The sequence below is a fragment of the Uranotaenia lowii genome, chromosome 3, assembly GCF_029784155.1.
Source record: "Uranotaenia lowii strain MFRU-FL chromosome 3, ASM2978415v1, whole genome shotgun sequence".
Classification (NCBI taxonomy): Eukaryota; Metazoa; Arthropoda; class Insecta; order Diptera; family Culicidae; genus Uranotaenia; species Uranotaenia lowii.
In genome coordinates this window covers 70,783,264-70,855,352 of record NC_073693.1, presented here as the reverse complement: position 1 = coordinate 70,855,352, position 72,089 = coordinate 70,783,264, and the positions used below count along the sequence as shown (strand labels likewise).

General features: G+C 36.9%; 3 protein-coding genes across 11 annotated transcripts in view; 1 reads left to right on the top strand and 2 right to left on the bottom strand.

The window, feature by feature from the left end:
• LOC129750613 (protein boule) overlaps positions 1-1,764 on the top strand; it is a 228,862-nt gene extending 227,098 nt beyond the window's left edge. For all 9 annotated transcript variants that reach the window (XM_055745584.1, XM_055745580.1, XM_055745579.1 and 6 more), the window contains 2 exons: positions 850-883; positions 1,625-1,764. In XM_055745584.1, coding sequence (XP_055601559.1) covers positions 850-883; positions 1,625-1,641 — 51 coding nt within the window. In that variant the 3' untranslated portion in view covers positions 1,642-1,764. The remainder of the gene's footprint in view (positions 1-849; positions 884-1,624) is intronic.
• A 31,061-nt stretch (positions 1,765-32,825) lies between these two features.
• On the bottom strand, positions 32,826-57,020 carry LOC129754890 (proton-coupled folate transporter-like). Its single transcript, XM_055751148.1, has 4 exons — positions 56,259-57,020; positions 34,055-34,312; positions 32,987-33,986; positions 32,826-32,913 (listed from the first exon to the last, which is right to left on the bottom strand). Exons 1-4 carry the CDS (start codon positions 56,416-56,418, stop codon positions 32,832-32,834), a joined length of 1,500 nt encoding a protein of 499 aa, XP_055607123.1. The 5' UTR covers positions 56,419-57,020; the 3' UTR covers positions 32,826-32,831.
• A 5,800-nt stretch (positions 57,021-62,820) lies between these two features.
• Positions 62,821-70,962, bottom strand: LOC129756497 (proton-coupled folate transporter-like). The gene is made up of 5 exons (XM_055753398.1): positions 70,718-70,962; positions 70,356-70,613; positions 69,647-70,290; positions 69,239-69,585; positions 62,821-62,936 (listed from the first exon to the last, which is right to left on the bottom strand). The coding sequence occupies exons 1-5, from the start codon at positions 70,956-70,958 to the stop codon at positions 62,885-62,887; spliced, it is 1,542 nt and encodes a 513-aa protein (XP_055609373.1). The 5' UTR covers positions 70,959-70,962; the 3' UTR covers positions 62,821-62,884.
• Between the last annotated feature and the right edge of the window lie 1,127 nt (positions 70,963-72,089).

Genomic DNA, 72,089 nt, shown 5'->3' with positions numbered 1-72,089 from the left:
TTTTGCATCCCTGCGATTCATGTTTGTCGGAACTCAACTCAAGGGAAAGAGTCCAACTGTTGCAGATGCGATTGCCTCAGCTATCTCTTACGAATGCCTTGTAGGCATATGTTTTAGCAGACCAGTGCACGTTAGCAAATGCATTCGAGGTCTCGTTGATCCTATATATATAGCTACCAAGTTGACAAACCTTGAGCTGAGCTGTTCCTCGGCTTCTAGGCCCGCAAACCTGCATGGAAAATAATAAAAAGGTAAAATTTACCGATATATTTAAAAAGGTAAAATCCTAAAAGGTAACTTTTACCTTGTTGAAGTGAAACTCTCCTCACAACGAGGTAAAGTTGACCTGAAACGAGCTGACAAACAAGGTAGAACTCACTTAAAAAAAAGGTAAACCCAAAAAAGGTAAAGTTTACCACGAAGCAAGGCCAAGTTTACCTGCATTGAGCAAAATGAAAAGGTACAATTCGCCGAGGAAAAAGGTAAATCCAAAAAACTAGAAAAAATGTAACCATTTTCTGAAACCGTTTATTGTGGTTGAGCTCAGGTCAGTGAATCATAAAAAGGTAAAATTTACCTTTTCGCTTGGTGAATGAAAAAAAGATAAAATTCAGCTTTTTGTTAGGTGAATAAAAAATATAATACCTCTGCTTCTCGGTGAATTTTACCTTCCTACATTCGGAGCTTTTGGAGCTTCAACTAAAATATGAAAATCCACATCTCTGAAACGACGATTACCTGAAATAAAATGAAATAATTTTGTAATAACAAAATCAAAGCCTTGCTGATCCAGGAACAAAAATTAACCTATACTTCTTTTTTTCTTCCTCAAATTTTCTCCCCTTGCAGAATGTTCCGACTATTTGGCCTCAGAACTATCAAGGTATGTAAAGTGTGTAGTAGTTTGCCGAGCAGCGCAGAGGGAGAGGTACCGATTAGCAAGTTAAACAATGGATTTCCATTTTACCGCTCTCGAATCTACACTAGGTCCGTAGGAAGAGATAAGCAAGAGACAGGGAAGCAAGCAAGACAGAACACAGAAGAAAAAGGAAGGACTCTATATGAACTACCTAACTCTAGTACTAACTAACTACCTACCCGTAGCTGATTATTGCTGTATAATCCTCCGACACACGAAAGAAGAAATGTACCCCGTTGAGTTATCGATTTTAATTATTTTTTCTAGTGATTATTTAAATCAGTAGTTTGTATTCCCATTGAAGGGGAGGATTTTGTGGCAGGGTCTTCTTTTTTTTCTCGCAAATTGTACTTAGCTAGGCACAAGAGAGCAGTTTCAATCGTTTGAGTTTGCAGAGGAATGTGCGAAAACACCTGTATCTGTACCATTATTATGAAAATCGTTTTATTTTTGTATAATATTTTTCGCTGACTTATTTTCTCCTAGTCAATTATTGGGTTGCAGAAAATCATTAGGAAACTGGACGAATGTGCTTTTTCTTAGACACGAATAAGCCAAATGTGAAGCTTTTTTTATGATGGAAAAAAGCTGTATGTTAGAGAATTATTGCTTTGCAAAACAAATTACCACACTCGTGTTGTTGATTATGAATTTAAAATTATTTTTCTCTCTTTTCTCTTGTCTCGTTATTATTCTCGATTGCAGGAATCTATCCTTGTTAAGTGAACATGAGATCAAACTAGACAAACAGAATCTTATTTATTATCATGAGTAATATTTATACAAGAACAAAAAAAAAACACACACATCTATATATAACTTAACTAGCAAAAAAAGAAAACAAATCCATTAGCATAAATGATATTAACCTAATAAGAAAACAAAGAACAAAAATGCAATAAGTAGTAAAAATGGAGGATGAAAGGAAGGAAAACCGCAGCAGCAACAGCAGTAGCGAAAGAGGCAGCGGTAGCATCGGTGATAGGACGGAGGAACAAGAGAAGGAAAAAGTATAATTAGCGAATCGGAGCGCCCGCATTTTTTATCATTGGCCCATTCGCATCTGGCTATGCGAATGCAACCACTACCATTTGCTACATATATAAAGAGAGAGATAGAGGTACATTCATCTGAATCATCCCAGCGGGCCATCACCGTCAGCGTGTCCTGTGTCCGAGATGATGCAGGCCGGCGGAAGTTGAAGGAAACGATAAAGACGATGAACGAGGACTAGTGGTAACGAGCGCTCTTGTTCCTGTGTAGTAGAGCTACAGAAAATCCATTTAGAGAATGAGCCAAGAGTGGCACAAGCAACTATCGTTAGTGGCCGCTCGCCGCCTGAGGCTATCATCGAATAATTTATATGATTTCGAAATTCATATATACAACCATAGGGCGCGGAAATTGTAGAAACACAGCTGGTGCGGCCAGAAAGAAAGTATAATCAGAATCATAATCAACGTAAGACAAACAGCATCAGCAGAAAAAAAAATCGAGCAGCCGTAAACTAAAGTGCACCCATTATCACCAACCACCAACCAACCCTACCCGTAGCAAATCTTCCTCCGCGCGAAATCCACGATGGATGTGTGTAGAATCTTTAATATGAAAGAGGGGGCGGCACACAAGAATCATTCGAACGAGCGTCCGCGCCTGGTCATCGCTGAATAATGGACATCCCCTCTCTGTTAGTCCCGTACCGGTTTCTAGGAATGGAAAGACAAAGTTTTTGATTAGTAGTTTTGCTTCTATCGAGCCCAAGCTCCACCCGGATTGAATGTAGGTCCCCAGGCACAACGGGAAAAGGGGAATCATTTGGTCACAATTCTCCCCCAGAAGGACTCGATTTGATTCGATTGTACCCGATCGACCTACATCGTTCAAAAGCAGCATCACCAGCTAAGAATAGTTTATGGCGCAGCAAAGATCCAAAACGCCCGGATGCAGGCAAATCCGGTCCAGTTTCCCCTTGACCATCATTTCATTCGATGGAGAATTTCAGCAATTATGGTGCGGCGCGACGTCCTTGTTGTTTATTTTTATAAGGTTTGTGAGAGATTGTCCCTGGGACGTATTGAAATCGAAGAAAAAACTAGAGCCAAAAGACAGAAACTTCCGCTAGAATATTAGTAGGAGTATTAGCAGCCGAGTGCGGTTTTTAGAAATGAGAAACGCTGGATTAGCCGATTCAAAAGTGCGTTATTGTGTGACGACAGATCTGTTATTGAACAACCTGTAAGTAAAGATGTTATCGTTTGAAACTGAGAAACATAAAACACTGATGATGATACATAACATGTAGAGCATATAGTGCCACGAGATAGCAGACGAAATATGATATTCGTCACTTTTTAACTACTCAATGAGAACCGAAATAGATTAATTAACAACATACAAATTAAATAAAACGCAGAGCGACACAACCAGTAAATGTGAGTGAGAACACTTTTCTTTCGTTGTGATATTCAAAATCAACAAAAAAAAGGGTGCAAATCATGATTGTTGCGGGAATTTAAGAAAAAGAGCAAAAGAGCAACCAGACGCTGAAAAGAAACAGCTGGTTTAAAAACGTTGTGCAATTGTTAACATTAAAACTAAAAAAAAATCTTTTTTTTGGCTTATTTTCAATTGGGCTTATTTTCTAATCAGATTTTCCAGCAGTGTAAAATTCAGAAACCGAGCTCCGAGCTGAGAATCAAAATTCAATACTCAAGCTAACCCAAGAGATTCTTTCGATGTTCAACATCTTATAGGGAAACAATTTGTTCCAGGAAGGTCAAAATTCTCTCTGGAATGACTTGGCCAATTGATTTTTTTTTTCCTGACGATTGAATGTGACCATACTCGACTTGTATCGAACCGTCTTGAAACGATCGAAACCGTATGGTCCACATGATTAACAGTCGAACAATTAAAGTAGGTACGATACGTTTCCGGGGTACACATTCTTCCACCGGAAGCGGAAAGCGGAAAAACACTTTGTCATGGAATTAGGAACAGTGTGAACCTCATCTGGTGTAAACTAGTATGATCTGGCATCACATTTCCTACCACCGATGGGGCTCAGCAAATTGGATATTTGGTGCGGTGTAAATTTCTCGGCACAGATGCCTCCAGTTCTCACGAATCATCATTTTTCTTCAAATCGTCCCCCGGTCCTAGAAAAAGGCCTATCCACCAGTCAGCCTACCTTCAGGATTTTGCTCGCATTTTCCTCCTACAGAACAACGACGAAGCAGAAAAAATAGGTAGGATGCCGCCTGCCGCTTGTGGCCGGTTTCATTATGATTGATTGCCGAGCATGGCCCCCAAAGTACCCAAACGGCGCAGTGTGGGTTCCGAAAGGAAGCAAAACCTAGAAATAGAACATACACAAAGAAGATGGTTCGTTGTTCTGAGGAAAATTTAGCAGAAAAAATACCGACTCACAACAACGGCAAAACCCTATTTACACAGTTTGTAATTTTTCAAATCCTCCCAAAAGGTACAACCGGTTCATTCCAAAGTCTAAAATCACCCACACAGTTTCACGAAAAGAAGGGGAGCAAGAGGTTAGTTACCCTTGACATGGATTCCACTCCTTAAAACTTTTTCGACAAATTTAAAACTCCACCATGGAATGGGAATAGATAGACATGTGTGTGTAAGTGTGGGTGAGCTCCGGAAAATGTTTCGGGAAAGCACAAGATCAACAAAACGATCAAACTTTGGAACCGGTTTTTCAGTTTTCAATTTTGCTATTTTTGTCATTCATTCTACGTTGGCGAATTGCATCAGGAAAATGCGAAACGCTCAAATCAAAACAGGTTGATATAAAAATGCTTGAAAATTAAACTGCCGTTCAACTCTTGCTAACGGATGGAATGGAAAATTTTGGAATTCAACCTATGAAATTAATTTAAATAATGGAGACTTTTTCTGACAAAATACCGGTTATGGTTGAGAAACTCGTTAAAATTAGTATCTTTTTTAATTAAGAATATATTTTGGAAAGAATCGGCCCGAAGTCGTGTAAAATATTTAAACGATTTTGTTCCACAACTTTTCTGCCGCTATTCGCAAGATTGTCCCATATGCATTTTCGTCATTTTTCAGTTTATCTCAAAAATCGTTCAAATACAGTTAGTTCTTCAATTTAGACTAAAAACTTTCATAACTTTGTTCTCAACATAAATGAAAAAAATACCAAGTCATGTCTGTCCCATATGAAATATACCCGCAAAGCTGTCCCATATGTCTGTTTATACAGAATGCTTCAAAATTGCTCCTCTAATTTACGTTAATTTTACAAATATTCATACAATGTGTGCGACAAAATAAGCATTCATTGAAATTGCGAAAGTTAGACTAGATTAAACAGTACAGTAAAGATAAAATAACAATTTCCATAATTTTTACAAGCTAAGGTTAGCCTAATGGGTAAATTCCATCAAATTGTTTTTTTTTTTAAATTTCGCATGAAGCTTATTGAATTGTTTTTTGTAAAACATGGAAAATAGTCAGCTACAAAGTCATATTTTTTAGGTTTTTGTCATGCTGTTACTTGCTGCTTGGACTTTCATAAAATCTATGAACAAAAATACGCGTACTTGGTAGCACACGATTAAGTCATATTGAATTGATTTTTCTCATCAAATATTTGCAGCCAATATACTTTGCTGTTTCTGATTCAGCATTAATTTAATTTAAAGGTATTTATAGTCTTTCTAAAAAGATAATCGACCGAAAAACTTTCCTAAATATGATGGTACAGGTTGTTTTATTCATGGAACGTTGTTATTCATTTTATTTTAGACCCACTCAATTCTTACGATAAACATTGTTTATCTTTGTCTATCTAAACATGTCATAAACATAATTTCAAACTTATTTTTATCAGTAAACAACCAGTAAAGTGAATAATACAGCGCAGATAGAGAAAATCAAATGATCAACTGACAAAAGATAAGCCAAATATGGGACAGCTTTTCGGGTATATTTAATCCGCATGCGAAATATACTCGCAAGGCTGTCCCATCATTATTTGCTCCTCCGCATCAACAACTTCCAAATCAAAAACACTTTGGACGAAATTCTACAACAATTATCTTAATATCTGTGAAGAAAGAAGTAGGAAAGGTAAAGTTTCAACCGAGAAATCCACGAAAGTTTCTAAAAATCTTTAAAGCCGTTTTTCTCGGTTCTTTGTTTTTGCATATGAGACAGACTTGCCGGCAGCGGCAGTTTTTGAACGATGAAAAATCATTTCAAGCAGTTCGAGTAGTTGAATATTTCAAACCAAAAGAGCCGAACGTTTCTCAAATCGGAAAAATTGTACAAAATCAATTAATTTTTCGTTTGATAATTTCTGATCTTACCAATTTCGTAGAAAAAAAGTTCAACAGTTCTTTTTAACGGATTTCTTAAATCAAACAAAACGATTAAATTTTAAATTTGCCACATTGCCATTGTCCGATTTTCATGCGATCCTCGAAAGAAAAAGTGCGAAACGGACGCTTTCGTACCACAGTTTTTTGAATAGCGATTAGCTATTTCAAGCGGTTCAAGCATTTCAACATGCCAAAACAAACGATCTGATTTCGATCTGAAGTCGAAGGCAGTTGAGAAGACTGTTTCTCAAATCGAAGAAACATTACAAAATCGATTCATTTATCGTTCGTTCATTACGGTTCTTATAGGTTGTGTACCGAATCATTGCACAGGTGATACAGCTTTTTGAACAAAGATGAGTTCTTTCATGCAGTTCAGATTCCAAATCGAACCGCTTCTGAACTGGTTCCCAGATCGGAAAAACTGTACGAAATTGGTTCGATTTCTGTTGGATCATCGGATCGATATCCCTGGAATCATATACGAAATCTTACTGATTTTGTACCGATGCAATGCTCTGATGACGAAAATTTTTGATCGATGATTAGTTATTTCGAGCAGTTTAAGATTCCAAAACATGCGAGAACCAGAACGCCTTTTCGAACGGTTTTTGAATTTATTCCCAGATAGGAGAAATCGTTCGAAATCGATCCGATTTCGATCATGGGAAGGATCTTTCGGTTTCCGTAACAATTTCTATTCGGAAACAGTAGGTGTTTGGCTTACGGTCCTTTCTTCGTAACGAAGCTGCCATCTTGGTCTTTTGATAAGTTATTTCAAGCGGTTCGAGCAGTTTAAAATGCCAAAAAAATCGAAACCAAACGCATTTCTGTCATATTCAAACCGATTGAGACCGATTATTTTTTTGTTTTTTTTTTTTTCAACACAATAAACAATCATCCAAATGATAGAAAAATGCTTTCCGTCGAGCAGTTTTGCTGTTTTTTGTTTTGTTTTCAAGCACTCGTGAAGTGGAAAATTCCTATAGGAAGTTTGGTCCGCTCGTTGCCTGAATTGACCGTTTTACCACGAATTTCTACTGTTATTTTCCAACTGGGATAAAACTTCTCCGACATGTTCGTATCTCGAGTAAAATGGGTGAAATTGGATATGAAAACGAACCTGTATCAAATCCTGTAGGTACTGACTGACGTCTCACATAACTCTTAGATGAAACCCGTATCGGAAAATCGGACCAAAATCGGTCGGAATTTGGTCCGATCCATCGTGAATCGGTTAGAAAACAGACCAGAAATCCAACCGAATTCGAACCAATTCAGTGCCCTAGTGACATACCTTTCCTGACAACGTTAAATTTTTGCGAGTGAGCTGTCAAACAAACTATTCGTTTTCTGATCAAATTCGGACAGTTTTCCGACTAAAATCGGACCAAAAACGGTTTGGATCCGAACGCTCTGCACTGTTGTTTTTCTGCGCTATTGTATGTATTTTCATTGGAGTTTCCGGGAATTATATTTGTTTAGAAATAAGTTTAGTGAATTTAATTCTTTTATTGATTCTTTTTGATAAATTTATCGACAAAAATGAGGTTTTTTCGACCAATTCAGTTGATGCAGGCGGTTCTGAACTTTCCGGAACTTCTCTTGTGTGGCATTTTATCACCGATCATGTACCGGATGTTGTGAAGGTATTTGATGCGATTTTGGCACTCACTTGAATGTCAATAATAAATTATTAGTAACTTTGAGTCGAAAATATATCTTCAAATTTACTAGTAGAGTTTCAATCTGAAGGCCCAAGCTTCGTCCTCTTTCGGATTTCGGTTCACAAATGACAGCACATTATGAAAACCAGATTGCTGTATTGAAAATCGAAACTAATCGTTTTGTTTCAAGTGGTTTTAGCTCGGCCCAGAAAAACTGACCGAAATGCAACCAAAACCGAACCGATTCGAACTGATAGAATTCGATTTCTGTCATTAAAAACTGTTCGAAAGCAGCGGGGAAATGGTCCGGAAAATCGAACAAAAAGTCGAACAAATATCGGACGGTTTCCAACTGACAAGATTTCTTTTGATAGTAATCCGTTCGTTTGTGAGACTCGCCCCTATCCGGGAAATTCTGGTCGATTTTTGGCTTAACTGCCGTCTACCGTCAACGTTGTCGAATAACACCCTGTAGGAAAATGATCCTACTTTCGTCCGTTTCCGGTCAAAAATCAAGTTTAAATCGAGTAAAAAGAAATTCCCAGTCGGAAAATTGATTCGAATTCTGAACTCAATCTTGCCGAAAATGCACGGTTTAACCGATGGGTCACAATTATATTGCAAGCTCGATTTCTGAAACAACTGGAAAACTGCTGGAATATCGCATAATATTTTCGATTGATTTATCTGAAATGATTTCGATGTATTTAGTAAACAAATAAAACTGATAATTTTTTGCCTGTTTTTTGTTTTTTTTTTTAAACAAACACTCCATAAATAATGAAAAAAAGCGGAAATAAATAGCTCTAGATAGTGAGTACAGTAGCAGCGTGCGTAGAGAAACACGTTCTAGTTTGAGGAAAAGTTGTTATTCTCGGTTCAAGCTTTTTTCGATGTTGCGCCGCTACCCCCATTTTTGCGGCCTGAACCCAACATGTGATATGTGGATGATTCGAGGCGGTCACCAAGTTTAGACTTGGAAAGTGATTTTTCTTGTGATTTCTGGCTCGATAGTGAACGAAGAGTTGAAGGCGGGGAATGTTATGTTAAGGGGTAGTAGACTTTTTTTTTGTTTTTTTCTTAAGAAAGTAGTTGCATCAGATATACTAGACTCAGCCGTGACTTTAGGAAACGGCGGTTGAAGACGCAGAAAAAATACAACAAAATATGCTTGTCATGAAAAGTTCCTTTAATTTGCCATTAACAGGTTTTTGTTTTCGTTACTCGTGCTTACCGGAAGGCTTTTTCTGTTTGTTTTTCTAACTAAGTTCTGTTATTTAATCGTAAAAAACGCGACTGATCTTGTGCAGTTGACAGCAGCAGCAGCAGCTTACAGGTAGTTTAACACTTAAAACATGTTACTATCCTATGTTGGCCAAAAAACCATCACTGTTGAATAGTAGTAATTGTTATGACAGGCCTAAAAAAACTAACGAAATAATATCACAAAAAGTTTTTATTTGCCTGATTATTTTTTTAAATTTTAGTTTCAATTTGTTTTTATGCTAATTTTCAAAGCTCTAAAGCGACTCAGATATCATTGGGTTTGAAGCAAACAGCTAAAAAGCACACTAAAGATAAATAAAAATGCTACTTAACATTTATCAAATCCACAAAAACGGTTGCTCAATAAATTCTTCCCTCATTGATTCCATATGGCCGATATCAGAAGCAAAAGTTGATTTAAGATCCAATCTAGATGATTGTTCCAATATTGAAATTAAGAAATAAAACAAGCAAGGGCAAGTTGAAAATTGTGTGTAGATATAAACGGAAATCTAACTTGCACCTACACTAGTGAAGAAAGTAATTTTAGGCGTAAGTATCAAGTGAAATCGTGCAAGGATTACGACCCAACACAAACAATAACCTATGTAACATATTACAACTAGCGATTACGAAAAAAAAATGCATACCCTCTGATATGACTAAAAGAAGAAGAAAAATATCGTAAGTACTCATTTCAACAAATGAACAAAGAAAAACAAAAATACTAATAAAGGTAAAAAGGTCGTGCAAAACGACGACTCACTACTGGAAAACAATTGTCATCGTAAATGTAATCGAACATGAGTGAAATATCACGTCAAATAAGAGTAGAACAAAGCATGAGAAAAAAAACACATTCATATACTCAGAACAGACATAGAAGCAAAACAAAAAAAAATATTCAAGAACAACAGCAGCAAACAGCACCTTACAACAAATATGAAAACAATAGTGGACTAACTTACTCCCGGCTGCACCCGAACAGCGCAAAACAGTGTAGACTAAACGAAACGAAACGAAAAAAAAACGCAAAACCAACACATGAACACGCACTTGAGAAGAACTTTAAGCGGAAGCGAATATAATTGCCAACAGTTATGGAAAAACCGAAGGTTTCAGAACATTCAAAACAAAAAAAAATATTAAAACAAGCGACAAAGCCGATCGTGCAAAAGGTGATACAGCACAGCGTTAGAAACAAAAACAAACAAACAAACAAACAACCAGTTGCAAGAAATGACTCACAACGTAAACAAAGATAAAAAAAATTCGAGATGTTTTGATATGAATTTATTGTTATTGTTATCGATACAAGATTATCGTCGTCGTCGTCGTGATCGTCGCTCCTAGAAAGAGAAACATTGCAAAGCGACGCGTGTTAGTAAATGGCGAGCGCACACACCACTTGCACCTACACATACACAAACAAACTTATGACACCCGCAGACATCCATGCTTAAATTGTGTGTACTAGCTTCAATCAGTTGCTAAACGAACTAAAGTTCATTATTTTTAAGTTCATTATTATCATCTTGATTCGAGCACTTTGACTCGACCCTATTTTATACGATTCGAGCGGTTTGGTATGTCGACCTATGGTCTAGATCGATTTCAAGTAGTCGACGAAAGTGAAAATCAAACCGTCTGATCTGTTTTTTTTTTTATTTTTGTTGTTGTTTATTTGAAAAAAAAATCGCGATTTTTGCGATTTTTTCCCGTTGAAAAATATAACAATTATGATTTTGTGGTGATCACTTTGATTCGAGCAGTTTGGCCCGATTAAATTTAAAACATTCGAACAGCTAGGCATGTCGACTTTAAATGTTCGGTTAATTTCTAGCAGTCGAACAAAGTCTTTCGAATCGAAAAGCTCTGTTTTTGCTCTTTGTATCAACATTTTTTGTTCTTTTTTTTTTGTTTTGTTAAGTTGTATTTTTTACAGTTTTTTTTTTCATAAATGATTTTTTGCGACTTTTGGCAAGTCTTACCATTTTTAAGTTCATTATTTATCATCATTTTGACTCGACTTTATTTTAAACGATTCGAGCTGTTTGGTATGTCGAATTTATGAACTAGATCAATTTCAAATAGTCGACGAAAGTGGCAATCGAATCGACACTTTCTGTTTTTTTATCATTGTTATTTCGACTTCTTTTTCTACTGTCTTTTTTTTTCAAGTAAGATTTTTTACGACTTTTTTCAAGTTTTACCATTTTTAAGTTCATTTTCATCATTCTGATTCGAGCACTTAGAGTCGAAACTGTTTTAAACGATTCGAGCAGTTTGTTTTGTCGAATTTATGGACTACATCGATTTCAAGTAGTCGACGAAAGTGAAAATCAAACCGACTTTATCTGTTCTTTTTTTTTGTTGTTGTTAAAAAATATGTTAAAAATTTTTGGGTTTTTTCCGGATAAAAAATATAACAATTATGATTTTGTCGTGATCACTTTGATTCGAGCAGTTTTGGCCCGTCCCAATTTAAAACATTCGAACAGTTCCCCATGTCGACTTTTCCTGTTAGGTTTTTAGCAGTCGAACAAAATGTCTTTCGAATCGACGAGCTCTTTCTTCCTCTTTATTATTGGCGATGTACGACTCAAACTAAAGCCAATTTGATTTGGTTTTTCGAGTTTTTTTCACTGAAATTCTTACGATTTCAATTTTCTTGTGATCATTATGACTTGATCAGTTTGACACAACCTATTCAAGCATTCGAACGAATTTGTTTTGTCGAATTCTTTAACTAGATCGATTTTTAGCAGTCAAAGATAAAAATTTTTTCAAGATTGTTTTGTTTTTTTTTTAATCCAAAAATGTTACGATTTAAAAATTCGTTGTATTTCGTTCTGATTACTGTAGTTTGACTTGAACGAATTTTTGAGAATTTGAGCATTTCAGTTGTCGACTTTTTGCGCTATGACGGTTTCGAGCATTTTGACAAAGTGACACTCGAATCGACATTCTCTTTTATTTTATTTTTGTTAGGGATGTTTTTTACTTTTAATTTGTGCAGTTTTTATTTCTATTTATCTACACAATTTTTTTACTCGATTTTTAGTACTCGCTAGTTCTTCAACTCAAAATTCACTTGCTGAACGAAGTGTGGATAGTGTGTTAGAAAATTTTGATTTAAATTACGAAAAATGTTAGCGAAACACGCAAACCAGAAGGATTGAAAAAACATCTCTAATATTTTAACACAGAAAAACAGACAACTTATCCAAAAATCGGGTATGGAAATCAATGCACGAACAAAAATAAACAGAACAAACAAATAAAAACCTACAGAACTAGAGATTCCATAATAAACAATATTTGTTATCAGACTGGAGGATTCGGGCAGGGGGTAAAGTTTTCGAGTGAGAAAAGTGCAAACGGGGAAAAACGAGAACGGATGTCTAGAGCTACTGCTGTTTTCTCCTGATTTTAAAGAAAGAAGTCTAACATTTCAACCAAAACCTATCACGACGCTGTCAAATTTTAAATTATGAAATAGTGAGCAAAATTTGCTCTGCTGTTGAAACTTGTTGACTAGAACAGTGCCGATACAAACATTCAAACTACAACACATAAATAACAAACCGCTACTCTTGAATCAAATGTGAATGGAAACTGTGCGATTGATCTACTATCGGGAGAATACGAAAAGAAAACAATACACTGAAAAAATTCTCACATGAAGAAACGCAAAACATTAGTCATGTAAAATAGAACTTGAAAGGATCGCTTGCGGAATATACTCAGAAGAGATGTGAGAGCAACATTCAAACATTGACACGTACTCTCTCCCTAACTCACTCACTTACAAACACTGGAAATCACTGAAGAGAGAGAAAGAGAGAAGGCGGAACGAGGAGAAGGAAAACATTAAAATTAGCAAACAAGCAACTCTTTTTAGCGTATAAAAATCTTTAGTCAGACAATTTGTGAGGACTACGGGCGAGTGCAGAAGGCGATAGGGAGCGGTTATTTGGGATAGCTGGAACACTCTTTTAACGATATTTATATTATTAACTATTAATAATAATTATTATTGAAAATAATTGAAAGAAATATATGAAGAAAAAAAAACCTAGCGGTAATAAATAAGAAATATTATCTCTATTGAGATACAAACATATGTATTTAACAAAAAGGAGTAAAAACACAAAAATCGCAAGCAAACAAGCAAGCAAAAGCAAGTTGTAGAAAAAAACTCAAAAGTTAAGAAAAGTAAACGAAAAACGAGAATGTAAAATTTATTTATATATAACAATTAAGCAATATGAAAGTATATATATAAAAAATGATAACGGTAAGCTAAAACAAAAGCTGAATGGAGGAGGAGAAAAAATCCAATAACATAATATCTATATGATCATTATATATACACTATACAAGACACACCTATTGACATTTATCCCATTGATTAGGACAAACAACTGTAGATTACCATACCCTAGAGAAAATCGAACGGCAAACGCAAAAAGAAAAAACTAAACCTAGAACGAAATAAGTCCGGTGCATAAACATGACACATGATATTAGAACTAGCAAAGGAAGGAAGTCATTAAAAGATTTGGAAACCCGAGAACTTTTCCGTTTGTAAACGAAGAGTAATGAAATTTTTACACCGCGTGCGTGTAGCATACATTAGGTTGATGTGTCGACCGACTACAAACCTTCCTTTGGCATACATCATCGTCGTAAACATTAACAGCCGAATGAGAGCAGCTTTCTCCTCGAATAAACTAAAAGTGGAGGTTAGGAAGAGTGTTGATTATAAATTTATGCAAATAGTTAAAACACAAACGGTGAGACGATGAAAAAAAAAATATATATATACATACACATTGTCACATGTAGCAAACACAAAACTCGGTAGAGATAAGTAATAAAACAAAAATAAATAAGAATATTATTATGATAAGATCTACTAAAGAAAAAAAAAAGACGGTGATATTTTTAGAACATATAAAACAGAACAACTAAGGAGATTTTACATTTACATTACTATGAAGCAGAAACGACGACGATGATGACGAGGAAAAAATGCCGAAAGAGAGAGGATACGTTTGATTTATATATTTCACGAAAGTCATTATTATATCGCTGAGATCATCGCTAAGGAGGCAGACCAGGAGGAAAAACGAAAACGTGCCGCGTGTCAAATGATTTGAAAACTAAAACCAAAAGTGAACCGGAGATTCAAGCTTTTGAAGCTACAAAAGCTGGTACCGTTTTGTTGTTAAATTTTGAACCCCTTTTCCAGTCGGACTTTGTCAACCTCGAGAAGTTGGTCATTGCGTAATCCAATAACCGAAAACTAGTCGGCAACTTTCAAAATTTTCTCGGAACAGTAAACGCATTTCGCAAGCTATTAAAACATCACATGTCTTCCAAAGAATTTTTCGAAAATTTAGGTTATCGTTTTGGTTAACAAATGTTGGTAGGAATAGAATGGTTTTTGTTGGTTGTTGATTTTTTTCCAAAGCATTGGTTGAATTTTTATTTTTCAATTGTTTACGGCCTTTGAAAAAGGTTGGATATTGTTTCGAGAAAATTTTGAAAACTGATTAGTTGTGATATCGGACAGAACTGTTAGCAAAACACTCACATTTATAGGATTGAAAAGGGAAAATTTTGGACCTAGGCAGGTCGGCAGGCCTTGGTAAGGTCGGCAGGCCTTGGTAAGGTCGGCAGGCCTTGGTAAGGTCGGCAGGCCTTGGTAAGGTCGGCAGGCCTTGGTAAGGTCGGCAGGCCTTGGTAAGGTCGGCAGGCCTTGGTAAGGTCGGCAGGCCTTGGTAAGGTCGGCAGGCCTTGGTAAGGTCGGCAGGCCTTGGTAAGGTCGGCAGGCCTTGGTAAGGTCGGCAGGCCTTGGTAAGGTCGGCAGGCCTTGGTAAGGTCGGCAGGCCTTGGTAAGGTCGGCAGGCCTTGGTAAGGTCGGCAGGCCTTGGTAAGGTCGGCAGGCCTTGGTAAGGTCGGCAGGCCTTGGTAAGGTCGGCAGGCCTTGGTAAGGTCGGCAGGCCTTGGTAAGGTCGGCAGGCCTTGGTAAGGTCGGCAGGCCTTGGTAAGGTCGGCAGGCCTTGGTAAGGTCGGCAGGCCTTGGTAAGGTCGGCAGGCCTTGGTAAGGTCGGCAGGCCTTGGTAAGGTCGGCAGGCCTTGGTAAGGTCGGCAGGCCTTGGTAAGGTCGGCAGGCCTTGGTAAGGTCGGCAGGCCTTGGTAAGGTCGGCAGGCCTTGGTAAGGTCGGCAGGCCTTGGTAAGGTCGGCAGGCCTTGGTAAGGTCGGCAGGCCTTGGTAAGGTCGGCAGGCCTTGGTAAGGTCGGCAGGCCTTGGTAAGGTCGGCAGGCCTTGGTAAGGTCGGCAGGCCTTGGTAAGGTCGGCAGGCCTTGGTAAGGTCGGCAGGCCTTGGTAAGGTCGGCAGGCCTTGGTAAGGTCGGCAGGCCTTGGTAAGGTCGGCAGGCCTTGGTAAGGTCGGCAGGCCTTGGTAAGGTCGGCAGGCCTTGGTAAGGTCGGCAGGCCTTGGTAAGGTCGGCAGGCCTTGGTAAGGTCGGCAGGCCTTGGTAAGGTCGGCAGGCCTTGGTAAGGTCGGCAGGCCTTGGTAAGGTCGGCAGGCCTTGGTAAGGTCGGCAGGCCTTGGTAAGGTCGGCAGGCCTTGGTAAGGTCGGCAGGCCTTGGTAAGGTCGGCAGGCCTTGGTAAGGTCGGCAGGCCTTGGTAAGGTCGGCAGGCCTTGGTAAGGTCGGCAGGCCTTGGTAAGGTCGGCAGGCCTTGGTAAGGTCGGCAGGCCTTGGTAAGGTCGGCAGGCCTTGGTAAGGTCGGCAGGCCTTGGTAAGGTCGGCAGGCCTTGGTAAGGTCGGCAGGCCTTGGTAAGGTCGGCAGGCCTTGGTAAGGTCGGCAGGCCTTGGTAAGGTCGGCAGGCCTTGGTAAGGTCGGCAGGCCTTGGTAAGGTCGGCAGGCCTTGGTAAGGTCGGCAGGCCTTGGTAAGGTCGGCAGGCCTTGGTAAGGTCGGCAGGCCTTGGTAAGGTCGGCAGGCCTTGGTAAGGTCGGCAGGCCTTGGTAAGGTCGGCAGGCCTTGGTAAGGTCGGCAGGCCTTGGTAAGGTCGGCAGGCCTTGGTAAGGTCGGCAGGCCTTGGTAAGGTCGGCAGGCCTTGGTAAGGTCGGCAGGCCTTGGTAAGGTCGGCAGGCCTTGGTAAGGTCGGCAGGCCTTGGTAAGGTCGGCAGGCCTTGGTAAGGTCGGCAGGCCTTGGTAAGGTCGACGGAATTTGATATGATGGTCGGTGGAATTTGATATGATTATCGCAATCGAACAAACCTCTCGATGGTTGACGAATTCCGAAACTTAATTTTTGACATACGCCTCCAAAACAGCTTTCGATCATCTTCAATCATCACCCTGATGCTTTTCCTAAAAACTTTAATACTAAAAAGAAACCACCCGCTAACCCAGGACAGTTCCTTAACGAAAGTAATGCCGAAAAGAAATTTCCAATACTAAAATTTTCTCTTAAACTTTTTTAGAGATGTGAAAAACTCTCAAAATCATACTTATATTGCGGACAATAATCGACTTAAAACAAAAATCGAACCTTAGCTGGAGAAAAACTTAAGAAAATCAGAAATGGTTAGCGAGCCTCGATTCAAACTAAAAATTCAAAACAAGAATAAAAACTTTATTACCGACGCCGGTTTAGACGAAGAGGGAAGAAGATAAAATTTGTGAATCTGATAGGCATTTTTGAAGAACATTTTTCCCTGAAAACCCCGTCAAAACTCGAAGGGGGGAATCTTCTGTACAGTGTGTGGCCTAAAATCGAAAGCGAAAGTTTTAATTCTGTTCCAACTTTTACATTGTATGAAAAAAGCGCCAAAAACTAGTGGCGAGGAGAGAGGAAAATTTTTAGGAAAAAATACCCAACGCTAGCCAAATGAAGACGAGAAATGTTGTTGCGGGAATGTACGAAACACGTTGTTATTTGATATTTTTTGGAAGCAGCATTACCATTTGTGGCCGAACGACGACGAGAAGAAAGACATTAAAACTTAAAATCTAGAAGAAAAAAATTACGCTATATTGGAAATGGGTTTCGATAAGACTTGTTTTTTATTTCCTCTTGTACTTTAGTAATGATTGAGAATTTAACTAGCGAAGGTTTTTAGGAAGGAAATTCTCTTGCCAAATATTTCAGCTTGTAGTAGGTAGGACATTGAGATGTAATGTACGTCTGATGTATTGAAGACAGGAAAAAAAAACCCGAAGAGATCGGATAAGAACCTTAGGAACTATTGAACTGTTTGTTATCAAAAATACCTGGGACAGCCCCTCGATTGTTTCACTTATTTATTTATTTAAAAAAAACTAATTTATTCTTAATTTACTGGTACTTTAAAGGTTAATTATTTCTTATTTGCGTAAGCCATAAAAGACTAGACTTTGAATTTTGTTTTTTTTCTTGTAATTTATTGTAAACTGCCAAACCTCTAGTGAAATTGCTTCTAGCAAACTTGTTATGTTATTTATACACTGACGAAGTCTGTTAATCTACTTTTACCTCACCATTATGATTCGTTGATCTCGACTTTGAATTGCTTTTAATTGAACACCTGCTTCGAGAATTGGTTAACCTCAAAGTGTACATTGATGAGCACAGCTAAAAAATAAATAAAATAAAAATCACGAGAACAATAATGAAACGATAAAAATCGGAAACGAAATTATTTTAATCCCAAAAGCAATACTTAAATGCAGCTAGAGGTGCAAAACCGCAACTTTAGAAGAAGAAAAAATAAGAAGTCACACACATACCCTTACAAAAACAACCATTTTATGAACTCATAACAAAAGAAAGTAAATGAACCTGATTTTCTCCATCGAAAGCTAAGCAAAACGGAAATAGTCAAACTATTTGCATCGCAGATAAAAAAAAGACGAAGGAAAACCTATTAAACACAACAAAAACTTGTTATATTTACTTATGGAATCGATTCATACCTAAAACAAAAACTGATATATCTACCTTTAACAGAATAGGTTCAGCAAATACTCTTAAAGGACACACTCACATAAAAAAACAACCTAATAACTAAACGAAAAAACCGGCACGCTAAGCACTCACCAGACGAGTTGCGAAGAATTATTACTAGAAGAACATAACAAGAAACAAACAGTCACAAAAGGAGAAAAAACAAAAAAAAGAGTATATCCGATTGTAGAAAAACAAAAAAACACGTTTTACCCTCTAAAGAAAAACTAAATAATCTAGCCGAACGTATGTGTAATGTAAGCGAAATAAAGTAACAGAGAAAGATGTGAGGAAAAAAAAACAAAAATATAAAAAGAGTACATATGGTTGTGTCAAACAAAAAAATATATAAAAAAAATATACATGAAAATGCATGCGATAACAGACGAAAAAAATCGTGAAATAATACACACACAAACACACTACTGACTCACTCACATAAAATACAACTAAATTATACTACATCTATCGTAAGTATCAGAAAAAAGGGGTAGGCTTAATAGCGGCACGTGTATCCAAACAAACGGGAAAATTGTGCTAAAAATTGGAAAACCGAGCAACACTGTAAAAAAAATGAAATGAACAAATAAACGCAAAACAAACTAGATTTATTTATACAAACAGATACACAGACCCATACACAGACACTCGAAAAAAAAATCTATCTATATATGCAAACAAACAAACAAACGAACGAAACATAAAATCCGCTGCTGGAAGACGCGGACGAAAGTTTGCGCTGTGTACTATCTCAAACATCCTTTCTCTCTTGAATCCATTTGTAGAAAATTTCTGAAACCTAACAACAACAAACAAAAAACGTCAACTGAATCAATAGAGACAAACTTGATGCAGTTTGAGTCTTTTTTTTTTTAACCGGATTGATTTCTGTTGATGGCTTGTTCAGTGGAAAAAAAAAGTTTTTATTTTTGGAAATTAATTTTTACGGCCTTATCGGTGAAAGTTATGTTCTCATAGTGAGAACATTTCAAGAATTGAAAATTATAGATGGATAGCAGAAGATTAGAAGAAAATTATAGGTGTTGAAATGAGCGGGTAGAATTTTTTAAGAAGCATTTTCACCACATACTTAACTTTTGTTCAATCACGGATCAACTATTTTGAAATGTTAGAATCAGACAGGGTTGAGTCTAACACAACACAATAGTTGATCTTGCGTGGTTCGCACCGCGAAACTTGCAGTGCGAACGAACTGCATTGTTCGTTCGCACTGCAAGTTTCGCGGTGCGAACCACGCAAGATCAACTATTGTGTTGTGTTAGACTCAACCCTGTCCGATTCTAACATTTCAAAATAGTTGATCCGTGATTGAACAAAAGTTAAGTATGTGGTGAAAATGCTTCTTAAAAAATTCTACCCGCTCATTTCAACACCTATAATTTTCTTCTAATCTTCTTCTATCCATCTATAATTTTCAATTCTTGAAATGTTCTCACTATGAGAACATAACTTTCACCGATAAGGCCGTAAAAATTAATTTCCAAACATAAATCACGGTGATTAATCTTAATTAATAAAAAAGTTTTTATTTTAATTTTTTAGGCCTAAAACCTTCTTTATTTATGTTAATTCAATACATGGAATCAATTTTCAAGAAAATTTTAAGAGATGTGAACGTTTCAGCTTTGATGTTTTTGTTATTTTTTTCAAATTAGAGAAACTTCATAAAAAACTTCATAAAGATAATTTCATTTGATTCGAATTTTTTTCTTCCGTTTAAAAAAAGCTTTAGATTTGATAACCTTTTTTAAAATTAAAACAAATTAAAACTTGCTGGGGACTAGAGAATTTTTGAGTCAATGCACTTCAAGAAAAACTCACCTTTTTCAATAAAGTTAAAAAAATTTAGTATCATATTATTTTTTTTTTAAGTTTGTTTTTTTTTGGCATTTTAGACACCCTAAAAAAAATCGTCGGTTTTATTAAAAACAAAATTATTTCTTTTATGTCCAAATAAATGTCTTCATATTAAAAATATACATTGGTTTCGATTGAAATGCATTTAATTTTATTCCAAACAAATTTTCTTTAACATACAATTTTTTTTGTGTCTGTGGCGATGCACTCTTAGAAAAACTGTTTTTTTTTTGCCTAAAATACTTTCATGCCAATTTTGTTTCATTTTTTTTTTCTTTTTTGAATAATTGTTTTTGTTCGTGAAGAATTATCCTCTGTTTGGAAAAAAAATATTTTCAGATTTTCAGAATTATTTTTCACTTCATGTAATCATTTGACTTTCAATACACTCAAAATAAGCTAGACTTAAAATGTAACTGGAATGTTGGTAAAATTTGTTTATATGAATATTTTGAATTTTTTTTTGTAATGAACTAGTTTATTTCGATTGATACAAAAGACATCATTTTTTATTAGTAACGAATGCCTCCTTAGATGTAAAAATCCGCTTTAAAATTTGAAAAGACTCTTTTTGACCTCACAAACGAACTGGACAAAACAAAGCCTTTTTCTTTTACTACTTAACAAGCCATCATCTTCACATCTCTCTGTTCAACTATTGACTACTCTAGAAGAAAATTTCCACTAAAAAACTTTTTACATATAATAAGCTATGAAAAATTTTATATATGAAAAATAATGTGATAGAATTAAATTATATATATTATGTACTGTAAAACAAATCTAAAACTGGTATATATACACAAGAAAAAAAAATCTATATTAAGAACGGAAGAAGAAAAGCAAATCTAGTAAAATAAATAAATAAATAAAGAATATTTCCCGTGCAGTGGAATATTTTACTTTGAAAGTCTTTATATACCCCCTATAATATAAACCATTATTAGCGAAGAAAGACAACCAGATAAATAAAAAAAACAGCAGAAGAATAATTCAAAATTAGAATAGAGTCACAGTCTTGTAATAATTCGAATCAAACAAAAATGCTTGTTTTTGGTCATTTTTGAAGCATCTGAATTTTTGTTTAAAAAACCATCATTAAATCATCCGAAAATTTTTCGGTTGTTGTTTTGTGTTGTTGCTCATCCCCAAAACTAGTTTTGGTCAATTTCAGTCAATTCACATCCTGCATTTGCGAAAAACAAAAAGCAAAGGAAATCAATTGCGTCAATCAACTCTAGAGCAGAAATATCCTGAAAAATTGAGTGTCAATGAGTCAAATTTTGAAGTCTATACTTAGCGCGCAACGCATAAATATTAGAGGACAAGCGAATCCTGTTCGAAAGCAATTAATTATTAATATCAATTAATCAAGAACGAATGTGGAACAATTCGTAACACTGATCGAAAGTGTGAGTGAACATCTTTCTCAAAACATTAATAATAGCAATCGATAATCCGAGGACATAAACTTGGTAAACTGAAAACTAAAACCAAAACTTTAAAGTGATTAAAAAAATCTCTGAGCAATTATTCCATTTCAATTACATCTATATCCGAATCAAATTCCCTTAGCTGAAAGAACTAAAGAAAAAAATCTTTGAACAAAATATCCCTTTTTTAGGAAGTAATGCAATAAAAAGACAAAACCAATATCCACTCGCTAAAAGCTATCTTAGTTGCTAAACGTAATCATTTGAATGGAAGCAAATCAATTACATTTATTAGATTCTACCTATCTTCTTTATCTTTGCGCAAAAGGACGAAAAAACGAAGCAAAAAAACAACAAATGAAACTCAACATAACCAAAATAAAATAATTTAAATAAAAAAACAAATAAAAGTAAAAAATTGAAAGCACGGTCTAAACACCTCGTTAGCTCTTCTTTCAAGTTTATCAGATTTTAGACACGGAAACTGCAAACCGAAATAGAGCAAAACTGAAAACAGTAACCAAAATGGCGCAGCCTTCCGCAGTACTTATGACCTAAACAAAACTGGCAACACAAAACCAATGGAAGAATTAGGAAAAAAACGTAAGCATAAAACTGAAAGCTAGTTTCACTAGAAAGTTGAACGATGTAAGTTGTCAGTGAAGGACGAAGAAGAAGGTCTCTTTTATCTACTTTTAAACGAAACTCTAAAGGGAGGACACTAAAACCAAAAAAAAAAACAAACACACCGCAACATACTCACAAATACTTTCAAAAAAGGAGAAGAATGAAATAATCAAAATCTGCAAGCATCTTGTTTGAATGAATAAACACTGCAAACAGTACACTTTTTAGTCTGCTCTAATCATAACTCAAACTATTCAATTAGTAGAACAGAACTTTAGATACAAAATCAGCTCCACGCTACTTACAGCCATTGCAAACAATTATCCAAAATATCAAGACAAATTTTGAACAGCGCGCGCTATCTCTTTTAGAAAAAAAAATGTATTTTAAAGCCGAAATCAACTCAGCAGTTTCGAACCTGTGACAGCGGACGCTTTTCTTCGGTTCGATATATGTTGCAAATGCAGCTTCAGCTTTTAACAACCATTTGAATGAAAGACGCAGACACAAACAAAAACATGCAGACGCTAACGTTGTTTGATTACTTTTAATTGTTATGGTTTTTTTTCCTAACATGTTCTGACAAAACAAAGCGTCGAAATGCATTTTATGGTTTTTACTTACCAAAACATAAACTCCTTCTTAAATAATTAAAATTGCAAAAAAAAATACGTTTTTCTCATTTTTTTAACCGGAAATAATCAACAATTGAAAACACAGAACGACCGACACACACTATGAGTTGTTGAACATTCAATACAGAAGAAGAAAAACAAGAAACATAACTTCACATGAAAAGGCTGTAATTTTAAGAGATCACGAAGAGAGTGGCGGAAGCTGAAGACATAAATAAAAAAGGAAAAGAATTAAAATGAATGAAAAACAATAAATTATATTATACTCTAGATTGTAATGCAAGAAGCAAAAAAAAACAAACACAACAACACACATAACAAACAAATACAACAGAGATGATCAATCCAGCAAAATAAAAACTAAGGGCAGCAGAAAAGAAGCAAGTCCCGTCATAAAACCGCACAGTACTGCGACCCAAAAAAAATAAAAAATAAAGATACAAAACTCACACTCACTACAACTACTACTACTTTTACTACTACAAAATGGTATAGTAAGAATAGAAGACAAACAAAATCTCTAAATATACTATAAAACACAGCAAAAGAAAAAGAAGAAGGAGGGAAAAAACACTACTACACAATCTCTCTCACACAGAGTAAGTGAAGGAGAAGCAAAACAAAAAAAAAAAGAATCGCGAGAAAAAGAAAGAAGGTGGTAATGTCAAATGTATTTAAGTGTAAGTGAAAAACAATACAAAAAGAAGAAAAATAAAATCTATACATAAAATGAAGATGAAAAAAAGATAAAAAGATAAAACGGTTGGACCTTTCTTTTTCTAACTCTTCGAAAATTCCGGTTTGCTTGTTTGGAAAATTATCCGAAAAAATAGTTTTTAACAATTCGATGATACAAATATTCGATTGAAAAAAATTTGTTCTTAATTGTTTCCCCCTCCTGTCTCTTTCGACAAACAGTTTCAATCTGGCTCAAACGTTTTTTTCGTAGGTAGGGGAGGAGCGGGCTATATGCGCCTATTAAGCAGAACACTGATTAAATCAAATATTAAATCGAATATGTGTACATTGAAGTAATTTTTATGTTAAAATTTTCTTCTGATTCCAAGAAAACGATTTTATTATAAGTGTTGTCTAAAATGCCGAACCTCAAACTGTGTGGGCTAAATGCGCCTTTTTATATTTTAAACAAAATTTCTATTTTTTGGTAATATTTCCGTATAATTTCATTGAAACTGCTAGAAAGCAATAATTTCCGTACAACAAAGCTGAAGTTTTATAAAAATCTTGTGTGTATTATGTGTATTATAATTTTATGGAATAAAATAAAAGTTAGGATTGCCATACTATAGAGGCAATTCATCCATGATAAAAACTTTATCAAATCTGTGTTTAGATCTTCAATTCTCTCTTAAGAAGTTATTCAGAGCTTAGATTTAAAGATTCAATGATAAAAATCATTTATTTATTCTATTTAACCTGTTATTTTAGGATGGAGGCATTTTACAAACATGATGGGGGCATACAAAAACACTCTTTTATTCCACTATATAATCATTATAAAACCTCCACAAAAGCTGAAATATGTTTTATTTCCAAAGTTCATTTAAGTAAGAAACAAAAACCATCCTAGTTTTTGTTTTAAGCTTCTTTACGTACAATTTTTAAAAGTCGAAATATTACATCAAAATGTATCAAAACCTTATATGATTTTTTAAATTTTTTTGAGTTTGTAAATTCATAAAATTGTTTCTTGCCTTATGTTCTAAGCGTATCACCCTCAAAATGCAATGGTCAGATAAGCTGTCTAGTCAGCCATTTCATCAAACAGCCGTAGGGTCATTTAACCCGACAGGTCCATTTAGGAAACCTTTCCCCTAAGTAAAAAACATTGAAAAATTTGTCTTCAACTGAGATGAACTTGATAGATTCAGCATCAGATTTTTTGGTTTCCTTTTGATAAAAATACAGTCTGTTACATACACAGATTAAAAAAAATGTAACCTTACACTATAAGTGATTTTACATTTTTACACCGCCGCTTGAAAATTTTGAAAAAGAGTATAGCATGTTTGCCTCTTCGAATGAAAATTCATGTCAATGCATGCTTATTTCAGCACCAGCGTCAGTTTGTCAGATTTGTTTTGTTTTTATTCCTGTTCGTTTAAGGTTCGTTTCTGTGTCGGCAAAAGTTTTTAGTTTTTCTTTCAATCTAACCGTGATTGCCGATAAAAGGGAAATCAATATGGAAAATTACTGCGATTGACTTAACATTTTCACCCTAATTGCTGTTATTTACAGGAAACTGATGCTAAATCCCCAAAATATCATAGCCCCAACTTCTGCTGTTTTATCGCACCAGCCGTCGTTTCCGTCGTCGAAAATTAAACGATATTTGGAAGATGAAGATCAGTGTAAGTGTTGTCATTCAATCAAAAAGTGTGATCGAAGTTAAATAAAAGTTTATTCCTGCCTCGAACTGGTGACTTTTTTATTTAGTGAAACCACTCCTTGTCCAAAAAGATTCATGAGATGTGCTAAATAATGTAGGGGAAAGTTGGGTAAGACGGACACCCTAAGGAAGATTCGCAATACAAAATCAAATATTGCTATTTTCATCGCAGTTTTCGTGCAGATTGGCAGTTTAGGTTGCTTACTATCGCATTAACCACTAGAATTAGTAAATTTCCTTTATCAAGACTGTTTTTATAGCCATCTAAGAAATGCTTGCAAATTACACTTTTCAAAAATGGTCGGGTAAAACGGACACTGTTCAGAAAAGGTACATTTTGTCACAAAAATTGTTGTAAATGTAGATATTTTTGTGAGTTAAGTATAAGAAAACGTTTTCAAACCAAAATAGAACCAACTGGTCCGAGGCCAGAAGCAAAACAGTGTGGTTTCGGAATTCCGTATTTTATAGGCGCTTTCTTCGCCGGAGATCCTGATTTTACAGTTTTTATGGCCTGTTCGAGATGTTGAGTGCTTTTCGACGGCAATTGCTCTTGCCAAGGTCTTCTGAAGGCATATGGAGGATCAAACCGATGAAAGATTTAAAATACCTGGAGACACTTATGTGTCCGTTTTACCCGACCTTAATGTGTCCATCTTACCCGCCTTAGCAGCTTTTTTTTCAAAACGTTTGATGTTCAAGCCCTTTGACCGAAACTCGCTGATTTTCATTAAGATGGTTAAAAAGAAAGCTAATAAACACTCTTCCTTGGAAAACGGTTGACATTTTCGAAAATTTTGCAAGTTATGAACTATTTTATGAGGAGAGAAAATTACATCGAATAATGGATCCTCAAAGTTTTTGTTTGTTTTGTTTACTATTATTGGATTTCGCTTGCTATAAATAGGCGAACATATTCCCATCATTAGATTAGTGCCAAAAATTGTAATTCACGAAACATTGAAAGTGTCCGTTTTACCCGACTTTCCCCTAAATGTATAGTTAACAACAGGCTTGTGCGCTACCGGGAATTTACATGAGTTGTACAGTTTTATCACACGCAAATGTCCGATTCCTTTCTACCCATGTTGTTGAATGTAAATCTACGTGGATTTTTCTAAGTGTGTACTTTACCGATCGCAAGTCCTTGTGAGTGACTGCACTCTTACACACTTAGAAAATTGCAAGTTTTGGTTGCTCTAGGATTTAAAATGAGCTGTAGCAATAAATTCAAAATTTACATGGAAATTAGTCTGGAAAAAGTGAATTTTTTGTTTAAAAAAATCCTACAGCTTCACTACTACACTGAACTCAAAGATGCGTATTATTGCTGAAGATTTAAAAACAAATTTGCTGAAGACCGTGAACTGAACTGAAGGATGGGAGCCATTATACGTTGAAAACTAGCCGGCGTGTTTTTCCATATGCAGACAGAAGTGTTTTCGTGACATCGCTGAGCCTTTTCACTCAGCCTAATGTGACCCTCGAAAAAAATTTTGCAATGAGATAGATACAGATCTGAGATAGATACAGACAGACAGTTGATCGTTTATACGAAAATTACGGCATTCATTAAATCAGAAGCCGGTGTATGCAGACTAGACTGGCCCATAACGAAAAAAATCCTTATATACCACGCGGCACCCCCTAGTTTGGTGTTTTTAGGTGAAAAAATGACTTCCTGAAAGTTTCAGGTCATTTGGCTGAAGCACGAGCTGGCGCAAAGAACTTAAAATTTGTATGGAGATTTTCGGCAAAATGTATGAAAAATCGGCATAATTTCACTCTTTGTGTTCTAAAATATGTTTACAGTATGCTAGAAAGCTCAGAATATCAGGAATTGTAGTTCAAACAATGACAAACAAGTTTGTAGAAGATAAAGATGTGATACGAGTTGACTGTGAGGAGTTATTGGCAATTGAATATGTGATTTTTTTCGCACTTCATCGATATATCATGAACGGTGTATGGGCTAATAATCGCACTAACTAAAGACTCTTTTCTTCCAAAACTCTTTCTTTCAACATTTTGCAAAGATATTTGTTATAAAATAAGCTACAACTTTTCCGAGGACACAAACTTTCTATCTGTTATTCTCATTGTATGACAATGCGATCAAGCTAGTACTAATAATCCACCTATACACCGTTCACGATATATCGATGAAGTGCGAAAAAAATCACACATTCAATTGCCAATAACTCATTACAGTCAACTCGTATCGCATCACGATCTTCTACAAACTTGTTTGTCATTGTTTGAACTACAATTCCTGATATTCTGAGCTTTCTAGCATACTGGAAACATATTTTAGAACGCAAAGAGTGAAAGTATGTCGATTTTTCATACATTTTGCCGAAAATTTCCATACAAATTTCAAGTCCTTTGCGCCAGCTCGTGCTTCAGCCAAATGACCTGAAACTTTCAGAAAGTCATTTTTTCACCTCAATGCACCAATTTTAAGGGTGCCGCGTCGAAAAAAATGTTGTAAAAATCATCCCATACAAATTTGGGCCAGTCTAATGCAGACCCACTAAAATGTATCGCAGTACTTCTTTCATAGTACGATGTCCATCGTGAACTCAGCTGTCTACAGATTGATGAGCTCATTTCTTCTTTTCTCTTTTTTTATAAACTTATAAAATTTAACAATTGTATTTTAATTCTTCATCAATCCTATCTGCCAAATAAGATTTCCTATAAAACATAATCTATTTTGGATTACACTTAGAACCTATTTTGGACCACCCTTAGACTAAATAATATATTTTTTCGAATTTTACAGTTCCGAAAGTAATTTGTTTATGTGTATAATTTAATTAACCTTTTTATTTTCTCCCTCGTTGTTAAATTTTGTTCACATTAATTTTCTTCAACTTTTCCTTAGCCTCTTTCTACACTTGTTTTTTTGGGAATTTAAGAACTACATACAACCATGTGTTATTTGTTTTTACAACTGTGCTGTTTAACAAAAATTGGTGATAAAAGGAAGGTACACACCAACTGAAAACTCATCCGTTTATATAGATTGTTTCAAATGTTTTGAAAATTCCAAAAGCACACTGCAATCTCGAAGAAACTTGTAGTGCAGTGTAAAAAAATACTGGACAGTTTTCAGTGACAAGTTTACTAAATTTTAAGATAACATTTAAATACGCAACACAACTCACAACTGAATGATAGGTTCAGAAAGTCCTTCATAATCAGCTTTGCGACACTAATTGATTTAACTTTTCTTTCAAAACCTGAGTGGATTTAGTTTGGCTTTTGTAGTGTATAGTACGTACATAGACTCAGGTAACATAAATCCTTTCAACCCTCTTAAATCCAGATTTTTTCTATTAAAAGTTCACATAAGTTTTGTTTTATGATTACAAATAATTTTTGTTTTACAAAAAGCCTAAACGTTGAGAAAATTTTAATTTTCATTTCTAAATAGCATAACTTCAGGTTCTGAAGAACTAGATTTTCAGTACTTTTTGGTTGTAGTTTTCAAACATTTCAACAACGTTTGCTTATTCCCTAGATCATATTTTACTTAAAAAATCAAGCCTGGATGGTTGTTACTCTTTGACCTTAATGTCAAAAGTTTTATTTTATGAAATTACCTAAATAATAAAAATTTTCAATAAGTAGATCCGTTTCCATTTTTTAAGTTCCTTTAAGTTTTCTCTAACGGGGTTTTGGACCGAAAATTTTTCTGATAAGTAACAAACCCCTCCCACCTCTGCAAGGGGGATATTAAATTGGCATAAAATATCACACAAATCGATCAGCTGTTAGAATTTTTAAACAAAAAAGTCACTATTTCCCTTCTAATTCATATGCAAACTTTGGAGTTGCTCCGAAAATTTTACGATTTTTTGTAAAAATGGAAAAACTAAAAGCGTTATCGAGCTTGAAAATATTCATTGGAAGGTTTATTATCAATTCATATTAAATTTTGCAGAAAATGGACGAAGAAGAAAGATCTCCCCAGAAAAACCCGGATTGAAGTTCTCTGAGCGTGACGGAAGTGTGTACTGAACAAGTCCACCAAAAAAAGCCAGACTAAAAGTCCAGATGAAATTTTCATTAGGATGATTAGATTTTCTATCATTGCTGAATGTATCCGGTATGATCCATCCCTTTTTTTTAAAGACTGTGTAATTCATGGGTATGAAGTGAATGTAGAAACGAATGGAAATTGTAAGATTTCAAATGTTTGCCCACGGAGACTGGGAAAGTTTTAAAATAAATACAACGTGGACAACTGAAATGGTATAAGAAATTACGAAAAAGTTCTAAGCATGTCTTTTATGTTCGCTTGTTGAAAAAACTGTTCAAACTTTTAAAACTACGTCAATAAAAATAGCCACTACTATGTTATTTTTTCATCCTCACAAATCTGATTCATTTCGGACAGCAAGGGAGCAATTTTTGTATGTTTGTAAAAAAAAAACTGTGTTAATTGCGGAAATCTTCTTGAGAACTGAGAACCGAGACCTGAGACCTAAGACTTGAGACATGAGACAAGGTCTCAGGACCCAGATCTCAGGTCTCATGTCTTTTGTCTCAGATCTCATGTTTCATGAAACAGGTCGCATGTCTCAGTGTCTCATATCTCATGTCTCATGTCTAAGATCTCATGTCTGATGTCTGATGTCTCATAGCTCATGTCTCATTTCTCATGTGTTTTCCTTTGAAGAGGACTTATATATTTTCTCTCAAATACAGCATAAATTCCAAAAACCGCGTAAAAAAACCGCATTAATTCCTGAAAATCGCGTAAAAATCCGTGTAGAAAAACCGCGCGAAACCGCCTTAAAAAACCTTATTGTAATCCCACTACGGAAAACTCATATGATTAATTTTCTTCGTGGTGATAGCGAAATTCATAAAAGGGAAAGAGTAGAATCGCATTGATGAATTTCCAAAATCTACTTTTATTAATAATCACAACTGACAACTTATTTAAAAATTTAACCAAAATGACTAGGTTCGTGTGATTCATTGACAAAACTTTCAGATATCAATTATTTTAATTTAATTGTACTTCAATCTGTCTCTTCATTCTGATCAGTTTTTTTTTAATAAACCAGGAATTAAAGTTGAGAAAACAAGCTAGTTTGAAGAGAAAAAATGAATTTTTCCCTTTTTCAGACAGCTTCAGAGTTTTAATCACTGCCTCATAGATGAAGTAGGAGTTTCCTTAAGAAATATCCAGGAGCATAGAAGGTGTAGAAAAACACGATCGCACCGTTTACCAAAATGGATCCTGATCTATAATCTTTTCCCTATTAACACAACCCTTTTCTTGGATATTTGTGTATACATAGATTCACCGACGCATAGACGATTTTTACAGTTGGTGATATTGACTTACCTTTGTTTCTGAATTTTCCAAATCTACTCTTTGGAATATATGTTTGTTGATTGATCCTAAATCAGTATCACTAACAATCCTCCCTTTATTCCTCATTGACTACTATTTAGGACGTGGCCGGCGCCGTTATTGATCAGTTTCAAAGGAAGAGCATGAGTCATGTGCACTGAGAATATTCAGCTAATCAAAAGCACCATTCTATTGGCCCTTGCACAAAATTAATCACGGCCTCGATCAATCACGGAGTAGCAACCATTGCATTGGCGTAGTAGAACTTGTTCTGCCTAGTCACGCCAGCGATTATGAAATTGGAAATGCCTAGGGGAACTGGGGGTAAGACGCCCACGTTAAGAAGAATCTTTCATTATTCGTAAATAAAGAATGCAATCCAGTAAATTCGACAAAAGTTTTAAAGAGGGGACTGTTCTTCACCAGAAATATACAACCGGAACACTTATACCAATTATACACGTCTTTTCATTTCGTTTGGGGCAAAGTGCACATATGTGTGTACCCAAACGCGCCGTTTAACGATTAATAAGTGTTTATTAATTCAAGAGCCTCTGAAAGTGTATGCCAGGTAAAAACATTTCTTTTCTACTCCACATATGGAAAAATGTATTGCTAACGTTCTCGTGAATAGTTCATTTAATCTACATATATTAAATTTAGGAATTTCAAATATATTCGTAAATATTCAAGTTATGTTTTCCAATTCAACATATAAATATCCTTAAAATTGTTGTGATGAAAACTGCATATAAATTTAAACAAATATGTAACATGCTTACAGATAAACGGACATGGCGCGTTTTGCCATGCCTAGACATGCTTTTTAAAGATCCTCAAATATAACAGAAAAATTTTTAAATGAGGAAATTTTTCGTTGTGTGATGATTGTCAAGACCAAAGATCATCATTGGAACAGATGCAAGGTAAAGGTTTGGCTGATAGATGTCGTAATTCCTTACGAGAAAAGTTGAAAAATTGCAAGAAAAGCTACCAAAAAAATTTGTTTTCGTTTTTCGTCAAATTTACGCAATATAGAAAACTTAGAAGGTCCACAAATGGTTATAAACGCATAAAATTGTAGATAGAACAAACTGGCATTTTCAAAAATGTTGAACAATGTTTGTTTAGTGAAATACTGATGGTGGCGCATCTTGTCACGACTGCGCATTTTATACCCAATTCCCCTAAATTGAACGAAGTCTAATTAAAAATGATATCTGAAGTTTTTTTTTATTGTTGATGTTTAAACATATCTACACAGCATTTCGAATTCAATGATTTAAGGTGGATATGAGCAGTCAACCAACCTAAGTTAAGCGACTAACTTTCATACAAAATTTGATTTTTTTTTTGCTGTAGCCCATTTCAAATCTTAGAGTCACCAAAATTTGCTCAGTTTTTATTTGGCCCAGAAGGAACTCAACGCCGTTTGATACTTTTTGGCCCGATTCTGACCAGTCTAGTGACTACGCTCTTATGTACGCCATCATTTTACTGAATTGCATACTTTATGGGTATGACATAAAAAACCACTTTATGGTTTATTTCAGAAAATGTTTACATGCAGCTGCCATTTTGTTTTACCTTTTGGTTTTTTTTCTCGGTTCTTTACATCCGGATTGTCTTTTTTCGTGTCCGGATTGCACTGGACAGAAGATAGTATGATTTTGCTTGAGAGGATCCAACTGTTTTGCTTTCAGCCATAAACAGCTTTATTTTTGATTATTGTTTTGATAACATAATTGAGAGTATTGGTGAACTTCTCCCAAAACTGACTTTATTATCAGGGTGAAACCGTCCACGCTATTAGTCTTTATTCGTTGTAAACGTCAATCCGTGTTTACATTTGTCATTTAAATTTGATAATTGATAAAAAATATTAAATAAAAAAAATTTATCATCCATTACGGTGCGAAAAAGTAACATCATTATCACACTCCAGCAGTAATCGGGATTGGATCAGACCAGTAACCACCTGTAACATCTGATACGGAATGGTTTCTTGGCTGAAATCCTCGGGCTTGTAGATTGATATTTATTTTTGAAATTTTTAAACTGGGTTTATTTAACCGTTCGGATGTTTACTGGGTCATCGATTGATCAAAACAGAAACTTATTTATAAACAAAACTTTATCAACTTTTTAATTGTTTCAACATACATATTGACGCACTCTGTTAAATACTAAACCTAATATCACGATAAAATTTTAGTTGTGAAGTAATTTCAGGTCCCTGTAAAAAGTCACTGGTCGATATCCGCGCTTCGTTCGATAATATCACGTGGTGTATTCACTGGCCGTTTCTTCATCAAAACATAGATTGCACTGTGGAAGAGATAAAACAAATAAAAATGTAGTTAAATATTGAGTTTTACCGATTTCAAACATTAACACTTACCCAACAAACGTAAAGTTTAAAGCAAATATTGCTGACGCCACGAAATTGAACAGCTCCGGATGGGTTGTCAGTGTATTGTTGTAGATCCAGGTAAAAAGTGGATTAGCGGCCAGTTGAACCGTCGACGTCAATGCCAAAGCCATTGAAAAGATCTTCGATATTTGTCCGACCTGCTGCAGAGTAGAGGAAATAGCCATCATGGCCGGACCTTCGGTTCCTTTGAACGAAGAAATACCGGTAGCAAAATAAATTTGCCAACCCTGGCTAGCTAGGCCTTTGATGAAATTGTCACTCGTGTAACAGAGCACCGAGAGAAAAGCAATAGCCGTATCAGGGAGTTTGAATAGATGTTTCAGCACCAAGATTCCTAGGGTATTCCCTATGATGGTAGAAAGAAAGTCTGCTGACTGCCACATGGTAAAATCCTTGAGGGTCCAGTTGAATTTCATTCTGGTGTACAGATAGAACACGTTTGTGGCACCAGCACCGAGCACTGTCACAGCACCGACAACGACCGTCAGCCAAATGATGGCCCGATCATAACCCGGTCGAGGTCTTCCGAATGTCCAAAACATTTCCCGAAGCATATCCACCCTGAAAAGTTCCCGAAATTTGCGACATCCGCTGAGTTCAGAATCGCTTACTCTGGTGCGTACTGTATCTTCTATGCCAAACGTTACGTAGAAAATACAGAACAGCATAACGACGGCACCCAGACTAAAGACCGTTCCTGCATCGGTCCACTTCAGAACGTAGCTACTGGACATCATTCCTATGAACGCTCCTGTCAACGTCGAAGCCTGAAGCAGACCATTACGCACGACTCGTTGTGTTTCGGGTGTCACATCTGTTTGATAGCTGTACATCGCAGCACTTGGCACGCTCATGCCCCCGGAAAAGGCTGCCGGGAGGGAAACAATCACGTACCAATACGGACTCAACGGAACTGTAAGTGCCATGTAGTAAACTATCGCGGTGGCAATGTAGGTTATCATGAATCCTGAAACGAAAAGTAGAACGGAAGTTCATTCAAACTAAAGTACAAAAGTGGTGTTCCAAAGTACTAACCCACGCATGGTACTATAAGCACCGATCTTCTTCCGAATCTATCGGACCATGGTCCGGCAAAGAGGCCACAGATGGCCGGTACCACCCCAATCAAGGTATTGCAGGCCATGGTGACCTCGGCTGCTCTGGGTTGGACGGCCGTTTCGAGGGCAATGATTTCCGGGGAGGTGGAATTCGTTCCCAGCAGCTCGCAGTCATCCCGGTCGTAGCCCTGGTACACGCAGGTTTGGTAGATGAGTTGGTTGCTCAGTACGATACCTAAAAAAACGTTAAATCGTTTACATCGCGGCCTATAACTTTTATTTTCCATTACAAATACATATGTTGTGTTGAAAGTGTTCAAGATTTATGCAACTTCAAAAACGACACGAGAAACATTAAAAGCCAGACAGATATGAAATCAAATTATGATTTTATTTAAAGGATTTAAATGATATTTTTTGTCGTAAAACATGTTTTTGAACAGACAGATTTTTGAACTTCGCCTCCATTCTATTAAATCACTTGAATTTAAAGACGGAGATGTTTCTTCAGAAGGTAGTGGCTACAAAATCCAGCTCGAAGGACCATTTCCAATAAGTTCTTGAAAAAAATTGTGGATTATATACTCGGAGCGAGGACTTGGGATACTACCAGTGCACTGATTTTCTGAGGTCTCTACGATTGTTCTTTCACAAAATAAATTTAAAGAACGTAACAGAGAAAATACGCAAGACTCTAATTGAAAAAAAATCATAAAATTAATCAACATACTAAGATCGCTTTCGTGTGTCTCAAAGGTTTGTCAAAAACTTCTTCAAGGAGTCGGTTTTTTTGGTCCAATTCATGAACTTCAATGTTCATGACTTTTGTATACCCTCGATGCAAGGGTAGCTAAATTAGCTTGATTTTTGAGGCTGGTCTTTTGTGATAGAAATTCAGCGTGAAATTACACATTTTGATTTTCAGGATCACTGTAATACTAATTTATTCTTGGGTATGACTTATATGTATAATAATGACGCTACTGAAATTAGCCAGTCTAGTAAAATAACCGATAACCCAGTAAGTTTAGATCGCCAAAGAGGAGACCTAAGGAAATCGGAAAATTGAAATTTAAAATTTGATGCCGGATGACCCCAAAAATGCATAAAATGTATAAATCTGGTGTTATCTCAAAAAACTTTGATGAAACCGAAATTCGTTCACATGATCATCAATTGCTTCGTCTAAAGTTTAAATACCTAAATACCATTTTCTACGTTTGATAGACTTGAGTTTGAAATTGGCGAAATTTGGTTTGTTTTCGAGAATTTTTGTTGTTGGTAAAAATGTAAATTCAAAATCTTAAAATATCTATTTTTTCGAAGGCTTGCAAAAAACACCTTTTTTTTGTTTCGATTATAGTTGTTTTTCCATCTTTATGGCATTCGCGACTTTATCAACGTTGCAAAAAACTTTGAGCAGAGTCGAATTCTACCGGATTTGAAAATTTTGTGCACAGAAACTCAATCATGTACACGTCCTCTCTAGATTTTTTGTGAGTTGATATTTAAAACTTTGTGAAAGTATGTTCTGTATGATGTGATATTACACATCCGCCCAACCCGATATTTTCAAGTGCAGTTTCCGATATAAAGTTGTTCAATTTTATACGCCAATTGACGTTAAAAATTTATGTGATCATTAAACTTTAAGAATGTTGTTGAATTTTTAAGCTCAAGATATTTTTTTAGGATTATTGAAAACCCAGTGAATTTGAATCTTTCGTTCAAAAATAGAATTATTTTAAAGGGAGAACTTTAATGATAACTTTAATGATAATGATAATCGCTTGAAACTCACTATTTTTATAATGTGAGAATTGCTGATCTACAGAAACCCAAATGTAATATTCTATATTTTAATTATTATTGCGGTGAGTATAATGTTGGTAAGTATCGTAATTTCCTAATTCCTTAACAGCATTTAATGTATCAATATTCCATATATATTTTCCCAAATGACATAAATTCATATTTAGTTCTTTACATATTCATAATATTATATGAAGCGTTTGGTAGGGATCTCCACGCTTCATTCCGCCCCTGTATCCTGTATCTTTCGCGGTTTTCATCACATGGTTGACCTGGCCGTAGTAATATCTGCAATGCATAGGAATATGTAACAGGTAATACGCTGAAAAGAAAAATGATAGACGCAAGTCTTCCATTTTCCAGGATGCCTACATGATTTGGCCATGTTGATGTAAGAAGAAGAAGAAGAAGAAGGATTGTTTTATCTATCGTTTTATTTGTATTATTTATAGAAGGGCTACTAACCTGCTGTACACTGTGTTTCTTAAATTTTATTCAAAGAGCTGCTAGCATCACTGTTAAGGTTGAATAATTTTAGCTTCTACAGTTTTCAACCCACTGTATTATTATATGTTACTTTGATTTATCGGCCTAGCGGTGAAAAGTTATATCCTTTTTAGTAGGGACATCTAAAGATTATGAAATTTTTTTTTTATATAGATGGATAGAAGGTTAGAAGAAATGAAAGATGGTGAAAATGAGCGGGTAGAATTTGTTTAGAAGCATTACCATCAAATATCAAATTTTTGTTCCTCACGAGCCTACTATTATAATAACCTATAATAGTCTAGATCTTTTTCCGATACTCAATTTACACAAATCAACAAATGTTATTGGGAATATCCTTGTAATAAGGATATTCCAAATAATAAATTTTAAATTAAATTTCATATAAAATTAAGTTTTTCAGAAAATCCAAATCAATTATCCTTTCAGGCGTTAAATTTTCTTATCTTTCAAAATGACAAAAACTAGAATAAAAATTACATTTACATTGGTTTTTGTAGCTCAAAAATATCAATTTTTCAAAAATAAATATTTAAAAAAAGCAGTTTGGTCTTAACAAAAAAAAATACTATAATTTATGTTTTCATCTGGTTTTTTGATAATCATTTAATTGTAGCTACTAATGTCGTTAAAACATTATACAATCAATGATCATGTTTTATACTTCTTTACTCAGTAAGTGTTTTAAATCTTATAGGTGTTACGGAAACGCTACCCTTTTCAAATTATTCAATAATGAGCAAAAAAGAAGATCAAAAGTTTCCCCTGTTTAAGGTATGTCTTTAAATACAAATGGATAACGGCAGGTTTTTGTTTAAAATGCATCAAAAAAAAACTCAATTCGTACAACAAGAATGCAAGTCTTCTGACCCGACTTTTAGATGGTTGATGAGTTTTTTTTTAAATCCTCCGTTCATTGTAGAACACCACGTCATAAAAAATCTTAATTTTCGTTTCCATACACATATCTACTTTAGAAAAAAAAAATAGGGACAAGAATTATCTTAGAAATGCATGAATTGGATTTCAAGTATTTCTTAAATAATTAAATGAACTTCCCAAAAGTTATACCAGTTATACTTTCAGAGCAATATCAAATATTGAATTTAGCTGAATCTGATAAATCTAAGCGATTGCTTGAGAATCGGTGATTTAAAACTAATACTAAGCTATCATATTAGATTTTTTTTATTTTCCACGTGGACATGGAGTGATTATTCGAATATCTACACTAGACTGTCCCAAATTTTTATGGGAAATTTAAAACCTGTAAAATGTTATGCGCTGCAGGTTTAATTGATCCTAGGACTTGGTCCAAGATCTCATGCCAAACTAGGGTCAGATCGAATCACGAGAAGGGGTCACTCAACGAGCCCGGATTTGTATGGGATTTTTTAGACATTTTGTTCGGAAGAAACATGAAAAACCAGTTTTTCATCAATAACCTTGGTCGCCTTCGGCCGATTTCTTTTGAAAACAATTTTTCTTTAAGTCCAAATTATGAAAAATATTCTACCAGAACACTGCAATTCGATTAGAGTTAAGATAAAAAAAAACTTATAAGGCTTCAAAAAATGGACTAACCTTTTTAAGGATGGTTTTTAACAATGTTTTTTTAATATAATTTCTTTATTTGAATCGGCTCATACCTTTAGGCTTTAAGGAGCCAAACTCGTTTTGTATTTTTACAATTTTTATGCTTAGCTTAACACTTATTTATAAGAAAAAGGAGGATAGAAAGAGAAATATGAAAATAAAAAGGGTTATAGACGAAGATCAATAGCTTTTAGAAAAAGATAAATTCCGAACATGTATTTTAGCGCCAGCACTAAATTTTACTTCGGAAGTCCGGACTTCCGATCTCGAACTTACTTCCGAACCTTTGACAGTTGTGTTTGAAAAAATAACAGTGTATTATATGCAACGTTGCCACATATAAATCTATATCCACCAGAGTATCTCTACATACATTACACTCTTACGGACAAGAATGAGATACACAAACGATTCAAATGAATTTGTGGCAACGTTGATTTCATGTGCATGAAAACAAAAAATTTCATGGCGCACGCTTAAATAAAACGACTCAATATGTTTTGGTCGGAAGTCAGCCATGATGCCAGTTCACCAACGACGTTTATAAAAATTTTATCTAAACGCACAATAGTCCAAGTCTAGCACAGCTAGCACATCCCTCACTGGAACGTTAGGTGGTTTTCCTCAGGCCAGGGGCAAAGGGAGTCTATTAAATTCGTTCTGACGACAAGATGGACCTCACACGACCGAAAAAATGCTCGATGTCATGGTAACCTTGGCCGCAACTACACAAATTGCTGCCAGCAATGTCAAAACGATAGAGTACTGCGTCTAAGGAATAATGATTGGACATAAGACGGGAAAATATACGAATAAAATCCCGCCTCAGGTCCAACCTATTAAACCAGGGTTTAAGGCTTACCTTTGAGATAATCGAGTGGAGCCACCGACCCAAAATTTATCACTGTTAATGAGGCATAAAAATGTTCTACCACTTAGACCGGAACACTCAAATTGAAATGCATGCCGTTTCTTAAAATAATGACCAAATTCATGAAGAAAACTGTTTGACAGGGGCAAGAAACATGACTTTTAATTGCTTTCAGTCATATTCGGTTCTAATTTTTATGAACTTCAATCATTTTTGGAAATATTTTTTTCGATGCATGCTTGGTAGCACTATTTCAATTTTTTTAAACGTTAAAAATTCATCAAAATTATCTATTTTACCTTCAATACAATTCACTGTAAACCGAATAAAACACTTTTTTTTAATCAAAACACAATCAAAAGATAAATAATCCTTCATTCTCGAAATAAGGTACCCCGGGGCAAGTGCAAACTCGGGACAAGTGCAAACATTAAACTTTTCTCTGTTACAAAAAAAAATAAATTTCTTTTTCTATAAATTGTTGTTTAGGCCCAAACAAACAATCTGACATAGATAAACAAAACTTTCTTTGAATTATTCACTAAAACACTGCACTGTTTGATTACACACGAATTCAAGTACATACTAGGTATGAACAGTGTGTTTTTATTTTGCATATTTTGGCTACAAAAAAAAAGCCTATCTTATCCGATTTTTCATTGAAAGGCTAGTGTTTTGGGACTGATATACAAGTGAAAGTAGAAAATATATGATAACTTTTCAGTACACCCTGAAAGTTGTGAAAATAATATTCTTTGTTGTTTTTTTTTCATCGACTTTTTTCGGCGAGGAATAAAACAAATTACTTGCCAGTTGGACTTGCCGGGGTTTGCACTTGCCCCGGTATACCTTTACAAAAATCTAAAGCTAAGCGAATCTTAAAAACGTGAACAAAGTGTAAATGGACCCATTTTTCGGAGAACTATCATTTTGGAAGTATCAAAAATCCTTGGTCCATGCGTTTTTGACCTCAACAAATTTTTGGCAGTTGGGTCTGAAAGTCCAAACTGAAATCATTTTTTTTGTAACATCTTTATTTGAAACGGCTCATACCTTTAGGCTTTAAGGAGCCAAACTCATTTTGTTGGTTTACAAATGTGTGCTTAAATCTAGTTCATCACTTTTTATTAGAATAGAAAAGATGATAGATATAGGGAAATATGAAAATAAAAAGAATTATAGACGAAGATCAATAGCTTTTAGAAAAAGATATATCTCGAACATGTAGTCCAAATCTATCACGGCCAGCACATCTCTCACTGGAACATAGGGTGGTTTTCCTCGGGCCCTAAGGGAGTCTATAAAATTCGTTCTAGCGACAAGATGGACCTCACACGACCAAACAATATGCTCGATGTCATGGTAACCTTGGCCGCAACCACACAAATTGCTGCCAGCAATGTCAAAACGATAGAGTACCGCGTCTAAGGAACAATGATTGGACATGAGACGGGAAAATATACGAATAAAATCCCGACTCAGGTCCAATCTATTGAACCAGGGTTTAAGGCTTACCTTTGGGATAATCGAGTGGAGCCACCGACCATCCTCATCCTCGTCCCATTTGCGCTGCCAGTTAACAAGAGAGTTTCTTCGAACCAGATAGTAAAATTCGTTGAAGACGATTTCACGTTGATACGTGTCGCCTTCCATCGCCCCCACCTTTGCCAGAGAGTCTGCCTTCTCATTGCCCACTATCGAGCAATGAGAGGGAACCCAAACAAAGGTGATGGTAAAGCGACGTTTTGATAAAGCACTCAAATTATTTCGTATCTTCTCGAGGAAGTACGGCGAGTGCTTTCCCGATTTTATCGAATGAATTGCTTCAACAGAGCTCAGACTATCCGTAACAATATAGTAGTGTCCAACTGCCCGTGAAGCGACGCTGTCCAAAGCCCAGTGAATAGCTGCTAGCTCCGCTACATATACAGAGCATGGTGACTGGAGACTGTGAGAGGCGCTAGATATTTCGTTGAACACTCCAAATCCTGTTGATTCCTCTGTAAGTGATCCATCGGTAAAGTACATTTTATCAGCATCGACGTGTCTATATTTAGCTTCGAAAATTCTTGGAATCAGAAGTGGACGATGCGGATCCGGGATTCCACGAATTTCCTGCTGCATAGACAAATCAAACTGGACAGAAGAATTATCGTAGTCTGGGATGAAAACACTAGTTGGAGAGTACGAAGAAGGGTTTACCTGCATTGACATGAGGACATGGTATATAGACATAAATCTAGTTTGAAGATTTTGCTCAAGTAACCTTTCAAAATTCACAATCACCAATGGGTTCATGACCTCACACCTGATGAGGAACCGAAGTGATAGTAAATTGAATCGATCTTTCAGAGGGAGTATGCCTGCCAAAACTTCCAGACTCATGTTATGCGTTGAGGGCATACAGCCCAAGGCGATGCGGAGACAACGGTACTGGATACGCTCGAGTTTGATGAGGTGAGATTTGGCAGCTGACTGAAAACAGAAGCTACCATATTCCATCACTGAGAGAATTGTTGTTCGATACAATTTTAAAAGATCTTCTGGATGAGCTCCCCACCAGGTACCAGTGATTGATCGGAGAAAATTTATTCTTTGTTGGCATTTTCCTTTCAGATACTCAATATGGGCCCTCCAGGTACACTTGGAATCAAACCAAACCCCAAGATACTTAAAACACCTCGATTGAGTGATCGTTCTGCCTAGGAGTTGAAGCTTAGGTTGAGCAGGTCTATGTTTCTTAGAGAAAACAACCATCTCCGTTTTCTGTGGAGAAAACTCAATCCCAAGCCCCAAAGCCCAGGTTGACAATCTTTTTTATTAGTTGATCACCCAGGTGGTAAATCCTTTTTACGGATTGCATTCCAAGGCACGGCGAGCCACCGCGTCCCCCCAGTTTGCTACTCTGGGTCCATGGGTGCAATTGGACGACTCATGATACTATGTACCCCTACGCCATAAAATCCACCTGGGGCCTCTGGCCATAATTCCCATCCGGACCTAGCAACGAAGGCTTTACCCATGATGGGAGACCATACTCGAGCAATGCGCTCCACGGCAAATACTCGTTTTATTCGTACTACACCAGCAATCTCAACCACTCTTTGCCACGATTCACGACTTACGGGTTGGCAGTCCGTTAGCCGCTACTCGTGACTCGAGTCCCACGTATGGCCTCTTGTCACAATTTGAGCCGTCTTCACCCGTCTCTCCTCGTGACTCGAGACCTTCACTCGCTCATCCTCTTGACACGATTCGAGAGTGCGCTCATTCACCTCTCCTCGTGTCTTGAGGGTCCTCGCTCAAATCGTCTCTTGACCCAATTCGAGACGAGAACGACTCGCCTCTCCTCGGGTCTGGAGATAACCACACATCCCGCTTTTTCTCCGTCTCGACACTTCGAGACTCATCCTGAGGCCCATCCAATGGGCGCCACATATTACGGCACAAGGCCCCTCTGTCTGTCGTGAGTCGATCGTATCCGCGAATTGGGGCCAGGAACCTCCCCAAAAGGCAGATCGATCGAAACTCGCCAAACATTTGGTCGTCCCGCATATCGGGGTCGCGACTACCCGATACACGTTACGACCCCTCCCTCTTGCAACTGAGCACTGGTACCAGGGTGCCCAGTCGCACCACGTTTTTGCCACACTCGGCACGCAGCTCGTCGCAACTGACTGTACCAAGTGTGACGTGTAGTTCTCTTGGCCGTACATCTACAGCTGGTCAATTCTGTAGACACGTTTCCACTCTGCACCACGGGGAGGTGGAACTACGTCGCAGAGCCAGGTTGACAATCTGTCTAAAATATCTTGTAAAGGTCTGTGCAGAAGAGACTCAGTTGATCCTGTGACAGACACTACGCCATCATCTGCAAGTTGTCTTAGGGTGCAGCCTTCAGAGAGACAACTGTCGATGTCATTTACGTAAAAGTTGTACAAAAGTGGACTCAAACATGAACCCTGTGGGAGGCCCATGTAAGAGGTTCTTCTAACTGCAATATCTCCGTGAGCAAAGTTCAAATGTTTCTCACAAAGCAAGCTGTATAAGATGTTGTTCAATAGAGGAGGCAGACCTCGGGAGTGCAACTTGTCTGACAACACCTCTATTGAGACTGCATCAAAAGCTCCCTTTATGTCAAGAAACACTGAAGCCATTTGCTCACGTTTTGCGTACGCCATTTGTATCTCTGAAGACAGCAAAGCAAGACAATCGTTTGTTCCTTTGCCCCTTCGAAACCCAAATTGAGTATCTGAAAGGAGACCATTTGTTTCTACCCATTTGTCCAAACGAAACAAAATCATTTTCTCCATCAATTTGCGTATACAAGACAACATCGCTATCGGACGGTATGAATTCGGATCGGACGCTGGTTTTCCGGGCTTTTGGATAGCAATGACTCTAACTTGTCTCCACTCTTGAGGAACAATGTTAAACTCCAAGAACCGATTAAATAAATTTAACAAGCGAAATTTTGCGACATCCGGAAGGTTTTTCAACAAGTTAAATTTAATATTATCAATTCCTGGAGCTGAATTGTTGCAAGAGAGGAGAGCAAGTGAAAACTCAACCATTGAAAAGCTGGAATCCAGAAGGCACCTGTCTTGGGACACATTCCGGATAATTTTTTGGTTCGGTGTGGAATCAGGACAGACTTTCCGTGCAAAGTTGAATATCCATCTATGTGAAAATTCCTCACTTTCATTTGTTGATGATCGATTACGCATGCTTCGTGCCACTCTCCACAAGGTACTCAAGGATGATTCCCGTGACAACCCACCTATAAAAGTCCTCCAATATGCCTTTTTCTTCCCTTTGATCAATTTTTTCAACTGATTTTCAAGGGAAACATATTTTTCGAAAAGGACGAGAGTTCCATGTTTTCTAAAATATTTGAATGCTTTTGATTTGTCCTTATAAAGCTCAGAACACTGGTTGTCCCACCATGGATTAGGAAGCCTTCGACGTACAGATGAATCTGGGATGGGTTTCGTTTGAGCACGAACTGCGCTATCATGTATCAAACTAGCTAGAAAGTTATACTCTTCCAAAGGAGAAAGGATATTCATTGAATTGATGGCTGTTGTAATCGTGTCCGCATATTTTTTCCAGTCGATGTGTCTTGTAAAGTCATATGCCATATTTGTTTGGTTTGAAGTGCTGGCCCCATTGGTGATTGTAATTTTGATTGGCAAGTGATCACTACCATTGGGATCAGAGATTACCTTCCACTGGCAATCCAATGATAGTGAATTTGAGCAGAGTGAGAGGTCAATTGCGCTTGGTCTTGCAGGAGGTTTAGGTACCCGTGTTTTTTCACCCGTGTTCAAAATTGTTAAATTGAAACTGTCACAAATGTCATAGATAAGAGTAGAACGACTATCGTCAATTTGTTCTCCCCAGACAGTTCCATGTGAATTGAAGTCACCCAGGATCAACCTTGGCTCAGGAAGCACTGAGCACAGGTTCTCTAGGTGACTTCGATCCACTGCAACTCTATGAGGCCAGTACAAACTGACAACGCATAAGTCCTTACCTCTTATAGTTGTATGACATGCAACAGCTTCAATTCCTCCTGATAAAGGGAGGTGGATTCTATAAAAGGAGTGGCGCTTATTGATCCCCAAAAGCACCCCTCCGTAAGAATCGTTGCGATCCAGACGGATAATGTTAAAATCGTGGAATGAGATGTTTGATTGAGAAGAAAGCCATGTTTCAGAAAGGGCAAAAATATCGCAACTAGTATCATGCAGAAGACATTTGAACGGATCCAGTTTAGGAAATAGACTACGACAATTCCACTGTATAACAGTGATATCTCCGACCTCTCGGCGTATATTAGCCATCGAGAGAGATAAGCACTGAAAAAAGGGGCCAAGTTTGCATCAATTGCTTCAAAAATGTCTTTAATACAGGTAGCATTGAGGTTACAATGCCCCTGATTGATTCCGATGCGTTAAAAAACGTAAAAACTCCATTTAAAATATCAGACAATTTAAAAAGTCCCGATTGAGCAGATGGTTCTGACAAAACTTCATTAAGCCTTTGGGTCTTCGAAGTCTCCGGTACTTCTGGTTTATTCTGGGGTACAAAATTCATGGAGAATCCGGGAGGGACATGTTTTCCTTTTCCAGATATTGACGGTTTTTGTGTGACGTTAGTTTGGGAGCTAAATGTGGGAACCTTTTTTTGAACTTTTGGGGTCTTAGGAGCAGGTTTTGCTCGTTTTCGGGAATTACCAACAAAAATTACTGGGTGTTCTTGGTCAGTGGAGTCTGTGTCATCATTGTCCACTGGCAGCACTGAGAAGATGTTTGAGGAGTGAGGTTGGATCGGAGGCGCCGCGCCCTTTAAAATTGCGGCATAAGACCGCTTCGACCGTTCTTTTAAAGAGCGCTTTTGACTATCCCAGCGACTCTTATATGCCTCACACGAGGAGATATCATGGGGTGAGCCCCCGCAATAGACACATTTCTGCGCTATTGCTGAGCATGCTCCTGCCCCATGATTCTCCCCGCATTGGGGACAGCGTTGCTTATTGCAACAGTGCGACGCGGTGTGCCCCAACTTAATGCAATTTTTGCAATCCATGGGTCGAGGCACAAAGAGCCGCACAGGCAGCCTTAACATTCCGTCAATCAAGACGTAGTGAGGGAGGGCGGTACCAGCAAAGGTCACACGAAATGAATCTGAAGGCGAGTACACTTTAACTCCATTTACGACGTTGGCAGTTCGAAGTTGACGACAATCCAGGATTTCGACCGAAGTCGAATCAAGGTTCTTGAACTTGCCAACGCCATTGGATTTTACGTACTCTTCCTTCAGGCTCATTTCCGTGATTACACCCTCAATCTCTACGTCTCGAGATGGAATGTAAACATGGTATTCTAAGTTTATGAAATTGCTAACAGCAATTTCATTGGCAGCTTTCCGGTTGGCCACTAACACGCGCAACTTGTTTGGTCGCACCTTTGTTATACTGGTCACGGAGGTCCACCTCGCCAGATCTTTTGTGATCTGTACCACATTCAATTGTTTTCCGTCTTTTTTGGGCCGGATAAAAACCACCCATGGACCAGTGAAACATGAGCTCTCCGTGTAGGCTCGGAGACGGGTTGCTCTACTTCCAACTGAGGATGATTCCGAATCCTTCCGAGAATGAGGAACATCTGAAGGACCAGCAGCAGCCGAATCCTCCAGATGCTCCTCATTCTCGTAGGTGATACTCTCATCATCCCCAGTTGGCGGGTTTAACCCCCCGCCTTCGCTCATACTTTAAAGCAGGGACACAAGTGCCTTCGCTTTTAAAATATGAGCGAAGTAATCAATTATCTAGATATACAAAAATAGGGAAACAATAGAGGAAGAAACAGAGAAAAAAGATTTAAAAAAAGACTCACTATTTTCTATGTAGTTTTTGCACAGAGTTTTTCTTCAGTGATCGTTAATCTCTCCAACCACGTGGTCCTCCTCCGTTGGTTGAAGATGGCTGCCACACCTCGGCCTTGACGATGATAAGTTTCTGGTCGACAACAATCAACTTAACAATGGCACCAAACAATGGCTGCGGGCCTGGTGGTGACCAAGGTCACAATAATGTTCACTTCCACCAGCACTTGATTTTTTTCTCATCTGCCCTTGTCGATGGCAGGAAAACTGATGTCCTTTGCTACCACACACGGAACAAAACACCGGATATGGGGTAACCGTCCGGACGGTATGAACACCCGAATATAGCGAACGAACAACGGACACTTTTTTTGCACACTACGAATCACGAGGTTAGAGGCACTTGAAACCACGTCTGTACTCGATGAGTGATGCGAAGAGAATGATTCTGAAATCATTTTGGAGGAAAAAAATATCTTAAAGAAGATAGCTCCTCGTCTAAAGATGTACAAATATGGACAATGTTTACTTTTTGTATATGTAAGTTTGATTATCTCAGTTGTTTGTGAAATAATTTTAACAAGATTAAGGTAGAAAGGTAGCGCTATGAGTAAGTCTTAAATATTTTCAAAGGAAGGGATAAAATTATTGAAGTGTTTTTTTTTTTTTTTAAATAAAGTCAAAAAAAAGTTCCTCAACGTTAAAGTTTTCCGTTCGACAAAAGTTGTTTAAAACCACAAAACAAAGCTTCTGTGAATTTTTCAGCGAAAAAATGGAGTATAAACAATGATAATTTTTCCTAAACGATATGATGGACACATTAAAAGGGGTTCAAGTAATCCAACTCTCCCCTACAGTTTAGTCTGAACTACTCTCCGAACTATAATCTACAACCAAATTTTTGAAAAATCTAAAGATAAGGCAATCTAAAGCATCAAAAATGGGTGAAATCTGTCATTATTTGACGATTTCGGATTGACTCTATCTTGTTGTCAAACCCTCTTCTTTCGCATCAACAAATTGCAATTTGAATCCAAATGATGCATCGAGTACTAAAATTTACACACTTTAGAGCAAGTTCACTCGTGTTGGGAAAAAGTGGTAGAAAATTTGACACCTGTAGCACATTTTGAAAACTCTACCATGCAAACATTTTTTCAAGATCTGCGGCCTTCAAGTTTTTTACAACACAAAAATCGATTTCTATCACATACGCTGAAATAGAAACAGTGTTGTAAAAAAATACAACGCCCAATGATCTTGAAATAATTTTTGCATGGTAAAGTTATCAAAATGTGGTACACTACAAGTGTCAAATTTCTACCACGTTTTCCCAACACCAATGAACTTGCTCTTACAATCTAGCAATATTTTGTACAGTTAATCTAAGGCCTAGATTAAGGTTTTCCAAAGCTCTCAGCGAAATTTACATTTCAATGTGCTGCGAGATAAACAAAAAATCAATAACTGATGATACGCGAATGAACATTCTTAATATTCTAACAAGTGATGCATTTTAACCGTAATTTTTAGAGGCGTATGAAACGACCAGGAAGGACAAAGAAAGGTTATTCGTATTTTCAAGATTCAATTATCCATGCGTAGCAATCGTTTATATTTCGTCTTGTTCTATAAATTTGATTCATTTTTCTCTCCTTTTTAAATTTATATTAAGGTGAAGTTTAGCCTTTTCAATATATTTGTTCAAATAGAGAACCTTTTTTCGGATTTGAAATGTGGGTTTACGAGTTTATAACATTTAAATGCGGAATTTAATATAAGATAATATAAATAAACCTAATTTTCTAGGAATCCCAAAGTTTTTAATAGTCTTTAATACATTTTTGCTTCGTAAATTCCACTTTAAATTATACCTAGTTGTTTTTAGCTAGTGGCGTTTTGCTTCACTCATACAGTATTTAAATACAGGTCTCTAATTCTAATATTTCAACATTTTTATGTATGTCCTTCCAAACCCGATCAGAAGAGAAAAGCTAAATTATATCAAGATGAGATTTTTTGATATTAAATTTTTTCCTATTTGGATGAGTTATAATTTAGTACTCGTAGGATGTTAAAATAGGGTTAGTTGCCCTACTTTGGACCCATTAAGCGGTGGTTTTTAAATAATCAAGGTTTTCTCACGAGTGGACGGGAAATTTATATCCTTCAGGAAGTTCATTTATAAGTCATGATCTTATCTGCAAGTTTCAATGAAAATTTTCATTGAAAATTTCGCCATTCTTGAGAGATATGCAAAGATATGGATGATTTAAATTTCCAACTTTGAACCTACTGTTCCTATTTTGGTACTGGACCGGTTCCTTTCATTGGACCTAGAACTAAAACTCTTATAAAAAGTTTGATTTTTCGAAAATAAATAAACAAATTTATTGTAAATGTAAACTTAAATCAATTACTATCATAAAATAGTATAGCAGCTTTTTAATATTTTAAAAACTAAAATTTCTGTTATGAATATAAGACACACTTTTATTCCCCGTCAGCTCTATCAGCAAAACCATAGCTGAAACTTGATTGTGTTTACTTACTTATAGTTTATTTGCGTAAATCTGGCAAAAATGTTGGAAATATTCAATATTGGTTCTGAATTATGCCCCTATTAAAAATTCGCAACATTGTTTATTTGTTGGTTTTGATACAAAGATTTGGTGATGTCAGGTCTAAACATGGAACATCAAAGTCGAAAGTTTCCTATATTTGAACCCTTTGCAAATTTTCCGTGTTTTCCATTGATTTTCATGAATTTTTGGAAAAATGGGTAGTGTGGTTCATATTCTTCACAGTGAAAGCAATTTCCCTTTAAACCTTGGCTTGGAAAGAAAAAAATCGAGATTTTTCCTTAAACACTCAAATTTCTCAATACGCGCCCCACTAAATGAGCTGTCTGATTTACCACTGATGAAGAGGTACATTTTTAAAAACTTTGAAAATTTTATCAGAAAGACTTTTAATGGCAAAAAACGGTATGGTAGGGTTCAGGAAGAATAAGAGTTCATTGTGTGCATAGGAATACCTTTATTTTATGCCAGCAAAATGAATTATTTTCAATTTCCGGCATTTTAGGACTAAAGTAGGCTCTAGGTCCAAAGTAGGAGCACTCACCCTATCTAAAAGTATATCAAAAAGTCTATGCAACCATAACTAAATCTTATCAACCGTTGTTATAATTTAAACAAAATTATAACTCATCCAGATAGGATATATAAACTAAAAATCTTATTGGATTTGTATGCAAAAAAAGATTGCGATAAGAGATGAGATTTGAACTCATCACTTTTCCATTCCCATCCCATCCCACCAGCTGTGTGTCCTTGCTTACTACTATACCTGAGTTTCTTAGAAAGTGGGTGTTCATTTTCGTACTGATTCTGCATAGCTCGATGTCGGCTGCTTGTTTAGGGACGGCGCGCAAAGAAAGCATGAATTTCTTAACTTCATTATTATCAATTCAAGTTTAAAAATCAACTCAAATTTGAAATGTATCGATAATTTATTCGAGTTTTCCATGTTTTCTATCCGTTTGTCCTTGCCAGTCATTTATGATTTTTTTATTTACCAACTGCTGTATGAATAATGAATTCGTTGAGATTTTTTTTTGTCCATGAAAGCAAATTTTTAGTTTTTTTAGTATCGTTTGAAATGTTTAAGAAACTAGATATTTTGTTTAACACTCTTCTTTTTCAGGTTTTATAATTGCCAATTGTATTTTTGGTGCATTAAAATCGTTTGAGATATTTTAACAGTGCTGAATATAGCTAAAAATGTGAAAAAAAGATCAAGACTATATAAGGACTGGATAGACAGATTACTTATTGTGTGTTTTCAGGTCTAATTTTTTTTATTTTGGCTCAAAATGCATCCACTTTTTTGTTATTTGTAACTAAATTATACGAAGTTAACGTCTTCGAGAAAATTGTCCATTAGAAAAAAAACATTTAAAGAATATATCAATTGACACTTAAACGACCAAACGCTTTCCATAATAAAAAGAAAGATCATATTTGTTTTTCATTACCAAATTTTAAATTTTTCATACAAACCTTAAAGAAAAGATTTACTCACGATGAGTTTTGAAAAAAAAACGAAATTTTTTAATCTCAGGTCCTTAGTAATGGAAAAAGACCCAGAATAGACTCATTCTGATGCCTGCTTTGTAGTACCATGTGATAAACTTTGTTGTTCTCAGTCTCGTTTGAACTACGGTACGTTGCACATCGTGTGTGTGAGCTGAATCGAAATCTAATTTATTTTTCTTCTCTCCTTCCACACTCTATTGTCGAGCGGTGCAATGACCCACAACGATACACCAAGGTCATCGAAAAATGAAGTTCGAGTACGGAAATATCACGCCAATTATGCTGGGCCATATCTCGTTATGGCTGAAACAAATGTCGGGAATATATCTGCTGCAAAGATTGCTAAAAGTCTAGTGAAGAAATTTGGTGACGATTTTATTCGTGCTATGCCGGTTTCTAAAACCAAAATGAAAATTTTGATGCGATCGAGGGATGCTGCTAATGAAATAGCAGGCATCGGTACCTCAAATGAAGTGCGTTTTTTTATCCCCCAACGGCTGGTGGAGTGTCTGGGGGTAGCCTATATTGAGCCGGATATTTGCGATGAAGAATTGAAGTTTGCTAATGCTTACGATAAACGCAAGTCGAATCAATTTGATAACCCGGAGATAGTTCATGCTCGTCGTGTGCTTAGAAAATTGGCTGATGATAAAGAGGAAGCCCTGTTTACGGTGATTTTTACTTTCGCCGGGCAGAGTTTACCTACTCACATCGAGTTAAATAGAGTGCTTTATGCTGTTAAGCAATACTTTTATCCTGTCCGCCAGTGTGGTAACTGCTGGCGCTTGGGACATGACAAAAAAGGATGCAAGAGTGCTAAACGCTGTAATCAATGCTTGGAGCAAGTGGGCGGCGAAGATCATGCGTGTGAAAATAGTGAGCCACAGTGCGTTAACTGTTTAGGCTCCCATCGGGCCAATGATCACAAGCTATGTCCGAAAATAATTCAAAAAAAGAAAACCGATAAAGAGCGGCGTGACACTTTTTCACAAGGACGTGTCGATTGGTTTTGTGGAACAAATTCTAATGATTCATCAAACACACTACCTGTCATCTCTCAACCAACAACAAACTCCACCGTGGCAGTAGCTTGCCAAACAAATAATGTTGACAAGAATGGATCTAATCCTTCCAGCAAACGTCGTTATAATGTCGATTCGGACGATGAGCTTCCCCAACTTGAAGTTAACATTTCTGACGGGGTTTGCGATTCGATCCGATCGACGATTGAATCTACTGAGGTCATCGATATCGTTGCAGATGCTCTGGAAGTTCCTGAGGAAGATATTGAAACTCGACAAAAAATCCAACAAATGGTTTTGGAGAGAATTTCGGATGTTGTTAGTGATAAAATGAAAGGCTATTTTGCTAATCTCAGATTATGAAAAAGACCACACCAAGCACTTTAACAACCACCGTTCCTCTGCAATGTCTACAATGGAATTGTAGAGGGATAAATAGTAAACGCTCATCCTTAATCCAGCTCATAAATACACACAATATCAATATTTCGCTTTTGAGTGAAACACATCTCGACAGTCACACAAACTTTAGTCTACCGCAGCACACCATGTTTCGTAAAGATCACAGACGAAACTCGATGGGCGTAGCCATCGCGATTCGTTCAGAACTAAATCCCGTAGCATTTCCTATTGCACTGTCAGCGGATATTCAAGCCGTTGCCTGCCAGATCAAATACATCTCCGGGTTGATCACCATTGTATCTGTGTACATACACCCGCAAGCCAACATATCGCAGACTCAGTTTGAAAATTTTTTATCAACCGTTCCGAAACCGTGCATCATTGGAGGAGACTTTAACGCAAAACATCACCTATGGGGAAGCGAGCATGGAAACATACGTGGAGACCGTCTTCATCAAGCCATCGAAACATCTCATCTCGTCATTCTCAACAACGGTCAGCCAACTAGGTTTGATGTAAACCGGTCGTGGGGCGCAATTGATATCACGCTGGTTTCATCGAGCCTTAGTTTGTGCTTCGACTGGGAGGTTTTGGATTCACCAAATGGAAGCGATCATTTTCCGATAGTTTTTCATTCGAGTACTACATGCGCGATGAAATTCTACTCTGGAATCAATGTTCGGAAAATCAACTGGGAACGTTTTGCCGGAAGCCTCGAGGAATCATTCGTCGAAAATGGAGAACCGGATAGCTTTGATGTCTTCTTTGAACTGATTTGGCAAGCACTGCGCAGATCCTGCCCATCAGTAAACTCGAACCACACCCGCCGAATACCGCAACCCTATTGGGACGAAGAGCTAACAGAAGCGAAGAAAGCCACCAGAGTTGCTTTCCGCGCTTGGAAACGAGAGCTGTCAACCGAAGCTTACGAAGGGTACGCTAATACAGAACGAAGGTTCAGAAATTTGGTACGAGAGAAGAAGAGGAAAAGTTGGCAACATTTTTGTGATAGCTGTGATAGTTCTACGTCCCTCACAACCTTATGGAGGATGGCCAGAAGGTTTAAAGGGCGCGGAGAGCCATCAAAAAACATCAGAATTTCGGACAATTTGGCCAACGATGTTTTGGACAAGCTGGCTCCCTCATCTGCCAAAAATCCACCCCCGGTTTTTCTACAATGTTCTTGTTGCTCTCAAACTGGTTTTCCATTCTCAGTATCGGATATTCAAGCTGTTTTGAAAACCGGTAAAGATTCGGCTCCTGGTTTGGATGGTGTTCCATATTCCGTCATAAATCGTCTCCCATGGGCGGCGCTTAGTCAGTTGCGAAAAATCTATTGCCAAATTTTTGCTTCAGGAAAAATTCCGGAAAGCTGGAAAACCTATAAAATTGTACCGATTCCTAAAAATGGCCATGATCCGATTTCTCCTTCTGCTGTTCGTCCAATCGCGTTAGCTTCATGTTTTCGCAAAGTGTATGAACTCATAATCAAAGATCGACTAGAACATTTCATCGAAAACAACAACCTGTTCCCTTCAGCTATCAACGGTTTTAGGAAAGGACGAGGAACAATGGATGCGTTGTTTCCACTGATTAACGAAGCTTCCTTAGCTTTGAAAAGAAGAGAGCATGTGGTGATATGTAGCCTCGATATCAAAGCCGCCTACGACAACGTGGAAATTAATGTTCTGGTCCGCGAATTACGCTCATTAACAGTCCCTGAATGTCTAGTAAAAAGTATCTTCCATCTGTTTGAAGAAAGGCATTTGTGCATTTCGAGTGGATTAGATTCAATATCTAGGACAACGTGGAAAGGCCTTCCTCAGGGATCTCCACTAAGTCCGTTATGCTTTAATGTTGTGATCAGTGGATTGATCAACAGTGTCCCTCCTGATGTGATAACCGTAAATTACGCCGATGACACAACAATTGCTGTAAGAGGAACCTCACTGGAGCATAGTTGCGAATCTCTCCAAAGGGCAGTGGATATAGTTGTGGAAAATATTTTCGACCTTGGGTTAGAACTTTCGCCGACGAAATGTAAGTGCCTCCTGATCTCGACACAACAATGCGATAATCCTCCAGAAATAAACATCGGCGGTTGCACTTTGGAATACGTCAGATCCCTGAGGTTACTCGGCATGTACCTCACACGAAATCTGTCGTGGTCGTGTCATATTAGAGAGGTACAGAAACGTACAGCTCCGTATCTTAACTTTTTACGAAGCATATCGGGCCAGTTATGGGGAGCACATCCAGCAGCAATGTTAGTTATTTTTAAGTCATGTGTGAGATCAATATTGGAATACGGTTCCATATTTATGACGGAGTTAACACAAAAAGAAGCCATTATTTTGGATAGACTACAATGGGCAGGAATTCGAATCTGTTTGGGCTCCACAAAAACCACCCACACAGGTTCACTCGAAGTGATGGCTGGTATTATTCCGCTGCAACAAAGAAGAGAACTTGCGGTCATGCGTTTTGTAAATAAAAGAGCATCACTCCTTTCTTGGCATCGACAATATTCCAGACCGATCTTGGACGGTGGCTTAGTGGCTACGGGAATACACCGCGCAACAAGAATGCTAAACGAATTCATTCCACTTGAACAGCCTCTAAATAATCTCCCATGCTACATGTTCAACCGTGAAGTTGTAAGAACAAAAATATCCATTGATCTCACTGTTAAACGGTTATGTTTAGAACACCAGAACTCATCGGCAGCTGATTTGGTGTCAAACTATCTCTTGGAAGTGTATGCCAACGCGAAAATCTTGGCAACTGACGGGTCGAAAGATATACACGGCACAGGTTATGCTGTGGTAAATAACTTTGGAACACCTGCAGAAGGAATCAAACTCGACAGTAAAGCATCCGTTTATATGGCAGAGCTTCTGGCAATCAGGCATGCTGCGAAAATGATCGTAAGTCTTCCTGTTGCTCAGTATATTATTCTAACCGATAGTTTGAGTTGTCTCACGAGCCTGCAAAAAATCAACATCAATCAAAAATATCCCGTTGCTTGGTACGATGTAAAAGAATCCATTCTTGAAGGTCAAAGAATGGGGTACGAGATCCATCTGATATGGGTTCCGTCTCACAGAGGTATTCCAATGAACGAGTTGGCAGATCAAGAGGCGAAAAGTGCGTGCATCAATGGTGGTACAGCAGATTATATTTTAACATCATTCGACATCCAGTTTCCGATTCGGCGTACAACAATGCACAAATGGCAAGCAAAATGGAATTCAGGAACTAAAGGACGTTTCTGTCACAGCATCATCTCTAACGTTTCGCTCCAACCATGGTTTAGTAGCTTGGATCTCAACCGCAGACAAATTGTAATCCTTTCCAAATTAATATCAAATCATTCACGACTCCCTGCTCATCTCACTAGGAATGGTATCCTATTGGATGCAACGTGCAGTTGTGGCGAATCCATCGCAGATCCTGATCACATTATCTTCGCATGCAGCAGATTTGAAAATATTCGTAGACCTATTTGGCGAATTTTAATGAAAAAAGGAATTCCACCCGATATACATTTGATACTGAAAAAGAAAGACATTGAATTATATAAAACGATAGCTAATTTTGTAATTGAATGTGAATTAGACATGTAAGTAGAACAGTAATCAACACTTGGCCGGTTATGTAATAGAGGTAAAGCCAATAAAAAATTAAAAAAAAAAAAAAAAAAAAAAAACTTTGTTGTTCTGTTGTCATGGTCCAAAATCCTCGTGAAAAGCTCTTTTTTTTAATTGACAAATTGCTCATTCAATTTATTGGTTGAAATTTGTTAGGTCCCTATTGATGAAATTTTTTACTTGATGTGGTCACTTATTTTGACCTAATTTCATTTAAAAGTAACTATTTTCCCTACTTTTTTGCCTCATGGTCGCTTCTAGCTCTGTGTTTGTTTCTGAACGTTAATTACTATCGTCGTTGCTATCGTTGTTTTCTAATCTGAAAACTGTTATTCAATTCTATCCAGGTATGTATGTACTTGAATGTGTGATTCACTTCAATCCTGTATTCAAATCTAAATTCACATTTCCTGGCTTAGAATCAAACTCTAATTGATAATGTTAGTGTGTGAATAATGTTAGTAAATTGCCAATGTAAGCCTTTATCTTAAGTCTGTTTCCAAAACTGGTTGAATTGTAGATGTTGTTTGTGCCACGTATTCTCACGTATTTATAATTTAATTGAATATTGAGTTCAACTTGCTTTTCTCATTGATCTCAAACTCTGACGAAATTTTTCCGAATTTTAATCTTGTGCAGAGATTTTTTTGTTTCTTTTGGATTTTGCGTTTTTTTAAATGTAGATACATCATTCCCGTTGTCATTATGAAGTTTAACTTGCCAAGTGTGTTCCGATGAATCCGATGTTCTATTCTGAACTCGAATTTATAATTTTGAAGTAATTTCCGTTCAAAAACATTTATTCTCTGATTTTCAACCATTTCCAACTTACCCGCCATAGCCCACCCGATGCATAGCATGATTCCCAGTGGTTCAATAAGAGCATACCGTCGAGGTGGCACACCGGATCCAGAAATCTCTTCAGCTACTGGCCTGAGCAAAGGAGTCCGCTCATCTTCCTCCCTGGTTTTAGCATCTCCCGCGATCACCATGACGACACCACACGAAACTCACACAATTTAAACGGGATCCGACCGAATCACGACTCACGACTCTACACTTCTTTGTTTGGATAACGTATTCCAAACCTCGCACAACTAAGTCGCCAATATGTCTCGGTTTGAACTGTACCTTCAAAGTTACAAGGCCTTATTTTCTAGGAAACTATTATCCGATTGGATGTAGCGAGTCCAACCGTTCAGATCACGGAGCTACTGCTTGCTGTTGCCATTAGAAGAGAAACTCTTCTGCGTCTCAGCTTAGGGAAAATAAAACCAAACTAAAACTGCTTAGAGTTGAATGTTCCAACTTTGTCTAGCAGCCGCGCTATCGATATCGGAAACAAAACGCTCTAGGATTTGTTTAATAACAATCACTCTTCAGAAATCTCGTCATCGTGAGCACTAATCTAGGGCCTAGTGCCTTAGTAAAAACTGCAATCACTATCATTGATAACTTGCCGAGCGATGTTGTCGTCCAAATGTAAACAGAACCGAGTCATAAAACTACTTGTTAACGATTCACAGTTCTAATGTTAAGTCAGCTTTCAACGCGATGATATAATTTTTTCAATGGTGCGGCGCGCGTCACACTCGGCGATTCACTCGATTCTAAACTCAACTGAGGTAGGCGCCAAGGTTGAAGATTCAGCTGTGAGTTGAACCAAGCGCTTCATCGAAGTCAGATGTTCGACCGTACCCTTTCTAGCAGAGTTTTATTATCCAAGGTGCTCCCTCAGACTACGACCTGATGAAGCTTGTTTTGGAAAAGTCACTGCTTAGTTTAATCCACCGTAAAAATGAGACATATTTTATGGTCGAGCCTGAAACTTGCTGCCTTTGAGAGTAGTTGTGATCATCAGCAGGATCTCTACGAGATGATTGTTCCCTCCTGAGGCGGAATTTATCCAATGCAGAACGCAACCGTTGCAACGGTCGATCGAACAGTCGCGGGCGGCAACACTTTTGCTTTTTTATGCCACGGTTCTAAGAAAAAAATAATTGTTTTGTTTCAACAGTTGAAAGAAGAGCATGAGAGGAGTTGTTTTTCGAATTTGTTCGGCAACGTTATCTTATTTAAAGCATTTAAACAAATGGACATATTGGGCCTATATTTTTGTGAAATTTAATGGTAGGTAATGTGTAAGAATAAGTTCAAATAAGCACTGGTTTAGTCTCGCCAACCAATAGCATCACTATTTCAAGAAAATCTGCAAATGTAGTGTAGTTTACATAGAAGGAACCGACAAAATTGCTGTCAATTTCAGCTTATTTCGAATTTCTGAGCGTCTCTGAACGTCTGAGAACATTAAAGTAGAAAAAAGAACCAGATCTTCAGATAATTTGATTCTTTTTGTGGAATAAAAATCAGTTGAACTACTTGTTCTTCTATGGCGATCGTGATAAAACAACTGTGTATATGGGCGCACAACGGCTTCGTTCTGAACCTTTTTTTTTACATATATTTATCCAAAATCATAACGGACATCAATGTCATAGTAACTTTCAGATATCTTATGTTTTATATTTTTTAAAAGTCTTATTTTGGGAAAGATTTCGTGTCAAGCGTTTAAAGAGCACTACACTATCCAGTGGACTCTTCTTCATATTTGGCGACCGTCAACTATTGGTATAACGAGTGGCAATGTACTCGCACGTTGGATTTTGGTAAGTCGCTCAAGCAAACGCGATACGTTTGTAATCGCAATTACGAATTTCGTGATTTATTCAAAATATGATTTCAATTTCATTAACATTCTCCTTACGATTTTAAGCCTGATTTTATCAAATTGGTAAATAAAATATATATCAATATTTAGGAAATGTAGGATTACAAGTTAACTTTGACCAATTATGTGAGTCGGGCGTGCTTTGAATTCGGTCGGGAAACCGACAAAAATGAAAAAAAAATCAAAATGTCAAAATTTCTACCACTTTTTACCAACACCAGTGAACTTGCTCTGAGTAGGGATGAGGGCTTTGGATTCGACGATTCAGCAAAAAAAAGGAGTCACCAAAGCTTAATGTCCCGATTAGATAATTATACCAATAATGAAGATTCGACATTTTCTTTTAACAATTTGAAAAATCCTCACTTTGAAAATTTATTGCTAGATACTTTATATTTCTTCTAGATAAAGGGTGATACGGTCAAAATTTGGTCAATATCAACTTGACGTATTTCTTTCAATTCTGCATTTAAAAAACCTGAACACCCCTCATTTTGAAGGTATGTGTGTAGAATGTTGATCCTATTTTGATTTTGTAATTCACTCTTCAGTTGTCAAAATGCTGTCCAAAGGAAGAAGAGCAGCGTATCAAAATTTTGCTCGCGCATCGCGAAAATCCGGAAAATCTGAGCTACTCGCACGCAAAACTAGCAAAATCGCTAAAAGTTGCCAAATCAACCGTAACAAATGTTATTAAAGTGTTTGGGGAACGTTTGTCGACAGCCAGGAAGTATGGATCGGGGGGAAATCGAAAACCGGAAGCCGCTGAGACGACAAAGAGAGTTGCCGGTAGTTTCAAGCAAAACCCTAACCTCTCTCTCCGAGATGCCGCAAATAATCTGGGTGTATCGTCTACAACCGTGCATCGAGCCAAAAAACGAGCCGGACTATCGACTTACAAGAAGGTAGTGACTCCAAATCGACGGCCAAAGCGCGTTCCCGGAGGATGTACACGACGATGCTGACGAATTTGACTGCGTGGTAATGGACGACGAAACCTACGTCAAAGCCGACTACAAGTAGCTTCCAGGACAGGAGTTTTATACAGCAAAAGAAAGGGGAAAGGTAGCAGATATTTTCAAGCACATGAAACTGTCAAAGTTTGCGAAGAAATATCTGGTTTGGCAAGCTATCTGTACCTGTGGCTATTGGGCTATTGTCAAGCGGAACCTAAAGAAGACCAAAAAACTGCTAAGGACGAGCAGCAGTACAAGGCAAACTTGCTTTCTGCGGCAAAGAAGGTGGACAAGGTGGCTGTACAAAATCTGATGGCAAGGGTTAAGCGTAAGGCCTGGCAATTCGGATTTGGAAAAGCGGAAGCCTTACTGAATATTTTTCCTGAATTTTATACTAATTAAACTTGAAAAAGAAATTTAATTTGATTTTTTCAACAAACGATTTCACCGATTTACACGCGTTTTCCCTTGACCAAATTTTGGCCGTATCACCCTTTAACATATGACCCACCAATGGTTAATGTTTAAATTTAAATTCAATAAACATCGTTTAATTTAACTTCATTTTGAAGAGGATGTATTCAACTTTTGAAAATTTTAAAAATACATAGGGGAGATAAGGGCATAACGAGCACCCAGGGCATAATAAGCACTACTCTTTTCTACAAAAGTACATATTTTCTTAAATAAATTTTCATGAGGATTTGTTTCGTATTTCCTATAGCATTGATTTTTCACAAAAACAGGAATCTCCTTATCATCTTTACAGAGATATTTGAAAAAAATCAGCTAGGTTCTCAAGTAACGAAAATATTATAATTTTGTGCATCACGAAATAAGCTCTTATGATCTTAAAATCACCTTGATCTATAATGTACGCACTGCAACATGATGTACACATTGTTTCTCAATTTTAACCATCATAAAATTTTTGATTTTTAGCTTTTATCAATTTTAAAACACGTTTTTACTTAAATTTGTTGACTCGGGGCATATAGAGCACCATTGATCGAGGTACGATAAGCATTTTCTGCCGTAGAATCTAGTAGCGAATTAAAATTAATTTTTAGAGCCACAACTTGACTAGTTTACATCCGACGATTTAGCCTATTGGTAAGGTGTCGGAAAGGTAATCAAAAGACTAGAGTTCGATTTACAGTTCATGATAATTTTTTTTTTATTGTTACATGATAAGGCTAGTACCATCATTCGAAAAAAAAACCAGAAACATAATGTATGAGCGTGTGTGAATTGTTTGTATTCTACAAACAGACCTAGATTATTTTGTTTTTGCTTTGATTGACGAATCTACGACTCACCTGACTTCATCGAGTTGAATTCGCTGCTAGATTCCTCGGCATAAAACGCTCATCGTGTCCTGATAAATGGTGCTTATACTGCCTCAGGGGGGGTTCTCATTATGCCCCTACAGTGGCTGGTTTCCAGCTTTTGACAAACTTTTTTTAAAATGCATTTTTTAATGTTTTCGTCTAGGTTTTCAAGTTTCAGCCCGTTAGGAAATAGGCTTTTCAAGTGTCTGAACACGAAACAATAATGTAACCTCCATATTATAGCTATTTTCTATGGTTAAATAAGCGTTTCTCTTAAAGTGGCCATTATGCCCTTATCTCCCCTAATCAAAAGAAAATGACAGACGTTGAACAGAGCATATTCTCCGCAAAAAACTTTAAACAGCTTTATGCTGTGAACATCTTTAATTGCTCTCATTTTTCATTTTTCTTATACTTTTTCATTTTTGGAATAAGAAACCATTTGAATAATAATTTATTGAAAATTACCAAAATTTTTAATTCTACTCCTTATTATCAAACCAGAGTTATTGTAGCATATTTGAACAATCGGGTCATTTTTTCCATCAAGAAAAAAAATGAATTGTTCTCTATAGCAACATTATGATTACACACAGAAAAGTTCAAGTAGGCTGAAATGACTACACTGAAAATGAAATTTTAAAATAATTTTCTGCGTGTTTTGAAACATTCGGGAAATTTCTTTTAGAGCAATTTCACTGGTGTTGGGAAAAAGTGGTAAAAATTTCGACACTTGTAGAACATTTTGAAAATTTTACCATGCAAAAATGTTTTCAAGATCTTTGGGCTTTGTATTTTTTTACAGCACTGTTTCTATTTCAGCCGAATGTGATAAAAATCGAGCTATTTTTGCATCACAGCATGCGAGAATAGAACACGTGTTGTAAAAAAAAATAAAGGCCGAACGGAATTGAGGATCTTGAAAATGTTTTTGCATAGTAACGTTTTCAATATGTGCCACAAGTGTCAAAATTTCTACCACTTTTTCCCAACATCAGTGAACTTGCTCTTAGACAAGACACGAATCTGAGGTTGATAAAAACGGTGTCCAGTGTTGAGGCTTACGTAGGCTTACTTATGCCGTTTTCGTTTTTCTCCACTAGTGCGGGGCAAAACTTTTTCTGAATAAACAAACAGAATCGTTACCCGGGACGATGCAAATATATGGTTGCTATACTCACCCTTATGTTTACCCCCAACACTGACAACTTTTACGGGGTGCAACCGCCTGCTTGAGGTTCAAATCTCGGGCAAAACTAGTGGACTTCTGAATAAATAAACGAACATAATAACAGCAGTTAGGGCAAAACTCGTGGGTAACTAGGTTGCCACTGCCAATAAACGAAAACACTACTAGTCGACATTTTTTTAAAGCAAGTTTACTGGTGTTTCGAAAAAGTGGTAGAAATTTTGACACTTGTAGCAAATATTGAAAACTTCACCATGCAAAAACATTTTCAAGGTCTTCAATTCTGTTTGGCGTTCAGTTTTTTTTACAACACGTGTTCTATTTTCGCATGCTGTGATGCAAAAATAGTTCGATTTCTATCACATACGACTGAAATAGAAAAAGTGCTGTAAAAAAATACAACGCCAAAAAATTTTGAAAACATTTTTCCGTGGTAAAATTTTTAAAATGTGCTACAAGTGTCAAAATTTCTACAACTTTTTCCCAACACGATTGAACTTGCCCTTTAAAGTTGGAAATTTGACTTCAAACCATAACAGCCGGGTGTTTGCTACCGTGAGTGGGTTCGCCCCTCTAAAATCACCATGGGCTTCGTATACCAGATGTGCCTCTTGGTTTCACCCTATGATAGTACATCAAGGGGTAGACTATGCTCATGCACTTATACATCTCACCCTTTTCCTGTTTCCTCTTTCTCATTTTTGGTCTTTCTCCTTTATCTTCTTTTTTTAATCCTTTTTCCCCTTCTTCTTTTTCCTTTTTATCCTTTTCCTCTTTCGCTAACTTGAGACTGGTACAGTCGACAGGCTGTAAGCTTTCAAAAGGTGGTTTTGGTTCTCAGGTTTTCAGATGTCAGGATTGAAAAATTTACTCAATATTTGTAAAAATTATTTAAAAGTAAATCGATTTTTTTCGTTTAAACATAGGTACACATATCGTCCTCAGAAGAAAATGCCCATTCAAACAATAAAAAAGTTATTTAAAAAACTTTATACGAATACTGGATTTGAGGATGAACTAAAAAGTATAGTAATATTAACTTGTCAAACATGTAAAATGATTTTATGTTACGCAAGATTTATATTACAGATGCATATCACATTTTTGGTACGCGTTGGGTTTGATTTTTTTGCTATATTTCTTTCAGAAATGTAGTTTCTCAATTAGAAAAAAATGGCAACAATTCAAGCTTATTTTCGAATAGTATCATGTATTCAGTCTTGCAGTCGTACAATATCGATTGGGAAGATTTATTTAAAGCAGCAACTCAGGTTGATTCCTTTTATTTAAGAGCCATTGCATGATTCTGAAAAAAAAAAACAAACAGATTAGAACGAATATTCAATCTATTTATTACAGCTTTCACAGGAGTATTTTATCCCGAAACCTGGCCAAAACATCAAAATTTAAAAAAAAAATCACAATTTTTTTGGATTTTTGGTTCTCAGATAGTTGTTGAATATTATTATTGTCAAGTTTTGACCTTGAATGATCTAGAAATGAAAATAAGCGAGAAATAATTATTAAGGTCTTTCTCTTAAGTTTGATGAACAACAACTAAAATCGGTCATTTTGAATGAAATAATTTTACGGTGGTCCATAAAGTTTCTGGGATATGAAAATTATTTTCTAACTGTTATAAGATAGAGGTCTACATTGTTCTACAATATTGTAGAACCTAATAATTCATGAAACTTTGCCTAAGACATCAAACATCTATCTCTTGAAATAAAAGTTTTATGGCAATTTGTATTCATAAGTTTAAGGTGGTCCTACAAAAAACAGTTTTTTCGTTATATCTTTTCAGGGTGATATTTTTTCAAAAATATTTGATGGGATTTTTTTTTAATAATCATCATGCGAATCTTTTGTGGAAAACGGATTACTAAAATTGTTTTGTTTTGAAGGAAATCTATGTTGAAAAAATTACTCTTTTTGAGCTACGATTACTCCAAATGAAGCAAGTCGAAAATTTTAAAAGTTTTATTACAGTTCATATTGCGGTCTTCACTATATAAAGTCTGCTTCATTTAATATTGGAACAAATTTTTTTGCTCATTGTGGCGCTCCTAGTGGACGGATTTGGAAACTTTTTTCACCCACGTGTCGGTAAATTCATTACCTTTCACCATGTATTTATGTCATAACACCAAACGATAGCATTTTGTAAACAACCGCCATGGAAGCCGAACGGAGAGATCAAATTGTGCACAGTTTTCTTGAAAATCCATTGTTGTCGGCATCGAAGCTAGCTAAACAGCTTAAAATGCCCAGAAATACCGTATGGCGTGTTATCAAGCAGTACAAGGAAACATTGACGACGGCTCGGAAGCCGCATTCGAAGCGTCGGAGTGGAACTGTCGACCGGAAACTGCGTGGGAAAGTCATCAAGGCCGTCAAGAGGAATCCCAATCTTTCAGACCGCGATTTGGCCAATAAGTTCCAGGCCGCTCACAGTACGGTGCGACGAATTCGTCTCCGGGAAGGAATAAGGTCATTCCGAGCCAGCAAACAGCCAAATCGGACGCTGAAGCAGAACAATGTGGCCAGAATCCGTGCTCAAAAGCTGTACGACCAAGTGCTGACCAAGTTCGACGGATGTATTCTGATGGACGATGAGACCTACGTGAAGGCGGACTTTGGGCAAATCCCAGGTCAAAAATTTTATTTGGCGACGGCTCGGGGGGATGTACCTGCAAAATTTAAGTTCGTGTTTGCGGATAAATTCGCCCGCAAGTACATGATTTGGCAGGGGATATGCAGTTGTGGACAGAAAACCAAAGTCTTTCTCACTGACAAGACAATGACATCAGAAGTCTACAAAAAAGAGTGCCTACAGAAACGGATTCTGCCGTTTATTCGTGCCCACGACCGTCCAGTAATGTTTTGGCCGGACCTCGCAAGCTGCCATTACAGCAAAACGGTTATGGAATGGTACGCAACGAACGGGGTCAGCGTAATACCGAAGGACCTCAACCCCCCAAACTACCCCCAGTTCCGGCCGATAGAGAAATACTGGGCAATCACGAAGCGGAGGCTTAAGGCAAAGGGAAAATTTGTTAGGAACATGACTCAAATAAAGAAATCGGTGGACGAAAAGGGTGTGCGCCGCCTAATGTGCCGTATTACGGGAAAAGTACGAGAATTTCTTCGAAACAGCAATGAATAATTTTTTTAATTTTTTTTATGAAAGAGTAAAGAAAATGCTACATTTGTATGAAAAACAAATTATGAATTCGTTAATAAATGACTGAACTACACGCAATTGTTTGCGTTCCAATATTAAATGAAGCAGACTTTAAAAAACTGGAGTTAAGTTTTTTTGTTTAAAGCGTTTAATCTCTAGCAAAATAGATAGAGTTTTTATCCGTGTTCTTCAAAAACTCAGAATCCAGTAGTTTCATTCATGTTTCATGTCAAAATTTGACATGAAGTGGTTTTTCGAGTAAACAATTGTTCCAGTGAAGTTTTTAATTCCTCTCATCTAGGAACACAATGCATAATAATCGGAAAAAACGATTAAATTCATTTTAATTCAATCTATTGACAAATGGTTATCATCAAGTTTTGTGCATATATAAACATTTGCATTTAAGGATAATTTGTAGTACACAAAAGCCTCAAAAGTATCACATTTAGAACATATTTTTCATATCTCAGAAACTGTATGAATCACTCTTAAATTATTACATTCAAAATGACCGCATTTAGTTGTGGTTAAAGATATTCTAAGACGTTAAATGCATCAATTTTAAGCGAAAGTCGCAAATAATTGTTTTCCGCTGAATTTCATTTCTGGACCACTGTGCATCGGTTTAGTGAGTTCGTGATCACATAACTCGAAACAGAAATATATTGAAATTAACAATTTTTTCTTCCAAAATTTGGCGCAAACACATGCAAGTGCAGGCTGTTACTCGTACAATAATTTGACTATAAACAAAATTTCTTCTACAAAATCTTAAGTTGTTATATGACCAATGAATTAAGGCTGAGATTACAATTATTGGTAAACACTTGTAATAGAAGAGCGTTACAAAACAGTTTACAATTTTTAGGTTTAGACTTGAAAATAGTAGAGTGATACCTTTTGTTTAAAAATGTCTTCAAGATAACCGTGTTATTCGAGTAAATTTTAACTAAAAAATTAAACTTTAATTGTTAAATTTTCTTATGACCTTCCACTACACTTATTTTTCAAAACAATGATTCTTGGATTTTTAAAGTTTAAGCTGTTAGAGGAAAACTAATCGCATATTTTAAATCAGAGCTCAGAAAATCAGTATGGGAGAGTGGGGAATCATGGGCCACATTTTTTCGTTGTTCCATAACTTCTTTATTATAAAAGATAAAATGAAAATAAAAAATGGTATGGTTTTCTACATTTTCAAGGTATCATGAGGTATTTTTTTTTTATTTTAATAAGTTATTTTTCCCAAATTCTGACTGTTTAAAAAAAGCCAGATTTTATGGATTTTGAAAAATGGTGGGGAATCGTGGGCCACCAAATCCAAGTTGACCTAATAACATGCAAAGTTTATGAGTTGACCCAAAACTGTGATTTCCTAATTCATTTCGTTATTTAAAAGCAATTTCAGATGGTGAAATAAAAAAGAGAGCTGTGTATGATCGCATAAATTCCAAAACCTGGCTCGTGAACGTTTTGGCAAAATTTCTTATATAGGATGGACAAAATATTTTTCATTTGGCATAAGAAAACTTTACAGATAGGTAAAAGGAATTTTAAGTTCTGAATGTGTATAAAAACATAAAAATATAGGTGGTTCAAGATGAGTGGCCCACGATTCCCCACAAGCTATGATTTGCAAGTTGGTTGCAAATTGGTGTGACTTATTGGTGTTTCATCAAAAATTCCTTTTCCATGTGAAAGATCATGACAAAACTAAGATCATAAGCGTATGAGCATATTTTTGTTATGCACTTTAGGTTCCCCATCGATGAAATTAGCGGGTGTTTTTTTAATTATGTAAGTAAATTTTTCTAACTTTTCATAGCTTGATAAATAAAACAAGCATATGAGGCGTATTCCAGTCAACAACATATAGGAATATATGCTCACGCAAAGCGACGACGATGACAGTTGGTTTGAGATTTTTAGCTCACCACACATCTGAGATAATAAAAGTGTCCCACGTTTCCCCATGGCCCACGATACCCCACTCTCCCCTACATAAGCTAAGCTTGCCAGATTCCCCGTTTTTATCCGTGTTTGCCCTGATATTTTATGCAAAATTTCGAGAAAGTCCTGTCCGGCCCGGTTGCCCGGATATCGTGAAAAAAGTCCGGATATGGTCCGGATTTTTTCACAATTTTCACAAAGTAACCAAAAAAAAAATCAAAGTTTTTGAATAAGTTTCAGCAAAATCGATTAACAATATGGAAATTTTCAACGGTTGTTTCAAATAATTTCGCTGATTTACTTTTATAAACCTTTAAATATTTAAGTGTTTCAAAATGTTTCGGAAGTCTGCAATTACATTAATAAAATATTAATTTAATTTTCTTTTGCATTTTTCTTTGTTTTCATATAAAATAACACCTAAATTTTGCCCGGGACTCGGTAGGCTGTGACCGTCGATGACGGAAGTGCTTTTTTCTGCCGAAAAATTTTCAAGGTCTCTCGAACCCTAATTTTTGAAGTTTAGTTGTGGATAACAATATTGATTGAAGAACTGAAAAGTGCGAATAATGACGAGTCAACGATAAAATTAGAATTACCTACAATGAAATGCAAGCAGGATTGATACCAGACGTCTAAAGGATCCATACCATTCTACAACTTAACGAAGCTAAGTATAATTTTGATAAGTCTTTTAATAATTTCTTATTTACAGCACGGGGATATGCCAGATGACTACTGTATAAAAATATTTCTTTACCTTTTACGCCCCCAGAACTGCATTTATAAAGATTTTAGTTTCAAAGGTTTTATTCAGTATTCCCAAATAGTTACTTGTTTACTGCGTTCTTTGAATAATCGTTATTTTGAGAAAATTATAGAAAATCATTGGAAAAGTTTATATTTCGAACAACTGAGTATTAGATTAGGTATTAGATATTTTTGTAAGAAGCTATACAATCTTATAAACAAATTTTATCAAAAAGTACTGAATTATATCAAATTCTCAAGATATCAAAAGGTTATTACTTTTCTAACCTAAAGTAAAAGAATGAGATGCAAAAAAGTATGTAAATTTAAACCTCTGATAATTTTGAGTATGACCACTTCAGAAGTACAAAAGTTTCAGTAGAGAGCTCGGGAGATTAAGAGAAGAAATTCCGTGCGACTTCATTACCTGTCAGGGTGATTTCCTTGTTACACTACCTTTTCTCCAAACACTCGGTGTGGAGATTTCTGGATAGATGGCATTTAGCCGAATTTTAAATTTTACAATTGCTTTATTCTAAATGAGGCATATGTTAGTTACACGTCAACGAACTAAAAACAGCGAATTTAATTAGTCATGAAAAAATCAAGCACTTATTTATTTTAAAAAAACATATATCATTGCATTATTTCTTATTAGTTTCAGATTTGTGCCATTCACATTCTTTTTGGATTTTTTCATAAAATAAAATCCTTATAATAAACACTAGAAGCATAGGGAAATAGGTTTCGAAAATAAGATGTTTACACTTGTCAAAAGTGTTTCTCGATCATATCCCTTTTCCCCAAATCCGCACCAAAATTGTTTTGCTAGGATGCAGAGGTGACCTCGGTCCTAAAGCATAAGTTTGTTTTCTTTCATCCTTTTCTCTTATTTTCCTCTCTATCAATTGACTACTAGGACGTGGCCGGCGCCGTTATTGATGTATAAAGAGAGAGCATCAGTTTTGTTTATTGAGAATATGCTGTCAATCCCAGACACGATTCTTTTGACCTCTGGACAAAAATGATGGCCTCGGTCAATCACGGAGTAGCAACCATTGGCGATGTGGAATTCGTTCTACTTAGCCACGCCTGCGGTTATGGAATCCGAAATGTTTAACCATTAATGATGACGGAATAAAGTCGAACACAAAAGTAGAAAATCAGTTTCAGTAATAGTTTAAAGTGGCATTTCGAGTTCAATGACTAAAGGTGGATGTGAGTAGTCCATCAAGCTAAGCTAAGCTAAGCTAAAATAACACCTAAATTTTGCCCGGTTTTTGCCCGGTTTTTGGATTTGAAAAATTGAAATCCATGCCTGGATTTTGCCAGGTTTTTTTGAAAAAATGCCCGGAATTGCTAGGCCCGGAAGGGAGTGGAAAAAATTCTGGCAACCTTAATATAAGCCAATTTTACAGAAATTGAAAGTTCTAAAATAAAAAAAATCTAAATAAAATTGGAAGAATAACAGAAAATACGTCGTGTTTAGTCCTTTTATGAATGAATAAACCAGTATTTGTGTTTCCATAAATATTTAAACAAAACTTGAACTATTTTATAATAAAAACTTTCTTTAAAAATTGCACAATTTCGAATCAATACAATATCAGATCTCCTTAAAATTTTGGGAAAGAACCGCTTTGAGCTGACGCCTCTTTTCAAAGCCGTTTCCTAAGAAATGAACCTTAATCCTGTCTAATATTAGAGCATATACTTACATCAACAATACAGCGGCCACTCCAAAGATTCCCGCAGCCAAAAAGTGAAACAGTCCGGGCCCATTGGTAAGAGTTGCTTCGTAGAACGCACTAAACATGGGCTCTGATATCAAAGGCATCAAGCCAACTAACGACAACAGAACTGCATAGAACTTAGCAATATCACTTGAGGGCAGCAGATAAGCACCAACTGATAGCAACGCAACAACTTCCACTCCTTTGAGCGAAGTCAGTCCAGAGGCCAGATACAGGTGCCATCCCTCGACGGCCAACCCCTGGATGGTGGCACAGACGATACAATTGATGATTGAAACTAGCGCTATCAGGGTGTCGGGCCAATCAAGCACCTGTGGGAAAGTATCGATTGTTTCAGTTGTTAAACTAAACTCTTTTTAATTAAAAAAATACCCTTTTCAGGAAACAAATTCCAACCACGTTAGCAAAAATCAGCAAAAGCGAATCCATCTGCTGAAAGTGTAGAAACAACTTCCGGCTCCATTCAAATCTTCGATGGGCTGAAGCGTAGGCAACGATTCCACTTCCTCCGGCAAGTTTTACGGTCGCAGCACAACAGATCACCAAGCCCAGAATGATCCACAAGTATCGGGAACGTTTGCGCCTCACCGATTGTACAATATCTCTTACCAATCCGACGGAGAACAAGTTCGACAAACTGGCGCCAAGTTCATTGTCAGCATTGGGGATCATGCTATCTTCGACAAATAGTGCAATGTAGGTCAACCCCAGGATGATGCAGATCGTTGCAAGAATGAAGATCGTCGTAGGACTGGTCCATTGCAGGATGAATTCACTCGAATAGGTCCCGAGTAAGGCTCCCGCTAGCATGGAGGCCCTCATAAGACCCATTTTGATGGTTCTGTTTTCATCGTTCGTAACATCGGTCACGAAGGCAAATACCGTGGCGCCCAAAACGGCTGCTCCTCCAGGTATAGAAAAAGGGATGTAAGTGAGAACGTAGTACCACGGATCCACTCTCACGAACATGGACAGAAAATTGAGTCCAGTCATGGACACATACGTTAGCAGTAATCCTAGAACAACAATCGGTTCACATTAGTTGTTTGTTTTTATTTTTTTTGCACGTTAGATTTCTCACCACAACCCGCTATCAGGACCATTGGCTTCCGTCCGTGACGATCCGACCAAGCCCCGAGAAGCAACGCTCCAAATGCCGGGATCAGCGTCCTGATAAAGATTATCGCCAAAGTCACACTTGCAGCGGCCGGTTGAATGTGTGCCTCGATTTCCTGCACCCCAGGTGAGCTAGCATCTTTCCCCACCAGCAAACAGTCACTGCTCTCGTATCCCTGCACCCGGCACGTCTGGTAGATTATCTGATGCGTCAGTTCAATTTCTGCGTCGGAAAAAAAAGACCGAACAAAAACCAATTACCAATTTAAAGTTCCTTTTGAATAACACGAATCTCGTGACTTCCGATTAGCGACTGCGTTTGCGTACCCGATAAGCCAATGGCGACGAAAAACAGGAACATAGCCGGTTCGAAGCTCACGTGTCGCCGGGATCGTTCCCGCCAGCGCGTCGAACGGCTTAGCCGGAGCCCCTCGTTTGCCAGCTGGTCTTCATCGCCACTGGAGTACATGCTGCCGGAATTGAAGACGGTCGTCGTTTCGTTCATCTCGGTTAAACGGTCACTTAAGAACTGAGACAAGACCAGTAGAAAGGATCCCTCGGTTTGCATTCAACCGAGATTGTTATTTTGCGAGGGAGAACCGCGCGGCCAGTTATCGGAAGGTTATCATTGTTGCAGCTGTCTGTTTATTGTGAGGGATGGAACTGGACCATAGATGGTAATATGGCCATCAGTAGGAATTCGGGTTTAAAATGAATACTACTCGTATCAATGTTCTTATTCAGAAATAGGATTCTTGTGAAAAAAATACGATAATAACACTGAGTAACAAAAAAAGATTTTTTGAAAATAGTCCAGGGTTTTCCAACTGAATTAGACTAAAATATTGACGCCCTGAGTCCGAAAATGACCATGGTTTTGTTCAATCAGGTCAGGATATTAGAATACTGTATCTCAAAAAGTTGACCTGATACAGCAAAATCAATGTGATATTCTAACTCAGGACACAAAAATTAGTCTAAATCAGCTGAGAAACCCCAGACTATTTTTTGGCTGTCACCCAGTGTAATTATTTGCTGAAAGCACTACCGTTTCTGAGAGCTTGAGCCAGTCATTCACGCAACAACTTGCAGATACTTGATACTTTTCGCTTGTACGCATGAGCAACTCTTAGAAACATAACACAATTGTTTAAAATTTAATAATGAAACTAAAGACGCCGCCACGAGCTTCTAGGCCTGGCTATTCTTCGATGCCCATCTGAATTCCGGTCAAGTGCCTCCCTGCTAATCTCGTTCACATCTCTTCGTAACGTGGCCCCAAATCGTTCCCGAATCTCGATGTCTAGCTCCAGTGCCACGTTTGAGTTCCAGTTGCCACTCCATCCAAACACCTGTATCAGCGATTCAAAAATACTTTCATTTTTCGCCTCGTAACCACATATGTGCACCAAGTTTCGCGCCCGTATCAAAATACGGATTTGACATTCGGGTTGAAGATTCGAATTCGGATCTGGCGTGAGCGCCAGATGTTGAGGAGCATCACAACCGTAAATCTGGCGATTTGTTGCCCAGCTATTACGCAGCTGGAAGAATTTTCTGTGTATATTTCCAACGACTTGGTCTTTCCGACATTGATTGGCTTTGATACCTGCTGCCTAGGAGCTTTAGGGGAGATTGTCGAGTTTGTTCTACATATCCGGATGTCTTTGGGTGAACAGAACAATATTGTCTGCCAGGT

Excerpts from the sequence above, each read along its gene's own strand:
- LOC129754890 (XM_055751148.1), bottom strand. The coding sequence starts at position 56,418 with ATGGTGATCGCGGGAGATGCTAAAACCAGGGAGGAAGATGAGCGGACT. Across the intron at positions 34,313-56,258 it reads CATCGGGTGGGCTATGGCGG|GTATCGTACTGAGCAACCAA; the intron begins GTAAGTTGGAAA and ends ACGTTTTTTTAG. Across the intron at positions 33,987-34,054 it reads GCTTATAGTACCATGCGTGG|GATTCATGATAACCTACATT; the intron begins GTTAGTACTTTG and ends TTTTCGTTTCAG.
- LOC129756497 (XM_055753398.1), bottom strand. The coding sequence starts at position 70,958 with ATGCAAACCGAGGGATCCTTTCTACTGGTCTTGTCTCAGTTCTTAAGT. Across the intron at positions 70,291-70,355 it reads GGTCCTGATAGCGGGTTGTG|GATTACTGCTAACGTATGTG; the intron begins GTGAGAAATCTA and ends TTGTTGTTCTAG. Across the intron at positions 69,586-69,646 it reads GAATTTGTTTCCTGAAAAGG|GTGCTTGATTGGCCCGACAC; the intron begins GTATTTTTTTAA and ends ACTTTCCCACAG.